Below are 60,948 nucleotides of genomic sequence, written 5' to 3' on the forward strand. Positions count from 1 at the left end.
GACAAATTGTCAGCATGCATACAACAGCAAAAATCACATTAATTGCAATCTTTTACCTTTTTACTTTTCAATGAAAAGTTGTTTGTATCGTTGAAAGGTCTGTTATTGTATTTTTCTTTTAAAGCAAAAGATGCGAATGTATGAGTTTTCTAAAATAAAACCTCAACATTAAGGTTAAATTGCCATTGGCACTTTGTGATAAGTAAGTGGGTTTTGGGTTGCGATTTGGGCACTCGGTCTTTAAAAGGTTCGCCATCACTGACCTAAAGGGTTAATAAAGTTTGTAAAATCAGTTTAAAATACCTTGAGGGGTGTAGTTTTCTTAGATGTGGTCAATTTTATGAAGTTTCTACTCTAGGGGTGCATCAGGGGTTCTTCAAAAGGGACATGGCGTGAAAAAAAAGGCCATCAAAATCTGCCTTCCAGAAACCACACTGCGTTCCTTTCCTTCTGCACCCTGCCCTTTGGTCATACAGCAGTTTACGACCACATATGAGGCGTTTCTGTAAACTGCAGAATCAGGGTAATAAATAATTAGTTTTGTTTGGCTGTTACCCTTGCTTTGTTACTGGAAAAAACTGATTCAAATGGAAAATTTGCCCAAAAATTGTGTTTTGGCACAGTTTTAATTTTATTTTTTTGACCGTGTTCATCTAAAGGGGTTAGGTCATGGGGTATTTTTATAGAGCAGATTCCTACGGACACGGTGATACCTAATGTCTACTTTTTTTTACATTTATTTAGGTTTCCTCTCGGATCGTCTATCAGCACGTACCTAACCTGACTCCCCCTAGCTACACTTAGCAGTAGAGTTATGCCACAACTGCCTGAGTAGGGGCCGCCTAAAGGGGCCAAAAATAACCGTCCATAGATTCAGAAAGAATATTTATATACACATGTCGTTACAACACCAAGGTCTGAAAAGCGAGACATTTCATGATGAGGCTCTGGAATGTACCGTATGTAACAAGATAATTTCCACCTGCCCAATCTCTGAATAATATGAACTGGGACGTTGTTTCTGGAGGCAGCTGACGCTGCCCCAATTCTGAAGGAGTGGCCCGTGATAGACATAGGATCGACCCTCATATTAACTAACAGTAGCCGGATATATTTCATGAATGTCTGAGTACTCAGGGGTGCAGCATTAAAGGCTAACAGCGGCGAGTCTGCTGAAGCCGCCCTGACGTACTCCAACCATTCATGAAGAGCCACTACCGGACACCAACTATTCCCGGTGGGAAAATACTTTCATCTCCGCCAGTTCCCCAGGCTGAGCTGTTTTCGAGAAACTTAAAGTTAAGACATAACATGTGTTACTCCACACAAGTTGTCCTTTATGTAAAAATGCTTTAGCGGAAGCGGAACGTGTAAATTCGCTAGGCCTGAGGAACCCGTAAAACCCCAAATACATGGCCGTTTTAATCAACAGGCTAGTGCCATGGCAAAAGGACTTCTTCTGCAGCAAGTCAGACAATGTCCTAAACATCCGTCCTGATAACGGCTGTCGAGTAGGAAGGCTCCTAGCTATCACCTTCTGAATACCTTTCAATAAGGCATTCACCGGATGTGCCGAAAACAGAGACGGCTGATCGGGGTGTAGGACATAGCAGTGATGTTGTATGCCAGCAAGGTATAATTTGATGGTGCTATGTGCTAACTTAAGGTGAGAGTGGCAAAAAGCAACAAACGCCATCAAGTAGGTTATGTGCCCCGTGCCTCCAGGTGGGTAATTTTCCTTACATTTGCTGAACAACCCCCAAGTAGTCTTGTATACTCTAAGCGTGTTGCTGGACAACGACTTAGCCACAAGGGTCCTAGCTGTAGCGAGGTGTAATGCTAGTCCATCACCAGTTGACTGTGATGAGGGGTTGGTGTCGGCAAGGAGTCTGCCCCTGGGTAAACCTGGAAGAAGAGCCGAAAGTTAAGCCAGGACAGAGCGTCTGCTGTCACATTCTTTTCCCCACTAATGTGTGTACAAATAAAATGAAAACCATGCTGTAGTGCCAGCCAAACGAACGCCATTATCTCAACGGAACTTGATCTGCCCTTCATCAGAATGTCTGCAGTAACCGCATTGTCCATCAAAAACAAGACCGTATGATTCCTCCATTGCCTACCCCAGACCTGCGCTGCCCCCACTATGGGGTAGATCTCAAACAAAGGGGATGACTGACAGAACCCTGGAATGTTCACTACCTCACGCGGGTAAGGACTGGCCAACCAGTGTCTACCCCATATGGCAGCAAACCCTACCGATGACACTGCATCCGTATACACCAAGGGGGACTGATTCGACACTGCAGGAACAAACAATGAAATTCCATTCCACTGTGTCAAAAAAGTGTCCCACATCAGTAGATCGGCCGTCGCCTGTCGATCTAAATGGATAGAACTGTCTTGATCTGGGGCTGATGGAAGCAGTTTCAGCAGCCTGGAAATAAAGGTCCTCCCTTGCAGAAGTATCACCTGGGTAGCGTCGTCAATGGAAGCGTACTTCATAGAGAACTCCTTCGATGGTATCAAGGAGTTCAGGCTAGAGATGGGCAAGGAATGTGGTGCTGACAGATCATAAATTAATCTTTTTTTATTGGAGAATTTCCGGGTTACCACCCCCACTGGGTTTACCCTCCAACAGTCGAAGGGGGGCTGACTAAACGGACCTACCAAATAACCCTTCTCCAATTCCGACTGTATCAGTTCTGAGACTGACACCAGGTCTTTGAAAGCTGAGAGCAGGTTCTTACACTCATAGGAGCACTGAGGTAGTGCCGCCAGCCCTGTATGGAAACTATTAACCATACAGTTCACCACATATTTAACCCAGCCAGGCTCCGGATGATCTCTTAAATAATAATCAAGCAGTTCCGCGTCTACCACGCCTAGTCATGCCGTATGGTTATTCCTCTGAGGACAAGCCACACGGGGATAAGCCCTAAAATCGAACATAAGTGTAGCAACCTACACTGGCTGTAGTGACATGCCGAGAAATTAAAGTTGTTACACACCTGTGACCTGCCCAGATATTTAATTGGTCGTCCTAATTTGTCCACCCCTGACACAACCCTGCCACTGCTGGTCGATGGACACGGAATGTTCTTAATCTGTGAGGCCTGTTGGTACGCTAAGACTAGAACACCAATCCGTAGTGTGTGAGTAGGAACTACACGTGGCACACGTCGGGGCTCTGAGACCCGCGAAGGGGCAGCAGAATAGTTCCGTGTCGACGACTGACCAGTCAACATGTTGGCTCTGCGCCAGGGCTGCCGCTGCCTTGGCCGAAAACGAACGGTGGTAGTCATAGAATGCTGTACCATCGTATTTATAACCTAAATCCACCACCTTGTACAAGTAAAGATCCAACTCCTCCCTCCTCTGTGGGCTGACTGACGTGACCACGTCCCGAAATAAACTAAAGGCGAGGACAAATTCTGCCACGCTTAGCTTTCTGTTGAGCCTGGCATCTTTGGACTTAAAGGGGTTATCCGAGTTATTTTTTTCTTCTTTCTATGTTCCTAACTAAGCAAATGTAACAGCTTTCCAATTAACTCACTTTATCTCCAGTGGCTGGTTTCTCAGATTTCACTGAGGGTCACATGACCTGTGATGTCAGCTTGTCTCCCAGCTCTGATAAAGGTCGTTTACAAGCCTGTAAACGAGGCGTCACTGTGCTGGCCACGCCCCCCTTCACTGCCGTCTGCTCTCTCTCTCCTAAGATTCTTAACCCCTTCAGCTGCACATACTGGCTAGCTGCAGCAGTGACAATTCTGGGCACAGGATCTGACAGACTAGAGAAAGCATTGCACAAGAAGGTAGGGGGAAGATCCTGTGTGTATTAGCAGTGCAATTATACAGGTGGGACTTGTAGTTCTACACTTACAAGTTGCTGTTGATTCTCCCAGCACTCAGGGCAGCTCTTGTATCCACTCCTTTAGCAGAACAGGGGGAGGGGCAGAGATTGTTTTTATTGCATGTAAACAAAGGGCCAGAAAAGAACCAGGGAAATTAGGAAATCCTTTTTTTTTTTTTTGCATAAAACTTGCTTAGCTCAGTTATCTATTGCTGCCCATCAGATTTTCAGTACTATATTTTTTTTTTTCATAACTCGGACAACCCCTTTAGCCACCTCAGCTCCCCTAGCTTAACCACTTCAGCCCCGCTAGGTGAAACCCCCTTCATGACCAGGCCACTTTTTACACTTCGGCACTACACTCCTTTCACCGTTTATCGCTCGGTCATGCAACTTACCACCCAAATGAATTTTACCTCCTTTTCTTCTCACTAATGGAGCTTTCATTTGGTGGTATTTTATTGCTGCTGACATTTTTACTTTTTTTGTTATTAATCAAAATATAACGATTTTTTTGCAAAAAAATGACATTTTTCACTTTCAGCTGTGAAATTTTGCAAAAAAAACGACATCCATATATAAATTTTTCGCTAAATTTATAGTTCTACATGTCTTTGATAAAAAAAAAATGTTTGGGCAAAAAAAAAAATGGTTTGGGTAAAAGTTATAGCATTTACAAACTATGGTACAAAAATGTGAATTTCCGCTTTTTGAAACGGCTCTGATTTTCTGAGCACCTGTCATGTTTCCTGAGGTTCTACAATGCCCAAACAGTATAACTACCCCACAAATGACCCCATTTCGGAAAGTAGACACCCTAAGGTATTCGCTGATGGGCATAGTGAGTTCATAGAACTTTTTATTTTTTGTCACAAGTTAGCGGAAAATGATGATGATTTTTTTTTTTTTTTTTCTTACAAAGTCTCATATTCCACTAACTTGCGACAAAAAATAAAAAATTCTAGGAACTCGCCATGCCCCTCACAGAATACCTTGGGGTGTCTTCTTTCCAAAATGGGGTCACTTGTGGCGTAGTTATACTGCCCTGGCAATTTAGGGGCCCAAATGTGTGAGAAGAACTTTGCAATCAAAATGTGTAAGAAATGACCGGTGAAATCCGAAAGGTGCACTTTGGAATATGCGCCCCTTTGCCCACCTTGGCAGCAAAAAAGTGTCACACATGTGGTATCGCCGTACTCAGGAGAAGTTGGGGAATGTGTTTTGGGGTGTCATTTTACATATACCCATGCTGGGTGAGAGAAATATCTTGGCAAAAGACAACTTTTCCCATTTTTTTATACAAAGTTGGCATTTGACCAAGATATTTTTCTCACCCAGCATGGGTATATGTAAAATGACACCCCAAAACACATTCCCCAACTTCTCCTGAGTACGGCGATACCAGATGTGTCACACTTTTTTGCTGCCAAGGTGGGCAAAGGGGCACATATTCCAAAGTGTACCTTTCGGATTTTGCAGGGCATTTTTTACACATTTTGATTGCAAGGTACTTCTCACACATTTGGGCCCCTAAATTGCCAGGGCAGTATAACTACGCCACAAGTGACCCCATTTTGGAAAGAAGACACCCCAAGGTATTCCGTGAAGGGCACGGCGAGTTCCTAGAATTTTTTATTTTTTGTCACAAGTTAGCGGAAAATGATGATTTTTTTTTTTTTCTCTTTTTTCCTTACAAAGTCTCATATTCCACTAACTTGCGACAAAAAATAAAAAATTCTAGGAACTCGCCATGCCCCTCACGGAATACCTTGGGGTGTCTTCTTTCCAAAATGGGGTCACTTGTGGCGTAGTTATACTGCCCTGGCAATTTAGGGGCCCATATGTGTGAGAAGTACTTTGCAATCAAAATCTGTAAAAAATGACCGGTGAAATACGAAAGGTGCACTTTGGAATATGCGCCCCTTTGCCCACCTTGGCATCAAAAAAGTGTGACACATCTGGTATCGCCGTACTCAGGAGAAGTTGGGGAATGTGTTTTGGGGTGTCATTTTACATATACCCATGCTGGGTGAGAGAAATATCTTGGCAAACGACAACTTTTCCCATTTTTTTATACAAAGTTGGCATTTGACCAAGATATTTTTCTCACCCAGCATGGGTATATGTAAAATGACACCCCAAAACACATTCCCCAACTTCTCCTGAGTACGGCGATACCAGATGTGTCACACTTTTTTGCTGCCAAGGTGGGCAAAGGGGCACATATTCCAAAGTGCACCTTTCGGATTTTGCAGGGCATTTTTTACACATTTTGATTGCAAGGTACTTCTCACACATTTGGGCCCCTAAATTGCCAGGGCAGTATAACTACGCCACAAGTGACCCCATTTTGGAAAGAAGACACCCCAAGGTATTCCGTGAAGGGCACGGCGAGTTCCTAGAATTTTTTATTTTTTGTCACAAGTTAGCGGAAAATGATGATTTTTTTTTTTTTTCTCTTTTTTCCTTACAAAGTCTCATATTCCACTAACTTGCGACAAAAAATAAAAAATTCTAGGAACTCGCCATGCCCCTCACGGAATACCTTGGGGTGTCTTCTTTCCAAAATGGGGTCACTTGTGGCGTAGTTATACTGCCCTGGCAACTTTTCCCATTTTTTTATACAAAGTTGGCATTTGACCAAGATATTTTTCTCACCCAGCATGGGTATATGTAAAATGACACCCCAAAACACATTCCCCAACTTCTTCTGAGTACGGCGATACCAGATGTGTCACACTTTTTTGCAGCCTAGATGCGCAAAGGGGCCCAAATTCCTTTTAGGAGGGCATTTTTAGACATTTGGATCCCAGACTTCTTCTCACGCTTTAGGGCCCCTAAAAAGCCAGGGCAGTTTAAATACCCCACATGTGACCCCACTTTGGAAAGAAGACACCCCAAGGTATCCAATGAGGGGCCTGGCAAGTTCATAGAATTTATTTATTTTTTCGCATAAGTTAGCGGAAATTGATTTTTTTTTTGTTTTTTCTCACAAAGTCTCACTTTCCGCTAACTTAGGACAAAAATTTCAATCTTTCATGGACTCAATATGCCCCTCAGCAAATACCTTGGGGTGTCTTCTTTCCAAAATGGGGTCAGTTGTGGGGTGTTTGTACTGCCCTGGCATTTGAGGGTCTCCGCAATCATTACATGTATGGCCAGCATTAGGAGTTTCTGCTATTCTCCTTATATTGAGCATACAGGTAATGAGATTTTTTTTTTCCGTTCAGCCTCTGGGCTGAAAGAAAAAAATGAACGGCACAGATTTCTTCATTCGCATCGATCAATGTGGATGAAAAAATCTCTGCCACAAAAAAAAAAATGGAGGGGAAAGGCGTCTGCCAGGACATAGGAGCTCCGCCCTACATCCATACCCACTTAGCTCGTATGCCCTGGCAAACCAGATTTCTCCATTCGCATCAATCGATGTGGATGAATAAATCATTGCCGGGATTTTTTTTTTTTTATATATATATATATATATACAAAATGCTTGCCAAAGCATAGGAACGCCGCCTCCTCCTCAGCTCGTATGCCTTGGCAAACGTATCTGTCACTGCAGAGGAGAAAATCCCGTCTTGCAGCGCCGCATACACCGACTTGCGTGTAATCTGACAGCAGCGCAATGCTTCTGTCAGAATGCACATCGGTGCTGCAGCTAGTAGATCGGTTGGTCCACCTGGAAGGTAAAAAGACAAAAAAAAAAAAAAAAAAGAAAAAACCAGGCCACAACGCAATAATTTTATTAACTTTGGAACAGAACATGTAACTTTAACTTTTGGAACTAAACATTAACCTGTTTGCTTACCTGTTTTTTTTTTTTTGTTTTTTTTTACCTTTATAGAACAAACCTCTCCTTCCCCATGGGTCAATGTGCAAAGCGCAAATCGCCCAAAGATGTGGCGAAGTGCGTTATGCAACTTTGTCCCATGTGAAAGGAGACGTTTGCAGCAGCTGTGAGTGAATGGGCCCTAATAGCCCTGTGTGCCTATCCTGGTGAGATGTGATCCCTATGCTAGGTGTACCTGTGTGTGGTACTTTCGGAAACACTCCCCTAAGCATAGGGCAGGGTGGTCGGGACAGTCAGGACAGAAATAACGGGTGTCACGCCTTATTCCACTCCTGCTACAGACACGACATTTTTTTCGGGGTGGCGGTCGGTTTGAGGTACCAGCAACGACACTGGGGAAGTGTCGCTCGTGTAGACGGCTAACTACACTGGTGGATGGGGCCACGGAACCTCCTGGATACAGGAGGTTCGCGATGATCTCTTCCTGAAATTTGAGGAAGGATCCAGTTCTCCCAGCCTTACTGTAGAGAACAAAACTATTGTACAGAGCCAATTGAATTAAATATACAGACACCTTCTTATACCAGCGTCTGGTGCGTCGGGAAACTAAATACGGAGCCAACATCTGGTCATTGAAGTCGACCCCTCCCATGTGGAGGTTATAGTCGTGGACTGAGAGGGGCTTTTCAATGACACGGGTTGCTCGCTCAATTTGGATTGTCGTGTCTGCGTGAATGGAGGAGAGCATGTAAACGTCACGCTTGTCTCTCCATTTCACCGCGAGCAGTTCTTCGTTACACAGTGCGGCCCTCTGCCCCCTTGCAAGACGGGTGGTAACGAGCCGTTGGGGGAAGCCCGCGCGACTAGTTCGCGCGGTACCACAGGCGCCAATCCGTTCTAGAAACAAATGCCTAAAGAGGGCCACACTTGTGTAAAAATTGTCCACATAAAGATGGTACCCCTTGCCGAATAAGGGTGACACCAAGTCCCAAACTGTCTTCCCACTGCTCCCCAGGTAGTCAGGGCAACCGACCGGCTCCAGGGTCTGATCTTTTCCCTCATAGACCCGAAATTTGTGGGTATAGCCTGTGGCCCTTTCACAGAGCTTATACAATTTGACCCCATACCGGGCGCGCTTGCTTGGGATGTATTGTTTGAAGCCAAGGTGCCCGGTAAAATGTATTAGGGACTCGTCTATGCAGATGTTTTGCTCAGGGGTATACAAATCTGCAAATTTCTGGTTGAAATGGTCTATGAGGGGCCGAATTTTGTGGAGCCGGTCAAAAGCAGGGTGGCCCCTGGGACGGGAGGCGGTGTTGTCGCTAAAGTGCAGGAAACGCAGGATGACCTCAAATCGTGTCCTGGACATAGCAGCAGAGAACATGGGCATGTGATGAATTGGGTTTGTGGACCAATATGACCGCAATTCATGTTTTTTTGTCAGGCCCATGTTGAGGAGGAGGCCCAGAAAAGTTTTAAATTCGGAAACTTGGACTGGTTTCCACCGGAAAGGCTGGGCATAAAAGCTTTCCGGGTTAGCGGTGATAAATTGTGTGGCATACCGGTTTGTCTCTGCCACGACTAAGTCTAAAAGCTCCGCAGTCAAGAACAGCTCAAAAAATCCCAGGGCCGAACCGATCTGAGCCGTCTCAACCCGAACTCCAGACTGGGCGGTGAAAGGGAAAACTACGGGTGCGGCTGAAGTTGGGGACTGCCAATCAGGGTTTGCCAGCACCTCTGGGATTCTAGGGGCTCTACGGGCACGTCTTTGCGGTGGCTGCGACGGGGTCACTACTGCACGTGCCACCGTACCAGCTTCAACTGCCCTTCTGGTGCTCGCTACTTCACCAGGTTGTACGGCAGTGCTGGTACTAGGTCCAGGAAGGGCTGGGCTGCTGGTGTATGCCTCACCACGTAATCCGACAGCACCAGCCCCACTCTGCTGCTCTTGAAGCGGATCCTGCGCAACCTGCGGTCTAGCGACACGGGGCCGGGTACGCCTGGTGCTATCAGGGACCTCAGCCTCCTCGTCCGAACTTTGGGTCAGAGAGCCACTGCTTTCTACAGGTTCGTATTCTGACCCGCTGGATTCATCAGATGAGGGTTCCCACTCCTCATCCGACTGGGTCAGAAGCCTGTAGGCCTCTTCAGAAGAATACCCCCTGTTTGACATTTGGGCAACTAAATTTAGGGGTATTCCCTGAGACTACCCAAGAAAAAAAAAGCAAGCCTGTCTTACAAAGGGGAGGCTAGCGAAGTACCGGAGGCTGCTGCGGTTGATAAAAAATATCAAAACTGATTTTTTTATCGCCGCAGTGCGTGTAAAGTGAATGTGCAGTGATCACTGCGGTGGGGCGGGTGTGGGCGAACGCACGTGTGGGCGACCGATCAGGCCTGATCGGGCAAACACTGCGTTTTGGGTGGAGGGCGAACTAAAGTGACACTAGTACTATTATAGATCTGACCGTGATCAGTTTTGATCACTTTCAGATACTATAAAAGTACAAATGCTGATTAGCGATACGCTAATCAGCGAATAACGGACTGCGGTGCGGTGGGCTGGGCACTAACTGATCGCTAACTACCTAACCAAGGGACCTAAACTATACCTAAAACCTAACGGTCAATAACAGTGAAAAAAAAAGTGACAGTTTGCACTGATCACTTTTTTCCTTTCACTAGTGATTGACAGGGGGGGATAAAAGGGGTGATCAAAGGGTTAATTGGGGTGATCTGGGGGCTAAATGTGGTGTGGTGGGTACTCACAGTAAAGATGTGCTCCTCTGCTCCTCTGCTGGAACCAACCGACCAAAAGAAGGAGCAGAGGAGCACAGCAGCCATATAACCCCATCATATTTACTAATATGTGGGGTTATATGGCTGCTGATTGGATTTTTAAAAAATCAGCAGCCTGCCAGCCAATGATCGTGGCCGGCAGGCTGCTGACGAAATAGTCTTCTGCGAAATGCCGGCCCGCGATGCGCATGCGCGGGCCGGCTGTGACGTAATCTCGCGTCTCGCGAGAGGACGCGCCGATGCGTCCAGGAGGAACTAAACAACCACCTCCCGGACGCATCGGTGCGTACAGCGGTCGGGAGGTGGTTAAACCCCCTTAATGACCAGACCACTTTTTACAATTCTGCACTACATTACTTTCACGGTTTATTGCTCGGTCATACAACTTAACACCCAAATGAATTTTACCTCCTTTTCTTCTCACTAATAGAGCTTTCATTTGGTGGCATTTCATTGCTGCTGACATTTTTACTTTTTTGTTATTAATCGAAATTTACCGAATTTCTTGCAAAAAAATGACATTTTTCACTTTCAGTTGTAAAATTTTTCAAATAAAACTACATTTCTATAGAAATTTTTCTCTAAATTCATTGTTCTACATGTCTTTGATAAAAAAAATAAGTATATATTTATTGGTTTGCGCAAAAGTTATAGCGTTTACAAACTATGGTACAAAAATATGAATTTCTGCATTTTGAAGCAGCTCTGACTTTCTGAGCACCTGTCATGTTTCCTGAGGTTCTACAATGCCCAGACAGTAGAAACACCCCACAAATGACCCCATTTCGGAAAGTAGACACCCTAAGGTATTCGCTGATGGGCATAGTGAGTTCATAGAAGTTTTTATTTTTTGTCACAAGTTAGCGGAAAATGATGATTTTTTTTTTTTCTTACAAAGTCTCATATTCCACTAACTTGTGACAAAAAATAAAAACTTCCATGAACTCACTATGCCCGTCACCAAATACCTTGGGGTGTCTTCTTTCCAAAATGGTGTCACTTGTGGGGTATTTATACTGCCCTGGCATTTTAGGGGCCCTAATGCGTGAGAAGTAGTTTGAAATCCAAATGTGTAAAAAATGCCCTGTGAAATCCTAAAGGTGCTCTTTAGAATTTGGGCCCCTTTGCCCACCTAGTCTGCAAAAAAGTGTCACACACGTGGTATCGCCGTACTCAGAAGAAGTAGGGCAATGTGTTTTGGGGTGTATTTTTACATATACCCATGCTGGGTGAGAGAAATATCTCTCTAAAAGTCAACTTTTCCCATTTTTGTTTACACAAAGTTGTCATTTTAGAGAGATATTTATCTCACCCAGCATGGGTATATGTAAAAAGACACCCCAAAACACATTGCCCAACTTCTCCTGAGTAAGGCGATACCACATGTGTGACACTTTTTTGCAGCCTAGGTGCGCAAAGGGGCCCAAATTCCTTTTAGGAGGGGATTTTTAGACATTTGGATTCCAGACTTCTTCTCACGCTTTAGGGCCCCTAAAATGCCAGGGCAGTATAAATACCCCACATGCAACCCCATTTTGGAAAGAAGACACCCCAGGGTATTCCATGAGGTGCAAGTTCATAGAAGCTTATTTATTTTTTTGCACAAGTTAGCGGAAATTGATTTTTCCTTTCCGCTAACTTGGGACAAAAAGTTCCATCTTTCATGGACTCAATATGCCCCTCAGCGAATACCTTGTGGTGTCTTCTTTCCAAAATGGGGTCATTTGTGGGGTGTTTGTACTGCCCTGGCATTTGAGGGTCTCCGCAATCATTTCATGTATGGCCAGCATTAGGAGTTTCTGCTATTCTCCTTATATTGAGCATACAGGTAATGAGATTTTTTTTTTTCCGTTCAGCCCCTGGGCTGAAAGAAAAAATGAACGGCACAGATTTCTTCATTCGCATTGGAAAAAAAAAAGGAGGGGAAAGGCATCTGCCAGGACATAGGATCTCCGCCCAACATCCAAATCCTGGCAAACCCGATTTCTCTATTCACATCAATCGATGTGGATAAATAAATCATTGCCAGGCTTTTTTTTTTATATACAAAGTGTTTGCCAAAGCATATGAACACTGCCCCTCAGCTCATAAGCCTCGGCAAACGTATCTTTTTTACTGCAGAGGAGAAATCTTGTCTTGCAGCGCCGCATACACTGACTTTTGTGTAATCTGACAGCAGCGCAATGCTTCTGTCAGAATGCACATCAGTGCTGCAGCTGGTTCATCGGTTGGTCCACCTAAAAGGTAAAAAAAAAAAAAAAACAGGCCGTAACGCAATAAATTTATTAACATTAACTTTATATAACATTTGAACAGAACATTAACTTTTATAAACTTTATTGAACTTTTGGAACAGAACATTAACTTTTTGCTTACTGGTGATTTTTTTTTTGTTTTGATTTTTTTTACCTTTATAGGACAAACCTCTCCTTCTCCATGGGACAATGTGCAAAGCGCAAATCGCCCAGAGATGTGGCGAAGTACATTATGCACTTTGTCTCAGGTGAAAGGAGAGGTTTGCAGCAGCTGTCCTGTGTGACGCAATCCCTATGCTAATAGTGTACCTGTGTGTGGTACTTCCGGAAACACTCCCCTAAGCATAGGGCAGGGTGGTCAGGGCAGTCAGGACAGAAATAGCGTGTGTCACGCCTTATTCCACTCCTGCTACAGACATGACATTTTTTTCGGGGTGGCAGTTGGTTTGAGGTACCAGCAATGACATTGGGGAAATGTCGCTCGTGTAGACGGCTCACTACACTGGTGGTTGGGGCCACGGAACCTCCTGGATACAGGAGGTTCTCAATGATCTCTTCCTGAAATTTGAGGAAGGATCTTGTTCTCCCAGCCTTACTGTAGAGAACAAAACTATTATACAGTGCCAATTGAATTAAATATACAGACACCTTCTTATACCAGCGTCTGGTCCTGTGGGAAAGTAAATAAGGAGCCAACATCTGGTCATTGAAGTCCACCCCTCCCATGAGCGAATTATAGTTGTGGATACAGAGGGGCTTTTCAATGACTCCAGTTGCTTGTTCAATTTCGATTGTCGTGTCTGCGTGAATGGAGGAGAGCATGTAAACGTCACGCTTGTCTCTCCATTTCACCGCAAGCAGTTCTTCGTTACACAAGGCAGCCCTCTGCCCCCTTGCAAGACGGGTGGTAGCGAGCCGTTGGGGGAAGCCCGCGCGACTAGTTCGCGCGGTACCACAGGCGCCAATCCGTTCTAGAAACAAATGCCTAAAGAGGGCCACACTTGTGTAAAAATTGTCCACATAAAGATGGTACCCCTTGCCAAATAAGGGTTACACCAAGTCCCAGAGTGTCTTCCCACTGCTCCCCAGGTAGTCAGGGCAACCGACCGGCTCCAGGGTCTGATCTTTACCCTCATAGACTCGGAATTTGTGCGTATAGCTTGTGGTCCTTTCACAGAGCTTATACAATTTAACCCCATACCGGGCGCGCTTGATTGGGATGTATTGTTTGAAGCCAAGGTGCCCGGTAAAATGTATAAGGGACTCGTCTATGCAGATGTTTTGCTCAGGGGTATACAAATCTGCAAATTGGGTGTTAAAGTGGTCTATGAGGGGACGAATTTTGTGGAGCCGGTCAAAAGCTGGATGGCCTCTGGGACGAGAGGTGCTGTTGTCACTAAAGTGCAGGAAACGCAGGATGGTCTCAAATCGAGTCCTGGACATGGCTGCAGAGAACATAGGCATGTGATGAATTGGGTTCGTGGACCAATATGACCGCAATTCAGCTTTTTTGTCAGGCCCAGGGCCGGTGCTACCATAAGGCAGACCAAGCGGTCGCCTTAGGGCGCACCCTGGGGGAGGGCGGCAAAATGTGACATGAAGGGGGAGAAATGTAACATGGGGGTCTGATGGCTGACATTGGGGGCTGATGTCTGACATGGGGCTGTGAGCTGAGGTCTGATTAACATTGGGGGTCTGATTGCTGGTCTGACCTGAGGTGTAATGGAAAATATTTTTTTCTTATTATCCTCCTCTAAAACCTAGGTGTGTCTTAGAGGGCGAAAAATATGCTCCTTAAACCAGCCATTGTCTGAAGCAGAGAGAAGATACCAGGACCACAGAGAGGAGAAGCGAGGGGGGGCGCCAAAATGTAGCTTCGCTTGTGTTGGCAAAAATCCTTGCACCGGCCCTGGTCAGGCCCATGTTGAGGAGAAGGCCCAGAAAAGTTTTAAATTCGGAAACTTGGACGGGTTTCCACCGGAAAGACTGGGCATAAAAGCTTCCTGGGTTGGCGGCTATAAATTGAGTGGCATACCGATTTGTTTCTGCCATGACTAAGTCCAAGAGCTCCGCAGTCAAGAACAGCTCAAAAAAACCCAGTGCCGATCTGAGCTGTCTCAACCCGAACTCCAGACTGGGCAAGCCTGTCTTACAAATGGGAGGCTAGCGAAGTACCAGAAGCCGCTGCGATTGATAAAAAAAATATCAAAACTGATTTTTTTTATCGCCGCAGCTCTTGTGTAGTGATTGCACAGTGATTTAAAAAAAACATTTTTGTCACTGCGGTGGGGCGGGCGTGGGTGAACGAAGGTGTGGGCAACCGATCAGGCCTGATCGGACAAACACTGCGTTTTGGGTGGAGGGCGAACTAAGGTGACACTAATACTATTATAGATCTGACTGTGATCAGTTCTGATCACTTACAGATACTATAAAAGTACCAATACTGATTAGCAATACGCTAATCAGCGAATCAGTGACTGCGGCGCGGTGGGCTGGGCGCAAACCGACGCTAACTACCTAACAAAGGGGCCTAAACTAACCTAAAACCTAACCCTCAATACAAGTGAAAAAAAAGTGACAGTTTACACTGATCACTTTATTCCCTTTCACTAGTTATTGACAGGGGTGATCAAGGGGTTAATTGGGGTGATGGGGGGTGATCTGGGGACTAAGTATAGTGTTTGGTGTACTCACTGTGATGTGTGCTCCTCTGCTGGGACCAACCGACGAATGGGACCAGCAGAGGAGCACAGAAGCCATTTTAACACCTTATATTTATAAATATAAGGTGTTAAATGGCTTCTGATTCGATTTTTTAAGTCACCAACCTGCCAGTGCTGATCATTGGCTGGCAGGCTGGTGACGAACTTCTGATGTAACGATTCCCACATGTGTGGGCCGGCTCTGCCCGAAATCTTGCGTCTCGCGAGACGTTGCTTTGGCGCGTCTAGGAGGAACAACAGGGCCGCCGCCAGGACGCAATCCTGCATGCGGCGGTCCTGAGCTGGCTAAGGACAATGGACACTTCCCCACAGGATATAGTCTTATTATCGGGCACTTTGTGCATAGCTACAAGCAACTACGCTAAATTAACGTCCTTAGGCTACTTTCACACTAGCGTTCGGCTGTCCGCTTGTGAGCTCCGTTTGAAGGGGCTCACAAGCGGACCCGAACGCTTCCGTCCAGCCCTAATGCATTCTGAGTGGACGCGGATCCGCTCAGAGTGCATCAGTCTGGCGGCGTTCAGCCTCCGCTCTTACAACAATGTAAGTCAATGGGGACGGATCCGTTTGAAGATGACACAATATGGCTCAATCTTCAAACGGATCCGTCCCCCATTGACTTTCAATGTAAAAGTCTGGACGGATCCGTTCAGGCCAATTTCACACTTAGACATTTTTTGACAATATAATGCAGACGGATCCGTTCTGAACGGAGCCACTGTCTGCATTATATGAGCGGATCCGTTCAGAACGGATCCGCTCTGAACGCTAGTGCGAAAGTAGCCTAACCCGCAAGGATGTCCTGGCGAATGTTGGCTGGGATGAAATGTGATGGCGCCACAGAGGGAAGAAAAACTACCCCAGAAGCCACACTAGTCTGATGTCGAGGCCCTTGAAGGTCCCTGCATCGCTAACCCAGCTGCCACCTCCCTACTTTCCACCATCTCCAGCCTAGCCTGGACGTCCGCAATAGACGTAGCCATCGAATTGATGACTGCATGCAGCCGAGTCAAGGAAGTCTGTATCGTGCCCATGGACACTACGTCCTGACCAGGACCTGCTGACTGAAGAGCGTAGACAGTACAGTTCCGCTTTCCTGATTGTTGTTGGGAAAGGAATTCCTCTCTTCAGTAATTCCGTCAGCTTGGGGATGGTCCAGGATCTTAACAAAGGTACGGTGGTACGTACAGACTGCCGATCCATGCAATGAAGACCTGCCCTCGATGTCCGCGATATGAGACATCGTGCAACTAAAACGAGACAAATGACAATATGACCAACCGAAAAAAGCCGCCTAGTGCTGACACCTGTAACTGACCCAGCCACCTATTGCTTATGACATGACAAGCTTCGTGCATGGTTAGTACCTATTGAATGTGATGTGACTGTTCCATAACATGCCTATGCTCTGCCAACTGCTAGTGAACGACGTGACAATACTGTTGTATCAAGTGCCTGTTAACCGTGGTTAACCTCGTGCCTGTAGTCATGACTATGTAATCTTATGCCTATAGTCGTGACAGACTGTAACCTCACGCCTGTAGTCGCGACAAGACTTAAACATTGTGTCTGTAGCCGTGACAGGACTTATAGTAACAGGAGCATGTAGTCGTGGCGGACACTAATACCGTGCCTATGGCCGTGATAGAGTAACCCTGGTGCATCCGGGTGCCACCTAGTGCCCCTAATAGACCAGAACCCTCCAGACCATACCTACCCGCTGACTAGCCGTATTAAAAGGGATATTTTTTTTTAAAACGTTAACCCGCATAAACGTGACTCCAAATGCTGCTGCCTTGTCCTGGCAGACCGACCAACTCTTACTCAGTCAGAATGTGTATTGAGCCGAGGGATAGCGCTCACACGACCGTAACATATAGCGTTGCATGATTTCTACTCAATTCCCCCTGCCCCGTTCCTCCGTGCACCTTGTTTCTTATTTATATTTCACATATGTATTCATTTATTTATATTTTCCCTTCCTTTTTCATGCCCCATCGCTCCCTGTGGGCATGCACGATGCCGTGCAGCGCAAAGCCTCAGAAGCAGAGCGCTTGCTCTGAACACCAGCAATGCACCCCCCCCAGTGTGCATGTGCTGCGCAGTCCCCAGCTGCACATACACTTACAAGCCGGCCCAGTGCGCATGCCCTGTGACAACAGCTGGCCGTTTAGCGGAACGCAGGGCCCACCACCGAAGCCGAGACAGCGCCCAACCAGTATCTTGCGGGCTGGGACCAGCGAGGGTAAATAGATTTCCACACTGTCCCACAAGCAGATGTGGATCTGGCGGAGAGGGACTGGAACAAGGGGATACTAGTATAAAAGTTATCCACGTACAGGTGGTAACAAATATCTAGCAGTGAGTGCATAAAGGTCCCACACAAAAGTCTCCTGCTAACACCCAGAGTGGGACATTCTGAGGGTTGAACACAGGAATCTCACCCCTCGTACACACAAAACTTGTAAGTGTACCCTGAGGTACACTCTCAAATTTTGTACAGCTTCATGCCATACCTCTCCCGCTTAGAGGGAACATACTGGCGGAAAATGAGTCTCTCCTTAAAAGCAATGAGAGATTCAACCGCGACCTCCCTTCCAAAAATTTGACCCCAAATTGATCGATGACCGGCCTGATTTTGTACAGGCGGTCATAGGTAGGACCACCTTGGGGAGGGGGGGGGGGGGGGGAGGAGGAACGATAACATGCTGCATTATCTGCATAATGCAGGCATTTCCAGATTGCCTAAAACCAGGTACATGTCATGGCTGTACTGTAAAGTGGGGTCTGGCAGAATACGTCCCCACTCCAGTAATGACTGACACTTTTTTTTTTTAAACTAGGCGCATGTGCAGCACAAGGCCACAAAACTTCCTCATCTCGGCTGCACTGACCGGAGTCCAGCCACCGGCCCTAGCCAAAAAGGAGTTCGGGTGTTGAGCAGTTAACTGTTGGGCGAACACATTTGTTTTCTCCATCAGATTCAAAGTGGTCACCGAAACAAAAAAAAAAAAAATAAAATAAAATAAATAAGTCATTCAATGAACCCCACCTGGATTCCTGCTTGGCCAACAAAATCAGGAATCAGTCTCAAAATGCTCTGGGGTACACCATGCAAGTTCACCGGTAGGGGCCTCCGGTGGACTTAACTGGTGGGCCAGAAACCTAGTACGAGCCCCCAAAGTTGCTTGTACTAGAATGGGCCACAGGGTCCCTGGCATGGCAGTCCCCTTGCTCCGCCTGGCAGCTCATCGTTAGATGACAAAAAGGAAAGTGGGGTCATACTCGTCCTCACTGGGGCTCTGAGGCAAGCTGGGTGTATTCCTCCTCGGCTAAACATCTGGTGGGCCATAGGGGAGTGTGTGCACACACGCGTGTGGAAATCATTTAGTGTGTGTGTGTGGGGGGCACGGGTGTTTGCATACTTATCCCTAAAACTAACAGAAAACATAAAGACTCAAACTCACTGATCAGCGATTAGCGTGATGAAACTTTCCCTGAATATCCCTGCCTAACCTGTCCCAAACCTTTGCCCAAATACCTTTTAGTGCCAGATGGCACTGGAGGGTCAGAAGGGGTTGCTGTGCACACATGCGATGCAGGCTCCTTGCTCCTGGACACGGAAAGGAGGAGAGAGAGCTGTATCAAGTCAAACCTCCCGCCCCTGCAGCCAATCAGAATCGATCCTGAGAGGTGATGTCACCATAACCTCAGGATTGCAGGATGGTGATTGGTGGTGTATCACCATTCTGTTCTGAGTCACCAGAGACTCGAATAACCCAAAAACGCAGGTCTGACCTGGGGTTTGCCGTGATCGCCGATACAGAGGTGGGGTGCGGCGTCACAGGACCCCCTTCCTGCGCATTATCCAAGGGTGCCTGCTGATTGGAACTGGGTGCCTGCTGAAATCAATCACCGCCCGCGATTGGAAATACACATGACGTACCAGTACGTCATGTGTCCAACAGGTTAAGGAAATAAAATACAGCACCTGACCAGCTTTTTAAGCTAGTTTTACCACCCAGCATTTATAAATGGCATCTTTTACATGCCTATCACAAGTATCAAATCTGATGAATGGGCCAGTTCGGCCCTGAAATGTGCCATCTTGCAAAGCAGAGTTTGGATTACCTACAGTTACTGCTTTCCGTCACAAACAAGCAGAGCACACCCTTTTTGCCTATATCCTCCTGCACTGTTACAAATGAATGGGCCATATGGAAACAGCACAGTACTGTCATCTTTATTGTTTACATACAGAATAGTTTGGAGTATAAATTGACAAACCACTACTTTATTTTATATACAGAAAATACTTTATTGAAATAAACAAAACATAAGTAATGGAACAGTCTGAAGAATTACGATGTGTCACTGCATTTTTTTGGTATGCAGAAAAAACAAATCTAGGCTGTAAGCTCCAATGAGCATGAAAATAGATCTACAGCTAGTCACAATAGAACATAAAAGTGAGATGAATCTGCATCTTCTAATTCGATACATGAAGAAAAAAAAGAAAAAATATGTATCTGTAGTTATCTACAAAACACACTTCCCACCTGAATATCTTGCGTCCACCACGAACTAGGCCATATCTGAAAAATAAGACCCAATATTCAATAACTTACTATATAAAATAGCCTCAATCTGTGAGGTCCTATGCCCATATTACAAATATAGAAAAACGCTGTACAGAAAAGTCCATGAACACAGATTTATCGTGTTTTGCTTGTGTGTACATGCTTTGGCAAACTTTTAGAGAACGATTTCACTTCACTGGTCACAGGGCGCCACAGCATATAAGGGCTTTTATGCTTGAGCTCAGTTACTTGATCTTTGATAGAATTTCCTCCTCTCTCTTCTAACTTGGTCCTAGAATCCTGAAAGAAATACAGTAAGCAACTTAAAAAGTGCAGCAATAGTGACAGTTAGCCAATGTTGCTGTGAATTGGTACACAGTATTTTTTGGGACTACAAGATGTACCTGACCATAAAAAGCAACACAGGTTCAGACAAAATTAGGAAAATTTACTTAAACCTTCTCTGGTGGTTTAAAGGTGTTCTCCGGGAAAGATAATGAAAATACAGAAAAATATATATTAAACTCTTAAATGCCTTTATTTATAATTGAGCGTTTAGTCCAGGAGACAAGCAGTGAAGAAAATAAAATGGCGGCTTAAATTTACAATTGTAAAAATCAGTCCTTCTCGTAACACCACAGGATGGCCGGGGTGAGAAAGCAGAGCACAGAACCCTGTGTAAAGTCTGCTGGTCTCAGCACTGCTAAGCTGTATATTATGTGCAGATGACAGATAACTGCTCTGCTGTGTCCCTGGGCTTCAGAAAGGCGTTTACCTCATCCCGTACTCCGAGACTGAAGGGTAGGAGTGAGGAACAGATGTGCTGTGCGGGAGTGGGGTTTTGGGGCTGGAGAAGCCAGACAAATGTGTTTCTATGGGACAGCCAAAAATTCAGTTGGCACACGGATGTCATCCAAGTGCTGTCTGCATTAGTCAGTCCTGCAAACTTTAGAACATGCTATTCTTGTCCATCTTTCAGACAAGTATTTCTACCATTGGGCCTTCAAAAATGCAGAATGCACCCAGCCAATGTCTATGTTGTGAACCACAAAATATATAGACGTGTACAGGAGCCTTTGTAGTGCAAAAGACACACGCTTTTACTCCAGAAGCATTGCCTTTTTCCAATAAAGTGAATAAAGTGTTAGGGCCGATTCTCACTAGTACTGAGCAAGTCGGAACCCAATTTGCTCAAGTCTAATTCTCACATTCACTGTAATGACTTCATTGAACCATCCCAAATATGTGAAACAAAACCCACACATTTGAAGCTTACATTTGAATTGAAAGAGCTGCTGCGAGATTTTTCACTTCTGCTTGCAGAGCTTTCAGATGACTTTTTGGGTTGCTGTAAACAAAAATAGAAAATAGTTAGGGAAGGGATTTTTTTTTTTTTTAACCACACACAATCAAGTAAACCAAACTTTAACCATGTAAAATTGTTTAAACGTCTATTCACACTAAAGCCGAATGCACACAGCCGTGGTATCCCGGCCTGGATTCCTGCTGACAGCAGGAGCGCACAAAGTAATTGGTCGCTTCATGCCGCCGCTGTACTACAGTAATACACTTGTATTATCTATACGAGTGTACTACTGTAGTGCAGCGGCAGCATGAAGCGCACAGCGTTTTAGCAACCAATGATGCCGTGCGCTCCTGCTCTCAGCAGGATGCCAGGCCGGGATACCACGGATCACTCATGGCCGTGTGCATTCGGCCTAAGGTTTGCAGTATGTTTTCAATGTGTGCTGAGAAAGCACCCATCCTGTTCTCCATCCATTTGATGACCTGACATACAGGTTTTCCTACTATATGGAACAGCACCAGGCTACATATGCCAATAAAGTGACATACATAGGAGGGATATTGAAGGCGCACTAGCCAACATATACTGCAAAACGTAGAGTGAGTACACCCCGATAATTTGGCTAAGCCACAAACACCAACATCACAACTGCTGCCTAGCAACATTTCCTGGCTATTTCAAAAGGGGAAAAAAAAAACAAAAAAAAAAAAACCTGATGCACTTATGGTTTGTTTATTGAATATTTTAACGAAGTTACCAGTGATGTCTAGATTATCAAAACTAAGTCAAGTAGATTCCTGTTTCCATATGAGCATGTCTGTATAATGAAGACAGTTTTATTTTGGAAGAAGAAGCCTTTGTCTACAGTGACTTCCATGGTATCCAAATGAAAAGAGCAAATACGCTCAAGTATGAGAAGCAGCATTACTACACTGCATATGGAGTCAACATACACCATTAATGAGGTTCTCCGATGATAACACTAAGTGCTTGCAGCCTACACATCAAGCTAAGGATTCAGACTTAGGCCTCTTTCACACTACAGTATGTCCATTTCAGTGTTTTACGGTCCGTTTTTCACGGATCCGTTGTTCCGTTTTTTGCTTCCGTTGTGGTTCCGTTTCCGTTGTTCCGTTTTTCCGTATGGCATATACAGTATACAGTAATTACATAGAAAAAATTGGGCTGGGCATAACATTTTCAATAGATGGTTCCGCAAAAAACGGAACGGATATGGAAGACATACGGATGCATTTCCGTATGTGTTCGTTTTTTTGCGGACCCATTGACTTGAATGGAGCCACGGACTGTGATTTGCGGCCAAATATAGGACATGTTCTATCTTTTCAACGGAACGGAAAAACGGAAATACGGAAACGGAATGCATACGGAACACATTCCGTTTTTTTGCGGAACCATTGAAATGAATGGTTCCGTATACGGAACGCAAAAAACGGACCGCAAAACGGAAAAAAAAAAAACGGTAGTGTGAAAGAGGCCTTAAAGGGAACCTGTCATGTGGATATTTGATTATAATCTAACTAATTATATACAATCATTAACTACTAAAAAGTGCCTTAGATGTATTCACTTACTGGTGTGACAGATGGTTACCCCATAATATACACAAAGATGCCGCATGCTAATGAGCTGTTCCGAGTCCGGCGTGAGGTCATCGAGGCCAGCGTATATTTAATTCAGAGCTATAGCCACTCCCCTGCCCACCTGCTGCTGATTCCTATGGAAACAAACTGTCACTCAGCAGCAGGTGGGCGGGGAGAGTCAGGAGCTCATGAATATTCATGACTTATTATCAGCTGGAGCTTTTCAATACAAGATGTTGGCAGATTGACTGGGTCAATTAAAGAAAGTGACCCAGCATTTTGCTAAGCGAATCAGTCACTTAACACCATAAAACTGGTGACAGGTTCCCTTTAAGTGCTCCCTGCAGCTTTGGTTCCTTTAGTGTTTACACACCCACAATCTGCACTGCAGCCAATGACTGACTTCAGAGTGATGTAACTGGCTGCAGTTGAGCATGTGACCATGCTGCGCTGGATGTAAACACTACGGGCACCAAAGCACAGACAGTCAAGAACAACGGGGAACAGTCAAGTATGAATCTTTAGCTTGATGGAGCAGGCTGCTGGCACGAAGTAAAAATTGAATTAACGGAAAACCACTTTGAAGGACCAATGCACAGTGCAGGTTTATAACAAGCATATAATGCCATCTACTACAACTCTAATTTTACAAAGACACTTAAGTTCCTGGCAGACTCCATATAGATACAAACAGCATGTATATTGCGTGCCATATTATGGAGGTATTGCCCTGTAGTAGGAATACAGTGCCTCAGGAAGGAAAACTAGACAGAATGCATACATGCTCACAGTATGGAAAAGCAGCGACTGCAGTTGTAGAGGTTCTGCACGCATGTTGCTTTTTAAAGTGTATGTACCCCAATTAGGTCTTCGCTTATTTGGTAATGAAACATGATGATCTATTCTCGGGATAGGTCATCAATATCTAACCAGTGGTGTTCCAACACTGCTGCCACAGCTTCTTCATAGCAGACCAAGTACATTGCCATTCATTTTACAGCAGGTGAGCTTTATATGGCAATCCAGGCCCACTCATTTGAATACGACCAAGCTGCGCCTAGGTCACGCGACATCACTGGCCAAGGAAGATGGCCTTTTCAAAACATGTTTTCGGAAAGTGTGCCAGACCCTACTAAGTCAGATAGATAACCTATCCTGAGGAGAGGCCATCAGTTTAAAGCTCCTGAAAAACCCTTTTAAACTATGCCATCTTGAAACTAAAATCCCATAGTAAAGTGTAGGCTCTATTAAACCTAGCTACCTCATTAGCATGTTCTGTCCTCTCCAGAGTACACAGCTTATAGGAGAGTACTGCTGATTACCCTCCCCATCGCTAACTGAAATTAAAGAGTTTATTTCCATTAGGCTAATTGTACAAGTATTTTCTGTACACAACCATCATCTGCATAGCTTTCATCAAGTGAAGTCATAACAAGAGTTAGTTTCCATCTGAGCAGCACAATTAACTTATCTCCAAAGTGACGCAGGCCTCTTCATCCATATTCTTAAATCTGGAACATTAGAGTTAATAGATTATGAACATTACCTGTCCCTGACTTAAGAAATTCTCAATTTAGGCACTTTCTGAGCTAAAATCATATTATGAAAGTTAAATGTATTTGCTTGGGAAGATTGCAAAGGGTACGTTTCTAGAGGCACTCTGAGCAGAGTTACGGTGCTAAACTTCATAGTAGGACTGAACAGCCCAGTCTGAAGTCTAGAGAGTACCTTGTAGAGAACCAGAAAAATTCTAGGACAATTTAGTGATCTGAACATTGGGCTGTTTTATAGTGGGGCTTGCAAATACAGTAACTGGCCACATACAGAAAGATGTTGGCAAATCCTGTCTGCAGCCTTGTGTATGATGACCCAACCAGGTTTTAACACTCACTATCAGGAAAGAATGTTTATGAAGGAGTTACTGGTAGAGGGCCAAACACCACAAACATTCACAACCCAACTCAGAAAATATAACCAGTCTTGCCAGCTCTTGCCCAAACACGAGAATACCTAGACACCATAAACATTACCACCTGGTTCTCATCCACAAAGGCTGGTGGGGCTCATTCGTTTCTATGAAAACAGAGAAATCATTTAAACTGAATAATATTCTGAAAGAGGGAAAAGAACAGGGTTACCACAGGTCGTGTTAGGCCCAGAAGATCTCATGGCAATAATATCACATTTAGAATACAAAGTGGTAGATATTTTTTTTTATATGAAATATATTTTTTTATTTTTTATTTATATTATCTCTGTCGTTCTTTCAGAAGACAATACTTTATCAATTTCACGTACAAAATGCATGCAAATCCTAATGTTAAAACGGGCCAAACGGTAGCACTTCGCCCCAGTACTATGGTAATCGGGGCATATACTTCACCCAAATTCTTACCTCAATGATCTTCAGGCTTTCTGGCAGTTCAACCTCCTTCCCCAAGGCTCTTGTAGCATTCATTTTTGCTATTTCTAATAACTTTAACTTTTCTAAAAAAAAAAAAAAAAAAAAAAAAAAACACACTTTTCAGATTCTCATGAAAAAGTATATACATCTCAATGTTTCCACTATAAAAGGGTTCAATATCCTGTACAATGAAGTGCCTTTTTACAAGGGATCAAAAACTAAAGTCCTGGATCACATTCAATATATAAAAGGGTATTGCCACATCAGCCATTCATGGTTGAACTCCGATAGCCAGACGTATGTAGTACCAGGAAGCGATAGGTCATTACTTCTATAGGAGTTACGGAAACAGTATAGCACAGCCCAATCAAACCCCCCAACAGGTATTCCTGTCTCAGCCATCAGCAGATTACCTTCAAATATCTTTTAAAGATGTTGTGCATCTGGAAGACTTATTTAGACAGAAAGAAGATCTTCATAAAGCTGATCAGGGATACTGGTGTCAGACCCCTGACAATCTGATATTAATGACCTATCCTGAGCAGAGGTCATCAATATTAAGAGCAGACAACCACTTTAAGACTTTAATAGATTGAGACACTTTAAATTATAATTGCCATGTATAAATACAAGTACAGATTGCTTACCCTCTTCACTTAAGCGCAAAGGCGTTCTACTGCGGGAACGAGTCATTGATCGACTTCTGTGTGATCGGAAAGTAGGAGAGCAAGGACGTCGTATGAAGCCATAATACTTTCTTGTATAACGCTTGTGATATGAACGAGAACGGCTACGTGACCTATACCTAGGTGGAGACCTATAATATCTTCTGTAAGCAGAAGAATATCTTCTCCTTTGCCTTGGGCTGTAGGATCTTGAGCGACTTCTTGAGTAGCTTCTGGAGTAAGACCTAGATCGGCCACGAGAATAAGACCTCGAGCTTCTTCTAGTTCTTTTCCTGTAGTACCTTCGTTCCTGTGAGGAAGACCTGCTCCAGCTTCCTGAACGGGAGGATCTTGAGGAGCTGGAACAAGAGCTCGAGCTGCTAGAGGGGCTTAAAGACTTGCGTTTTAGGGAGCGTGTTTTAGACCTGGATCGAGATGGGCACTCTTTAGGCGAATTTAAGCTTAAATCATCCATAATATTTGTCATATCTTTTGTTCTCTTGTTTGCCTCATTCTCATACACTTCACTTGAGGTCTGCTCATTAAATGCTTTGTCTGGCAAGAAAACAGGGAAAAAGAACAGTAAGTAATGGTAGTCAAACGAGTTCCATCATACAAAGCAGCTGCCTAGTGGTGGTTTGAATTGCACAGCCACAGCTGCCATAGGCACCTAAACTGAAATCAATTTATGACTAGGTCTGTGCTCCGCCATAACTTAGGCTCATCCTCAAGCAGCTCTACCCATATGAAAAAAAGCAGAGTCTAAACAGGCTTAAAATAATCAACTCCAGATGGGGTTTCCGAAACGTGTGTCAGGGTGTGCGGTTTTTCTATATACAGTGATGTACTAATAGCCACCTTTATACCTATCCATGTTGATGAGAAATTTATATATACACACACACACATACTACATTAATTTGTCCTTTTACTTATGGACAAGGGATACTCATTACATCCCCTTTTCCTTCGTTCATGGTAGTTGTAACAATGTGGATTAGGGCTGTTTATGCTTAACACTTTAAATTCATGGATAATGGGTACTTATTACCTTCTGCACCCCCCCCCCCCCCCCCCCTTCTCTGTACAGGGTGGGCCATTTAAATGGATACACCTTAATTAAATGAGAATGGTTGGTGATTAACTTCCTGTTTGTGGCACATTAGTATATGTGGGGGGGGGACTTTTCAAGATAGGTGGTGACCATGGCAGCCAGCCATTTTGAATCCAACTTTTGTTTTTTCAATAGGAAGAGGGTCATGTGACAAACTTATTGGGAATTTCACAAGAAAAACAATGGTGTGCTTGGTTTTAAAAGTAACTTTATTCTTTCATGAGTTATTTACAAGTTTCTGACCACTTATAAAATGTGTTCAATGTAGGGTTGTTGCGGGTATCGAAATTTCGATACCCAATCGATACTTTTGTCCCGGTATCGATACGATACCGGGATTTCCGTTTTTTCGATACTGGGCTGCGCTTCTGCGCAGTCTAGTATCTCTGAACATGAGCGTGCTGCTATCGGCGCGCTCATGTTCTCTCTCAGCAGCACGGGGAGAAGGAAGCTGTCCTCCCTCCCCCCTGTGCTGCTGCCGCTGCCACCAATGAGAAGAGAGGGGCGGAGGAGGGGCGGCAATGAGAAGCGAGGGGCGGAGGAGGGGCGGCAATGAGAAGCGAGGGGCGGAGGAGGGGCAGCGCCGGCAATGAGAAGCGAGGGGCGGAGGAGGGGCAGCGCCGGCAATGAGAAGCGAGGGGCGGAGGAGGGGCGGCAATGAGAAGCGAGGGGCGGAGGAGGGGCAGCGCCGGCAATGAGAAGCGAGGGGCGGAGGAGGGGCAGCGCCGGCAATGAGAAGCGAGGGCGGAGGAGGGGCGGCGCCGGCAATGAGAAGCGAGGGGCGGAGGAGGGCAGCGCCGGCAATGAGAAGCGAGGGGCGGAGGAGGGGCAGCGCCGGCAATGAGAAGCGAGGGGCGGAGGAGGGGCGGCGCCGGCAATGAGAAGAGAGGGGCGGAGGAGGGGCGGGCGCACTGCGCCACCAATGATAGGATTATTTCAACACAGAGCTGCGCCCAGCGATGCCCCAGCACTCACCATTAGTCCTGGGCGCCGCTCCGTTCGCCTGCAGTGCCCCATTACTGTCTCCTCTCCTGCTCCACATGCTGCTGATTACTATCGGAGCGATGGGAGGAGACATCAGCTTCACTAGTAGGCGTTCCTTCTCCCTGCGCTGCGATTGGACAGCGCTACAGCCAGGGAGAAGGAACGCCCACTAGTGAATCTGATGTCTCCTCCCATCGCTCCGATAGTAATCAGCAGCATGTGGAGCAGGACAGGAGACAGTAATGGAGCACTGCAGGCGAACGGAGCGGCGCCCAGGACTAATGGTGAGTGCTGGGACATTGCTGGGCGCCGCTCTGTGTGGCCTGATAGTGAAAGTCTGGACTCATATACAGTAGTCAGTCTTTAACACATACAGGAGGCGGGTGCCGGCAGCAGAATCGCATTGCCGGCACCCTGCCCCTGACAGGGAGCTGCGATCAGCGGCAGTTAACTGCCGCTGATCTGCCAGTACCCGCCTCCTGTATAAAGAGGTAGTTATCATTGCCCCCCCCCCCCCCCCCCTCAACCCACCCATCCCATTAAAATCATTGGTGGCACAGTGTGCCGGCCCCTCTCAACCCCCCAGTATTAAAATCATTGGTGGCAGTGGCCACAGGGACCTTTCTCCCCCCCCCCCCCTCATTGGTGGTGCAGTGGCAGCTTCTGATCGGAGCCCCAGCTGTGTAAGCCTGGGGCTCCGATCGGTTACCATGGCAGCCAGGACGCTACAGAAGCCCTGGTTGCCATGGTAACATCCCTGATGCTGTGTGCACAGAGCAGCAGGGACAGTGTGGAGTCCTATTCACCCTAATAGAGATCTATCAGGCTGAATAGGAAAAGGGATGAAAGATCCCAGGTTCTAGCCCCTAAGGGGAAAATAGTCATTAAATAAAAAGTGTAAAAAAAACAAACAAAAAACACTAAAATATGAAGTATAAATCACCCCCTTTTCCCAATTTCACATATAAAATATTTAAATAATAAACATATTACATCGCCACGTCAGAAAAGTCCAAACTATTAAAATATATAAAAAAAAAATCTAGGTGGTGAATGCCGGAACAGAAAAAATAAAATAAAAACTGCGCGATTCGCCATTTTTAAAAATGAGGAATGCACGTGGCTTTTTTTGTTTATTTTTTTCGCGTGGTATCGAGTATCGCAATACTTTTTCATGGTATCGAAACCGAATCAAAAAATTGGTATCGCAACAACTCTAGTTCAATGTGCTGCCCATTGTGTTGGATTGTCAATGCAACCCTCTTCTCCCACTGATAGCAACACCGCAGGAGAAATGCTAGCACAGGCTTCCAGTATCCGTAGTTTCAGGTGCTGCACATCTCGTATCTTCACAGCATAGACAACTGCCTTCAGATGACCCCAAAGATAAAAAAGTCTAAGGGGGTCAGATCGGAAGACCTTGGGGGCCATTCAACTGGCCCACGACGACCAATCCATTTTCCAGGAAACTGTTCATCTAGGAATTGCTCGGACCTGACACTCAATGTGGTGGTGCACCATCTAGCTGGAAAAACTCAGGGAACGTGCCAGCTTCAGTGCATAAAGAGGGAAACCTCATCATGTAGCAATTTCACATATCCAGTGGCCTTGAGGTTTCCGTTGATGAAGACGGGCCCCACTATCTTTGTACCCCATATACCACACCATCAATTTTTTGGTTCCAACAGTCTTGGAGGGATCTATCCAATGTGGGTTAGTGTCAGACCAATAGCGGTGGTTTTGTTTATTAACTTCACCATTCACATAAAAGTTTGCCTCATCACTGAACAAAATCTTCTGTGTAAACTGAGGGTCCTGTTCCAATTTTTGTTTTGCCCATTCTGCAAATTCAATGCGCCGATCTGGGTCATCCTCGTCAAGATGCTGCAGTAGCTGGAGTTTGTAAGGGTGCCATTTGTGAGTAGCTAATATCCGCCGAAGGGATGTTTGACTAATGCCACTCTCCAGTGACATGCGGCGAATGCTACGCTGTGGGCCCTTTCTGAATGAAGCTAGGACAGCCACTGATGTTTCTTCATTAGTGACAGATTTCATGCGTCCACATTTTGGCAAATCCAACACTGAACCAGTTTCACACAACTTAGCAAGCAGTTTGCTAACTGTAGCATGGGAGATGAGTGGTCTCGTAGGCCGTCTTGCATTGAAATCTGCTGCAATGACCCGGTTACTGCGTTCAGACATCAACACAATTTCTATCCGCTCCGCACGTGTTAACCTCTGCGCCATGTCAATGGCTTTAAACAAAGAGAAACTTGTAAATAACTCCAGAATAAAGTTACGTTAAAACCATGCACAATTCCCAATAAGTTTGATGTGTCACATTACCCTCTTCCTATTGAAAAAAAGCCAGAATTAGACTTATCGATAATTCAGTTTCCACAAAACCACCCCTAGGAGATTGACCCCTGACCTCTGTAGGGGCAGGAACAGAGATGGTTTAAATCCCCCCTCCCACCACCAGTGTGTCTAAAGTTACAGATACAGAAAAAAAGGTGGTGAGAAAAAATTAAATAAGTCAAGAGGGTACTTCATAACCTCCCCTCCCAACTAAGGACCAAGTTAAGGGTAGGGAATATGTGCCGTTGTGGCGATTTCGTGGAAACTGAATTACTGGTAAGTCTAATTCCGGCTTTCCACCTCATCACCACGACGGCCACTAGGAGATATAAAAAAATTATAACTTTGGGGGGGGGGGGGGGGGGGGTTGTCTGAAGGACTTTACGTCCAAAAGACAAGTCTGAACTAGATAGGTCTAGTCTATAATGTTTTGTAAAGGTGAGAATGTTGGACGAAGTAGCAACTTTACAGATGTCCTCTAGGGAAGCTCTGGCCTGGATGTTGAATCCGGGAATCCAGGACGACCCCTAAGAACTGGACTTTGCTGGAGGGTAGAAGATTTGATTTCTTCTGGTTCGCCAACCACCCTAGATCTTGGATGAGAGACAGGAAGGTTAGCAAGTCTGTTCGAGTTGGCTCTCTGAATTTCCAATCAGGAGGAAATCGTCCAGGTATGGTATAATCACAAGTCCCTTGAGCCTTAGGAAGGCCATCAGTTTCGTAAATACTCGGAGCAGATGATATCTGGGCCGTAAACTGGAAGTGAACGGTTACTCCCACTGTGGTCCTGGATGGCAAATCTTAAAAACTCTGAGAATTTGGATGGATTAGGACATGGTAGTAAGCATCCCAGTAGATCTACTGAACACAGAGCATCTCTCCGTATTAAAGGAATCAAGGATTCCTTCCTGAATTTTCGATATATTATGAATTTGTTCAGGGCCTTTAGATTTATAATAGTCCGGAATGAGCCTTCTTTCTTTTCTACCAGGAAGAGATTCGAGTAGAACCCCTGTCCTAGCTGTGTTGATGGAACCTATACTATCATATCCATTTCCAGAAGGCTCTGAATTCCCTGCAGAATCTTCTTGTGTACATTAGGGGGGAGCTCGGGTTGGTAACAATGAAGCGGTCTGGGAAGATGAAGAATATTCGATTTGGTATCTGAATCTTATGATGTCCCGGACCCAAAGGTTCGGGGTAATGGACTCCCAAGAAAATTCTTCAATTCTTTAAGATTTCTTCCCTAGGGGTGTAGTCCCTAATGTGAGACTCCAATTCATTTAGCCACAATCCCATGGACCTTACCAGACCACTTTTTACAATTCTGCACTACACTACTTTCACCGTTTATTACTCGGTCATGCAACTTACCACCCAAATGAATTACCTCCTTTTCTTCTCACTAATAGAGCTTTCATTTGGTGGTATTTCATTGCTGCTGACATTAACTTTTTTTGTTATTTTCAGTTGTAAAATTTTTCTAAAAAACGACATCTATATATAAAATTTCTCTAAATTTACTGTTCTACATGGTCTTTGATAAAAAAAAAAAATATAAAAAAAATGGTTTGTGTAAAAGTTATAGCATTTACAAACTATGGTACAAAAAAAAAAATGTGAATTTCCGCTCTGACTTTCTGAGCACCTGTCATGTTTCCTGAGGTTCTACAATGTCCAGACAGTAGAAAAACCCCACAAATAACCCAATTTCGGAAATTAGACACTAAGGTATTCGCTGATGGGCATAGTGAGTTCATAGAACTTTATTTTTTGTCACAAGTTAGCGGAAAATTATATATTTTTTTTCCTTACAAAGTCTCATATTCCACTAACTTATGACAAAAAAATAATAACTTCCATGAACTCACTATGCCCATCATGAAATACCTTGGGGTGTCTTCTTTCCAAAATGGGGTCACTTGTGGGGTAGTTATACTGCCCTGGCATTTTAGGGGCCCAAATGCGTGCAAAGTAGTTTGAAATCAAAATCTGTAAAAAAAAAAAAAAAAAAAAAAAAAAAAAAAAGTGGCCGTTGAAATCCGAAAGGTGCTCTTTGGAATGTGTCCCATTTGCCCACCTAGGCTGCAAAAAAGTGTCACACATCTGGTATCGCCGTACTCAGAAGAAGTTGGGGAATGTGTTTTGTGGTGTCATTTTACATGGTGAGAGAAATATCTTGGCAAAAGACAACTTTTCCCTTTTTTTTTTTTTTTTTTTTTTAATACAAAGTTGGCATTTGATTAAGATATATCTCACCCAGCATGGGTATATGTAAAATGACACCCCAAAACACATTGCCCAACTTCTCCTGAGTACAGCGATACCACATGTGTGACACTTTTGCAGCCTAGGAGGGCATTTTTAGACATTTGGATCCCAGACTTCTCACGCTTTAGGGCCCCTAAAAAGCCAGGGCAGTATAAATACCCCACATGTGACCCCATTTTGGAAAGAAGACACCCCAAGGTATTCAATGAGGGGCATGGCGAGTTCACATGTGGGGCATTTATACTGCCCTGGCATTTTAGGGGCCCTAAAGCGTGAGAAGAAGTCTGGAATATAAATGTCTAAAAAATTTTACGCATTTGGATTCCGTGAGGGGTATGGAGAGTTCATGTGAGATTTTATTTTTTGACACAAGTTAGTGGAATATGGGGGGGGGGGGGGTGATCAGGGAGTCTATATGGGGTGATCACCCCCCTGTCAGGCTCCATTCAGACATCCGTATGCGTTTTGCGTATCCGATCCATGGATGCGTAGATCCGTAAAAACACATACGGACGTCTGAATGGAGCCTTACAGGGGGGGTGATCAAGGAGTCTATATGGGGTGATCAGGGGTTCATAAGCCAATGGGGGGGGGGCAGGCAGCTCGGAAGGGTCTCCAGAGGAGCGTGGCTCGGCTGACATGCCGGCACACACACACGCAACGCTGAGTCGCTTGGCACTTCCATGTGCTGTGCCGATGTTTAAAGTGGAGACGCATCCTAAAAGAAGTCACTTCCTCCGTCCCCCGGAAGTGACGTCTGCCGCTATACCTGAAGCGCTTAGGTGCGCACCCGGCTACAGCCACGGAGGCCCGGCGGCAGATCGCGGCCTAGGAGCAGGCTCACATATAATAATGGAGCGAGGCCTCCCTCCTTCACCCCTGCCCAGCATTAGTACAAAGACCGCAGGAGGGCAGGGGAAACACCGGGTAATGTGTTCAGCGTCCATCATCTTCATCTCCCCACAGGGAGACTTCTCTGCCCCTGTCCTCTGTAGGGATTTTAAACCCTCTCTCTGTTCCTGCCCCAACAGAGGTCAGGGGTCAATCTCCTAGTGGCCATCGTGGTGATGAGGTGGAAACAAAAGTTGGATTCAAAATGGCCACCATGGTCACCACCCATCTTGAAAAGCCCCCCCCCCCCCCCTCACATATACTAATGTGCCACAAACAGGAAGTTAATATCACCAACCATTCCAATTTTATTAAGGTGTATCCATATAAATGGCCCACCCTGTACAATAATTAGTAACAATGTGACTATACCTCAGGTGTATACTGCACCTTTTGGTGTCACGAGCGGATGCCGTGCGTGACACTCGCTGCGTGAATGACAGCCAAGACCCGATGTGGACAGCAGAAGCACGGAGCATTAACCTGATTGATAATGCTCTGTGCCTCTCTGTGATTTCTTTACTATGAAATCACAATGACAACTTTATCTCACTGTGATTTCGTAGTAAAGAGATCACAGGGAGGCACGGAGCATTATCAATCATGTTAATGCTCCGTGCTTCTGCTGTATTGAGCCCCTTGGACGGGACTCAATGCCGGAAAAGAAAAACTCTAGTGTGAAAGTACCCTAAAATAATAAGTTTAAATCCCCCTTTCCCATATAAACTATAAATAAATATACATATTACATAGCGCTGTCCAAACTATTAAATTATTAAAAAATATCTCCTATGCGGTGACCATTCGCCATTTTTTGTCACCTTGTCACTCCAAAAAATAAAAAAATATAGGATAGGACTGTTCTATTATGGGCCGAATGTTTCATAAAATGCGAAATGCACGCTACTTTTTTTGGTGTGTTTTTTTTCACGCGGTATTGAGTATCGCATTACTTTATGGTGATGAAAGCGAATCAAAATTTTGGTATCAAAACAACCCTACGCCAATCTGATCGGCGTAGCGTTGTCACAATACCAAGATTTTGATTCGGTTTTGATTTGGCTCCTAAATTTCTCAGTTCAGGAGCCAATAGCTACTAGGCATTTCTTTTTTGGCCGGAGAAAATACCACAGCATGCTGCAGTTCTCTCTCCGGCCACAAATCCTGAACACTTGCCAGAATGCTGGATCCAGCATTTATTTCCATTGAAATGCATTAATGCCATATCCAAGTGTTCCAGCAATACAGATCTGGTTTTGCAGATGACAACAGGAAAGACAGATCCGATATTACAATGCATTTGGGAGACAGATCTGCATCCTTCACACAAATGCATCAGTGTTGCCAGATCCAGCAGGCCCTGCCAGAATACTCTGCCGCAAGTGTGAAAGAAAACACAATTACATTTGAAAAAAATAAATAAAATAAAAATACATGTGAGCCCAAGAAAGTCAGTCAGTTAACTTTTTTCCCCCCTACATAAATGAATGACGTGATACAGAAAAGGTTCTCACCACTATTGATGTTATCATCATCTCCATTTCTGACACTAGCATAAACCCTAGAAAACAAGAAAAAAAAAATACATTATACACCAAGAAATCACATACTTACAGCGCAAGATAAAACGAGACACTGTTGTGACAGCTTCACACCCGCTCACAAAATGGCGGCGGCAGCAGCAGCAGCTACGTGAAATGGCGCCTAACCACTACTGAACCAAGTGAAGCCTCTTACCATGGACAGCTGTAACCTTCTCACACACGATGTCAAACGTACACACCAAACTAATAAGGCCAAATGGCCGAAACACGACGTCACTGAGGTTACATAAACAGCGGAGCATGGAATGGCTACTTACTTGTTTCCCAAGGAGTCATTTCCAGCCTCGGAGACTTCCATCACGACAGTCCGAGTCATGACAGAGAATCAGAGACTTTATATGTCGCACTACGAAAACAAAGAGAAAGCAGACGCCTAGCGCTGATATGTATGCCTCACACTGAACTGCTCTCTCTTCGATTCTGAATCTGACAGGAATTTTCCAGAGCAGCTACTTTATCCAAGAGGGGCGGGAAGATGTACAGGTGACTGCTGATTGGTGAAGAGCCTCGGTGAACGCGAGTCTGATTGGATGGCTTCCTTATCAATCATTTGGTAATCTCGGCGGTAGGAAACTTCTAGAAGCAACTAAGTACCAGGTCACGTTAAGACTGTTACTGTTGTGAAATGAGCTTCCTATGAGGATATTATTATATAGAGGCGTTCGGTATGTTAGTAAAATCACGGAGGTGTGCACAATTACTGTGTCCGGAAACAACAGGTATCTCCCTAAACTGTCAGTGAGAGCATTTGCCTATAGCAACCCATGAACTGTCAGTGGAGTCCACAAAACAGTCGCCCTATTGGTTTCTGTGACAAAACGTACAACATTAAAGGGCACTTGTATCTATGGCACTGGCTGACATTTTATGTGTGCTCTTGACAGTTGTAGGCATCTGTGTTGGACTCGTGTTCATATGTGCCCCCATTAATGAATGAGAACAATTAAGTTTTAATATATGCAAATTGACCTTTAGGAGTAACAGGGGCATTGCCATTTCACCTAGAGGCTCTGCTCTCTCTGCAACTGCCCTTTACTCTGCACTAAGGGTCCATTCACACATCCGCAATTCTGTTCCGCATTTAGCGGAATGGAATTGCGGACCCATTAATTTCTATGGGGCCGCACGATGTGCTGCCCGGATCCGGAATTACGGATCCGCATTTCCAGGTCCGCAATTCCATTCCCAAAATATATAGAACATGTTCTATTCTTGTCCACAATTTCTATTGAGTGCCAGAGATGTGTGGTCAGCAAAATGCGGAGCGCACATTGCCGGTGTCCGTGTTTTGTGGATCCGCAAAACACACCGACGTGTGAATGGACCCTTAGATTGACTTTAAAGGGGTTGTCCGGGTTCAGAGCTGAACCCGGACATACTTCCATTTTAACTCAGGCAGCCCCCCTGACTTGAGCATCCGCCCGGCAGTGTGTTGTAAACAAAAGAGCCTTTTCCCTGCGCGTTCTAGTGCAGGGCAAGAGAGCGCATCGGAGCATAACATGCTCCGATGCTAACATCAGGGGGGGTGCCTGGATGAAAATATGGGTATGTCCTGGTTCAGCTCTGAACCCGGACAACCCCTTTAAGAGGCCAGGGCAGGGAATGATGATGAGGTTCTCACTGCCTGGCCCTGTCAATCCAAGGACATGGAGGTTGCAGGTGGAGCTGAGCCTCTAGGAGTAATTGCAACGCCCCCGTTTCTCCTAGAGGCTCATTTGTATATATTAAAACATCATATTTCTCAGCAATGTGGGCACATATGAACATGGGACAAATAATAGCGTTAGGTTTGTTCGGCAGGCTGTTCCAGCCCTGCCCCATTCACTATAATGGGGACGGGCTGCAGCACGGAAAACATGCCGAGAGGTGGACGGACGATAACCGCAGCATTATAGTGAATGGGGCCGGGCTGGGCCAGACTTCTGGCAGCACACGTGTGCAGGCGTTAGTACGGATCTGGCAGGCTATTCCCCTGCCAGTGACGTCACTCCGGTCATCACATGATCCATCACCATGGTAAAAGATCATGTGATGACTGTGACGTCACCAAAGGTCCTTGTTGCTACACAAAGCTAAGATGAAGACAGAAGGAGATGCCGACTGCGCAAGCAAGTGGATTAAGGTGAGTTAAATTATTTTTAATTTTTTTTAACCCCTCCAGCGCTATTTTACTATGCATTCTGTATTCAGAATGCTATTATTTTCCCTTATAACCATGTTATAAGGGAAAATAATAATGATCGGGTCTCCATCCCGATCGTCTCCTAGCAACCGTGCGTGAAAATCGCACCGCATCCGCACTTGCTTGCGGATGCTTGCGATTTTCACGCAACCCCATTCACTTCTATGGGGCCTGCGTTGCGTGAAAAACGCACAAAGTGGAGCATGCTGCGATTTTCACGCAACGCACAAGTGATGCGTGAAAATCACCGCTCATGTGAACAGCCCCATAGAAATGAATGGGTCAGGATTCAGTGCGGGTGCAATGCGTTCACTTCACGCATTGCACCCGTGCGGAATACTCGCTCGTGTGAAAGGGGCCTAAGGCTACTTTCACACTAGCGTTTTTTGCAGATCCGTCATGGATCTGCAAAAACGTTTCCGTCACAATAATACAACTGCATGCATCCGTCATGAACAGATCCGGTTGTATTATGTCTTCTATAGCCATGACGGATCCGTCACTGAACACCACTGAAAGTCAATGGGGGACGGATCCGATTTTCTATTGTGCCAGATTGTGTCAAAGAAAACTGATCCGTCCCCATTGACTTAGGGCTCGTTCACACGACCGTATGTCTTTTTCAGTGTTTTGCGGGCCGTTTTTCCCAGATCCGTTTTTCAGTAGTGTTTCCGGTTCCTTTCTGTTTTTCCATATGGCATATACAGTATACAGTAATTACATAGAAAAACGGGTTGGGCATAACATTTTTAATAGATGGTTCAGAAAAAACTGAACGGATACGGAAGACATACGGAGTACATTCCGTATGTGTTCCTTTTTTTCGCGGACCCATTGACTTAAATGGAGCCATGGAACGTGATCTGTGGGCAATAATAGGACATGGTCTATCTTTCAACGGAATAGAAATACGGAAATGGAATGCATACGGAGTACATTCAATTTTTTTTGCGCAACCATTGAAATGAATGGTTTTGTATACAGAACACAAAAAAGCGGAATGGTGACTGAACGGAGGCAAACTGATGCATTCTGAGTGGATCCTTTTCCATTCAGAATGCATTAGGGCAAAACTGATCCGTTTTGGACCGCTTGTGAGAGCCCTGAACGGATCTCACAAACGGAAAGCCAAAATGCTAGCGTGAAAGTAGCCTAACAAGCAATCATTAGCTTGCTTCTCTCATAGACTCCCATGCATTAGCATCCAATCACATTTGACCACTGCATCTAAAGGGTTTAATGTCCCTTAACACCGTTCACGAACTTTAGCCCTGGGTGCCTGCTGTTTTAAAGGAAACCTGTCACTGGGATTTGATGTATAGAGATGAGGAAATAGGTTGCTAGATGGCTGCTAGCACATCCGCAATACCCAGTCCCCATAGCTCTGTGTGCTTTTATTGTGTTTGATACATATGGAAATTAACCTGAGATGTGCCCTGTCCCTGAGATGAGTCCAGCGTGAAGAAGCCCTGCACCGTCCCGCATCCTCCGAATCTCCTCCTTGCTCCCCGACGTCAGAAAGCCAGAGCGCCGTAATCTCGCGATGCGCAAGCTAGCCAATGCGGTTTGCGGCTTTTACTGGTGGTTGCTGCGGGCGGTCGGCAGTGCCATTGGGTCCCCGTGCGGCTGTAATGGGGACCCGATGGCATGGAAGGCAGCGCAATGCCTTCCTTAGGCATCGGCGCTGCCTTCCGGTGAAGAGCCTGTCAGATCCAGCCCCCTGGATCTCACAGGTAGGAAGCTGTATGAGTAATACATACTGTATTACTCATACAGCCAATGCATTCCAATACAGAAGTATTGGAATGCATTGTAAAGGGGATCAGACCCCCAATAGTTGAAGTCCCAAAGTGGGACAAAAAAAAAGTGAAAAAAAAGTTTAAAAAATAAAGTTTCCCCCCAAAAAATTAAAAGTTTCAAGTAAAAAAACTAAAAAAAACGTCATAAAGTAAAAAAAAAAAATTATTGGTAAATAAATAGGAAAAAAAATAAAAGGTATATATTAGGTATCGCCGCGTCCGTATCGACTGGCTCTATATACATATCATATGACTTAACCCCTCAGATGAACACCATAAAAAATTTAAACTGTGCTAAATAAATCTTTTTTTGTCACCTTACATCACTAAAAGTACAACAGCAAGCGATCAAAAAGGCGTATGCCCACCAAAATAGTACCAATCTAACCGTCACCTCACCCCACAAAAAATGAGCCCCTACCTAAGACAATCGCCCAAAAAATAAAAAAACGATGGCTCAGGATATGGAGACACTAAAACATAATTTTTTATGTTTTAAAAAAGCTGTTATTGTGTAAAACTTAAGTAAATAAAAAAAAGTATACATATTAGGTATCGCCGCGTCCATAATAACCTGCTCTATAAAAATATCACATGACCTAACCCCTCAGGTGAACACCGTAAAAAAAAAAAAAAAAAAAGTGTAAAAAAAAAATCATTTTTTGTCACCTTCCATCACAAAAAGTGTAATAGCAAGCGATCAAAAAGTCATATGCACCCCAAAATAGTGCCAAACCGTCATCTCATTCCGCAAAAAATTAGACCCTACCTAAGATAATTGGCCAAAAACTGAAAAAAACTATGGCTCTCAGACTATGTAGACACTAAAACATGATTTTATTTGTTTCAAAAATGATGTTCATTGTGTAAAACTTACATTAAAAAAATATGTATACATATTAGGTATCGCAGCGTCCGTAATAACCTGCTCTATAAAAATATCACATGACCTAACCCCTCAGGTGAACACCGTAAAAAATAAAATAAAAACAGTGTAAAAAAAACGGAACGGTCGTGTGCATGAGGCCTAAGAGTATTCGATACAGCAGCTCAGCAGACAGTATCACACATGATATCATTAGATACTCAGCCCACCTGCTTCGCAATTTTTGGAAGTCCCAAAGCAGTGAATGGAAAGGATATTGTGCATGCTCGGGGTGCTCTCTGTTCACTCAGAGCCTGTCCCAGAGGTGGGATCAGCACCAATCTGACATTTATGGCATATTCTAGGGGTATGCCATGAATGTTCCAGATAGGAATGTCTCTTTAATAAATTTCCTCTCTGGAGTTCAATGGTTACCCATCCTTCAAGGATTCAGCCCTGTACCCATTTATTACACCCCTAGGATACCTATAGAAAGAAAAAAATATTTCTGTGGCTGTGGCCCTTTATGGGGGAGGAGGTGCCTTTTTCACTTTCTCCTGGGATTCTTCCTTTGGCCTCTTGCACACGAACGTGTGTCCCCCGTGGCCGTGCTGCGAACCGCAAATTGCGGTCCGCAATGCACGGGCACCGACAGTGGGCCAGCCGCATGCGGATTGCGACCCTATTCACTTGAATAGGTTCCGCAATCCGTTCGTTCCACAAAAAGATAGAATAAGTTCTATCTTTTAGCAGAACGGAACCCCACAGAAGCACTCCGTAGTGCTTCCGTTCCATGATTCCGTTCCGTCCCGCACCGCTTCTCCGGATTTGCAGACCCATTCAAGTGAATGGGTCCGCATCCGTGATGCAGAATGCACACGGTCGGTGCCTCGTGTATTGCAGACCCACCGTATGCGGACCGCAAAACGGCCACAGGGGACACACAGTCGTGTGAAAGAGGCCTTTGGAGTAGGTTGAGTGTCACACCTCAGGCAGATTTTCGGGGGCCAGTCACACGCAGAGACCCCCTAATGGTGCGAGCCAACCCAGGAGACCGCGGTTGGGGTCAGTGCATCATCTCAATTTATACCTGTAACATCCGGATGTACGTTACTAAACTCTCTTTCCTACTACAACATGTTAAGTGTAATTTTATTGTCCGTCTATATAATTATATTGTCAGTAATGTCATTTTATGTATTTCTAGGCCTGTTTCATATATCATGCTGTAATTTCCATGTGCACCAGCAGGTGGCAGCAGTGTGTGATCAGGACCATAGCCAGTTTAGTATTGCTAGACTGGAATAGTTCATTCCAATTTTAGCTCTCCTCCTCTGTGAGCAGAAGTGGGCTGGTCCCATGTCCTGTCTCATGGGGAGGAGAAGGAAGTTCTAGTTAGTGTACCAGCTACCCCCACTTGGGGTAGGCTGTGTTAGTAGGAGCTCCTAGAAACAGGGATCCCAAGACAGGATCTTGCCTCGGCTGAGGCCAAAGATCACCCTTCCCAGCCTAAGCCATCAGCCTCTGCTGGTTGACAAGAAAAGCAGCCGCCTCCAGCCTCCAGGAAGAAGCATTCCCTGTGAGCCAAGCTGTGAGTACATCTCCAGAGTCCAGGAGAAGCCAAATTCCTCCTCAGCTAGTCAGGCCCATACCAAGCAGAAGACAGACAGAGCAGAAGATAAATACCTGCTAGATTCTCCAGGCACATAGTATAGCTGCAGAAGAGATATTGATCCCTGCCATACATTGCCTATACCTGCTGGGACCCAGGACTATTGCTGTAACTTGAATGGACTTAAAGCTGCCATTCAGTAAAGACAAGTTGGATTATATTTCAAGTCTGGATCTCATTTACTGCTACCAAAGTTCCTCAGTTACTCCTATTAACAACACTCATTTTATTGCAAGTGAGCCAGGATCCAGGAGTCCAGCCGTACCAAGGTAGGAGACACCGTTGACACTACTATACCTACTACACAGAGACATTATCCCCCTCTGGCATTCCTCACCTGGTATGTGAGCTATAACATCTTAAAGGGCCCTGCTACAGTACCTGCGCAAGCTGCAATTGGTGTCACGAACTACTCAAACATATACAGGTCCTTCTAAATAAATTAGCATATTGTGATAAAGTTCATTATTTTCTGTAATGTACTGATAAACATTAGACCTACATATATTTTAGATTCATTACACACCAACTGAAGTAGTTCAAGCCTTTTATTGTTTTAATATTGATGATTTTGGCATACAGCTCATGAAAACCCAAATTTCCTATCTAAAAAAATTAGCATATTTCATCCGACCAATAAAAGAAAAGTATTTTTAATACCAAAAAAGTCAACCTTCAAATAATTATGTTCAGTTATGCACTCAATACTTGGTCGGGAATCCTTTTGCAGAAATGACTGCTTCAATGCGGCGTGGCATGGAGGCAATCAGCCTGTGGCACTGCTGAGGTGTTATGGAGGCCCAGGATGCTTCGATAGCGGCCTTAAGCTCATCCAGAGTGTTGGGTCTTGCGTCTCTCAACTTTCTCTTCCCAATATCCCACAGATTCTCTATGGGGTTCAGGTCAGGAGAGTTGGCAGGCCAATTGAGCACAGTAATACCATGGTCAGTAAACCATTTACCAGTGGTTTTGGCACTGTGAGCAGGTGCCAGGTCGTGCTGAAAAATGAAATCTTCATCTCCATAAAGCTTTTCAGCAGATGGAAGCATGAAGTGCTCCAAAATCTCCTGATAGCTAGCTGCATTGACCCTGCCCTTGATAAAACACAGTGGACCAACACCAGCAGCTGACATGGCACCCCAGACCTTCACTGACTGTGGGTACTTGACACTGGACTTCAGGCATTTTGGCATTTCCCTCTCCCCAGTCTTCCTCCAGACTCTGGCACCTTGATTTCCGAATGACATGCAAAATTAGCTTTCATCCGAAAAAAGTACTTTGGACCACTGAGCAACAGTCCAGTGCTGCTTCTCTGTAGCCCAGGTCAGGCGCTTCTGCCGCTGTTTCTGGTTCAAAAGTGGCTTGACCTGGGGAATGCGGCACCTGTAGCCCATTTCCTGCACACGCCTGTACACGGTGGCTCTGGATGTTTCTACTCCAGACTCAGTCCACTGCTTCCGCAGGTCCCCCAAGGTCTGGAATCGGTCCTTCTCCACAATCTTCCTCAGGGTCCGGTCACCTCTTCTCGTTGTGCAGCGTTTTCTGCCACACTTTTTCCTTCCCACAGACTTCCCACTGAGGTGCCTTGATACAGCACTCTGGGAACAGCCTATTCGTTCAGAAATTTCTTTCTGTGTCTTACCCTCTTGCTTGAGGGTGTAAATGATGGCCTTCTGGACATGATTGTGGTTTTGAGTAATGAACCAGGCTGGGAGTTTTTAAAAGCCTCAGGAATCTTTTGCAGGTGTTTAGAGTTAATTAGTTGATTCAGATGATTAGGTTAATAGCTCGTTTAGAGAACCTTTTCATGATATGCAAATTTTTTTAGATAGGAATTTGGGGTTTTCATGAGCTGTATGCCAAAATCATCAATATTAAAACAATAAAAGGCTTGAACTACTTCAGTTGGTGTGTAATGAATCTAAAATATATGAAAGTCTAATGTTTATCAGTACATTACAGAAAATAATGAACTTTATCACAATATGCTAATTTTTTTTAGAAGGACCTGTATATACATATCCTGACCCACTGCATCGTTGGCCATTGTACCAGTGTCCTGCTCATTGCATACCTACTCCCGATTATTACGTCATAAGTAAATGAGTCATTGCCCCCATTGGGATGCCACAAGTAAGTGATGAATCTGCCAGGATTCTACTGATGACATCACAAGCAGGATCCCACCATGTGAAGATCAGGCATATTGAATGTAATAATATACCGACTACATATAATGGGTTAGCACTCCTCTGGCTTTGGTTCCGACTGGTACCTCGGAACCGAAGCCGAGTTTGGTTTCAAGTTTTAAAGTGGTTTTACACTTCACGTGTGACTTCACAAATAACTAACCGGCTCATCAGAGCCCATACATTCTAATACTATATGGAGACGGGTCTCCGTACAGTATTAATCCGAAGTTTTGGACTAAGCGACTTCAAATGTAACATCCAAAGCTCACTTCCCTCATCGCTAATCTAAAAACTCCATTGTAGCTCTGGCTCTATGTTTAGAGTCATTGTACAGTTGGAAGGTGAACCTCCACTCCAGTTTCAAGCCCTTTGTAGCCTCCACCCAGTTTTCCTCCAGAATAGCCCTGATTCTCCATCCATCTTCCCATCAACTCTGACCAGTTTACCTGTCCCTGCTGAAGAAAATCCTTCCCACAGCATGATGCTGCCAGCATGTTTTACAGTGGGGATGGTGTGTTCAGGGTGCCGAGCAGTGTTAGTGTTCCGCCACACATAGGTGGGGTCATTTGTCAAACTGGTATAAAGTAGAACTGGCTTAGTTGCCTATAGAAACCAATCAGATTCTACCTTTCATTTTTGACAGCTCCTTTGGAAAATGAAAGGTGGAATCTAATTAGTTGCTATGGATAACTAAGCCAGTTCTACTTTACACCAGTTTGCTAAATGACCCGAATTTTTCATTTAGACCAAAAATTTCATCTGACTAGAGAACCTGCTTTCACAAGTTTGCTGTGTCCTCTACACCAGTGACCCAAAACTTTTTAGTACCAGGGACCATTTTCTTTCAGGACAATGATGAATAATCTTGTTTAGGCCCCCCACTCTGTGACTTACAGGTATTGTATTGTCTCCTCTTACTGGAGTCGTTCTCTTTCCTTTTTTCTCAGTCGTGCACAGATCACTCTGATAACGTCTCCTGACCACAATTGGTTTCTAAATGATTCAACAGACCTATTTAGAATGAATGCCTACTTTTATGCCCCTACTTAGTAATCATCCCTATTTAGGCCCCAGTAGATATAATGTCCCCCAGTGCCCTATTTACATGTAATGGCCCCCAGTGCCCTATTTACATGTAATGGCCCCCAGTAGTGCCCTATATACATATAATGCTCCCCAGTAGGGCCCTTTTCACATATAATGTCTCCTCGTAGTGCCTATTTAAATACAGTGACCCCCCAGTAAATAATGCACCAACCTCCTAGTAGTGTTCACAAGCAAACAAAAAAAGAACAAAATACTCACCTTGCTCCGGCTTTCTGCAATGCAGGCCTGTTCCAGCCTTCTGCCCCGACTGCCTGCAGTAACAGTACAGGCAGTCGCAAACATCATTGCAACCCCCTGCGCCAGTGGTCGCCATGATGTAATCTCGACAATTCTGCACCTTAGCACTGCCTCATAGGCCTCAGGCCTGGAGGCCTTAAGCCTATGAGGCTAAATGGCAGGGCACAGGAGCCAGTAGTTCCTATCCTCAACGTTCAACTCCCTACACAGCTTGTGGCAAACTGCAAATGGGACTTCTTATGGCTTGTTTTCAAAAATGGCTTTCTTTTTGCCACTCTTCCAGATTTGTGGAATACATGACTAACAGCTGTCCTGTGGACAGATTCTCCCATCTGAGCTGTAGATCTCTGGAGCTCCTCCAGAGTGACCATGGGCCTCGTAGCCACTTCTTTAATTAGTGCTCTCCTTGCCTGGGCTGTCAGTTTAGGTGGATTTGTTCTCTAACAAACCTCTGTGGCCTTCATAGAGCAGCGGTAGTTATACTGAGAATAAATGACACACATGTGGACTCTATTTACTAATAAGGTGATTTCTCAACGCAATTGGTCACACTGGACTTTATTTAGGGGTATGATAGTACAGGGGGCTGAATACAAATGCTCGCCACACTTTTCAGATTTTTATTGCCATTACACCTAGAGACTTAGCTCTCTCTGCAACTGCCGCGTCCTCTCCACTTTGATTGACAGGGCCAGACAGTGTATATTCCGTATCCAACACAGTACAGGTAAGAGGCTCGTCGGCAGTTCTGTGAACCTCTTTACTGCGCCTGTGCCGGATACTGAAGCGCATGGTGCAGTGCGAGACTTCCGGAGAAATCAGGGCATGATCATGTTAAGAGCAGACACACACGAGCACGTTCAGTGCAAAAAAACTTGCTGTGTTTGGCTGTGAGAGTTCCTGTTCTGAACTGTGCTCCTGTGATAGGATTGCACAGCGTTATAATTTTATAAGGCTATGAGTACCTGTAAGACCTGTAATCTATTTCTCGCACTGAACTCTTTTGTGTGTGTCTGGCCTTACACTGTCTGGCCCTGTCAATGAAAACGCAGAGGGCTCAGCAGTTCCCGGGAGAGCTGAGCCAATTGGTGTAACAGCAACACCCTCATTGCTCCTAGATGCTCATTTGCATATATAAAAACTAAATTTTTCTGAGCACTGGGGGCACATATGAACATGGGACCAACACAGATGTCTTCAGCTGCCAAGTGCACATGTAACAGATCAGCCAGTTTCATAGGAACAAACCTGCTGACTGATGACCTTTAGGCCTCATGCACACGACCGTATGTATTTTGCGGGCCACAAAAAACGGATCCGCAAAAAATATGGATGACGTCCGTGCGCATTCCATATTTTGCAGAACGGAACAGCTGGCCCTTCATAGAACAGTAATATCCTTGTCTGTAATGCGGACAATAATAGGACATGTTCTTTTTTTTTTTTTTGCTGAACGGAAATACGGGAACGGAATGCACACGTAGTACCTTCCGTTTTTTTGCGGACCCATTGAAATGAATGGTTCCGTATACGGTCCGCAAAAAAACGGAACGGACACGGTAAGAAAATACATTCGTGTGCATGAGCCCTTAAAGTGTGAGTTATTGAAAGTATTCTTTTTTTGTAATATTTTTTTTATAAGGGCTCATTCACATTCATGTACCGTCTGCACATTTTTTTTTTTTTACAATGCACAAAAAAGCAGCAGAGCAAAACAGGCAGCATGAGAGGCTTTGTGCTTTCTTTTGTCCCCCATTTTTAGCTTGAAAGGGGTTTTCCGAGACTTTATGACTAACGAGTCGACCTATCCTCAGGATAGTTCATCAGTATCTGATCGTGGGGGTCCGACACCCAGGACCCCTGCCGATCAGCTGTTTGAAAAGGAACCAGCGTTCCTGTAAGCACCACGGCCATCTCCAGCTTTTCCTAGGCCAGAGGCGGCACTTTAAGTGGTCACATCGCCTAGGTGCAGCTCAGCCCCATAGAAGTTAATTGGACTGAGCTGAGATACAAAGCACAGCCGCTAAACAATGTATGGCTCTGTGCTTGGTTAGCTCTGAGAAGGCGGCACTCATAGGAGTACCAATTCCTTGTCAAACAGCTGATAGGCGGGGGTCTGCATCCGTATGTCTGTTCTGTAGCCCTACAAAAAATATAGAGCATGTCCTTTTCTTTTCCTTTTTGCAGACAAGGATGGGCATTGTTACAATAGATCTGCAAACAAAAAAACGGATGCAACATGGATGTCAAACAGACATCATCCGTATTTTTTGTGGATCTGCAGACCGCAAGGTGCATACGGTCGTGAGCATGTAGCCTAAGGGTCCATTCACACATCCGCAAGTGTTTTGCGGTCCTCAAAACATGGACACCAGTTATGTGCGTTTTGCAGACTGCACATGGCCGGCCCTGTGATAGAAATTACTTTTCTTGTCTGTGGCTGCAGACAAAAAAAGGACATGGTTTATCTTTTTTCGATTTATCCGTTTTGTGGACAAGAATAGGCATTTCTACAATGGGCCGCCTGTTCCGTTCCGCAAATTGCGGAAGGCACACGGGTGGTCTCCTTGTTACGTGGAATCCGCAATTTGCGGACCGCAATAAACGGAACAGTCGTTTGCACAAGGCCTTCGTGCATTCGGCCTTATCCAGAGAACAGGTCATCAGTATTAGGCCTCATGCACACGACTTTGTTTCCGTGTGTCTTCCTTTATTTTTGGAGGATCTCCAGACATGAAGGAAAGTAAAATAAAAACTAAGTCAAGTTTGCCATGCAAATGATAGGAAAAAAACGGACGCGGACGACAATCTTGAGTGCCTCCGTGTTTTTTCACGGACCCATTGACTTGAATGGGTCCGCGAACCGTTGTCCGTGAAAAAAATAGGACAGGTCCTATTTTTTTCACGGACTGGAAACACGGATGCGGATGATAAACGGTGCATTAGCCAAGTTTTCCACAGACCCATTGAAAGTCAATAAGTCCGCAGAATATCACGGAACAACGGACATGGGACACAACAACGGTCGTGTGCATGAGGCCTTATACCTCACTCACAGTCAGTGATTTCCATCAGTGATTTTGAGCCCAAATCGGGTGCAGCTGTAAACATAGAACAGGTGCAGATATTTCCCTTGTACCTTATTTCTGTGTAGGTTCCAATCCTAGTTTTGGCTCACAATCACTGACATGTGAGGCTACTTTCACACTAGCGGCAGCCTTCTCCGGCAGGTGAACAGATCCGTGCTGCCGCTAGTGCATTCGTGCCGCCAGAGGTCTGCTCTGGCCCCATTAACTATAGGAGACATGTCGTAGTTTTATTCCAGCCATGTCGTATTCAATGGAGCTGGAGCGGACCTCCGGCGGCACGCGTGCACTAGCAGCAGCAGCATGGATCCGGCAAGCTGTTCAGCCGCTGGAACAGCCTGCCGCTAGTGTGAAAGTAGCCTGAATGAGGCTTTAAAGTCAAGGAATAGCCTTTTAAACTTTTTTTTTTTTTTTTTTACTTTAAATGTGAATTTCTGCAGTTCACATAGTTCTGAACTATGTAAAATGTCATAAAAAAGGAGACTTTGATAAACCTTGTGAAATGAGAATATTGCTGACACAAGGATGACTAGGGGCATGATCCTGGCTTTTAGCCTAGATCTATAGCAGCACAGATAAGCATTGAAGGGCTGAGTCCAACATGCCCCTCCCCCAATATAAGGATTATAGCCGTGAGTAGTGTAGTGTGAGTTGTGCTAAACTCTTGTATCCTCTGTGCACAGGAGCCAAGCATCTGCAAGAACGCCATGACTGCCAGCAGCATATCTGACATTCTTCCTCAACATTTTGGCTATGTGATCCTCACCTTTATCTACAGCTATGTTTTACTCATGTACCTTGGGATAAACGTGGGCAAAGCAAGGAAGAAGTATGGCATCAAGGTATTGTATTCTATGAATTCCTCTCATGTCCTGTTCTGAAAATGCCCTTAGCAGAATATTTCTGAGAAGATCTAAACCTGGGCTGTAGTTTTATGCTCTGCAGCCATTGAACATGACATTGTGCTCTGCAGTCAGACATGGCTTTGTGCTCTGCTACACCCATGGCTGCATGTTTTCCTCCCAGCACTGTGGTATGCTCAGTCTTTACATCCTGCCACTACCATACACGCAGAATGTAAAGAGTCACTATAATAAACTTGGAGGTCCCTGATTGTGTAGACCTATGGACAAGTGATCACAGAAAGCCTGCTCCATGCTCTTTCAGCCAGCTTTTAGTAGAAATCCCAATAATTACTGCACTGTATTCCTCAACATGACACAGACCCCGTCATCCAGTGAGCTATGGAGTATCCTATAGATAAGCTGGAACTTGCCCTACTGATTATAACTATTTTAATAAAACTTCCCCAGTGTGTAAGAAATACGGTCGACTTCCCCTAAGGCCTCATGCACATGACTGTGTCCGTTTTGTGCAACCGCAAAATACAGATGCGGTAAGTGTGCCTATATTATAAAAAAAAATATTTGTGTGGATCCTTTGAAGTCAATAGGCCCACAAAAGTGCGGATGCAACACAGACGATATTTGTATTTTGCTGATCTGCAATTTGCGCACAGCAAAATACATACAGTCGTGTGCATGATGTCTAAATGTAATGAAGCTAGCCTGACGCCGGTCTGGATCCTGATATCCCCCACAACAATCAGCTGCTATCACTAGGGGAAGTTGTGGACAGCCACACATTCCCCTTGCGGCAGCCGCACAAACTGCTGATACTTTACAGCTCTTCACTAGCTTATAGGGGACCCCAAACTTGATAATCTGATGTGTAAATTGATAGAGAGAGAGATATACACACAATTATATATTCTTTATTTTTTTTGCTATATATTCCACAAAAAAATCAGCAACAAAAGGATTGGGCACTTGCATTTCAACATGCACAATCAGTTTGTTCAGAGGAGTCTGGCAGCAGCGTATTCCTTACTCCCCATCTCCCTGCTCTGTTATGGGGGTGTCTTGAGAAACGCTGTCAGACAAACAAGCTTGCGTCGATTGTGTATGGTCGGCTTAACCGAAAACCATTGCAATCATAATTTACACACATTTAGTAGTGAGAGGGCTGCCGAGGAATAAAATGTCTGTTTCTCACTATTTTTCTGCAAAGTCATTGTGTACTTTCTAGAATGCTAGCTTTATTCAACAGTGGGAAGACCAGTTTGTCTAGTAGTAAGGCAAAGCTGTAGGTGTATACCGTAGCTTCATGGACATGGCCATATTACAGCTCCATTTTGTACAGAAGTGTAATAAGACACCCATTTGTGTGCCTCCCTTATACCTCAGATTTCACAATCTCTTGTAATATGTAGATTGTGGGCCCTCTCTCCTTCTGTACCAGTTTGTAACTCGTCTTGCTTATTGCAATTGTCTGTATTATGTATGTATACCCCTTTTCATATGTACAGCGCAGTGGAATAAATAGTGCTTTAATAATAATAATATTGCTTAAATATTATTAAACAGAAGCCAGGATTTTTTTATTTTATTTTTTACAACTCCTTTTTTTGCTAAAATGTCCTCTGAAAATATGCTGATTATAGATCATCCTGCTGTTGGACCTCCCAGTGATCAGCTGTAATTTGTATTGGTACCAATAAAGACTACAGCTTGGGCCTCGTTCACATTTCCATTTTTCATTAATGCGTGCTGTCTGTCTGCATTTTCTGCAGACAGCACGCATACACACTGATTTTTAAATGTGTCCACATTTCAGTATTTTTTTTATTTATTTTTTTACTGACCGTGGTAATAAAAAAATCATGGGGACATGCACTACTTTGATCCAAGATGCGGACCATGGACACCCATTGAAGACTATGGGTCCTTGAAAATCACTGACACATCCGTGTTGTGTCCGTGTTTTGTCCGTTTTTTACTGAAGACTAAGGCCTCATGCACACGACCGTTGTGTGCACCCGTGGCCGTTGTTCCGTTTTCCGTGATTTTCTGCGGATCCGTTGACTTTCAATGGGTCCGTTGAAAACTTGGAAAATGCACCGTTTGTCATCCGTGTATCCTGTCCGTCAAAAAAATATGACCTGTCCTATTTCTTTGACGGACAACGGTTCACGGACCCATTCAAGTCAATGGGTCCGTGAAAAAACACGGATGCACACAAGATTAGCATCCGCGTTCGTGATCCATAGCCGTAGGTTACTTTCATACAGACGGATCCGAAGATCCGTCTGCATAAAAGCTTTTTCAGAGCTGAGTTTTCACTTTGTGAAAACTCAGATCCGACAGTATATTCTAACACAGAGGTGTTCCCATAGTGATGGGGACGCTTCTAGTTAGAATATACTACGAACTGTGTACATGACTGCCCCCTGCTGCCTGGCAGCACCCGATCTCTTACAGGGGGCTGTGATCCGTACAATTAACCCCTCAGGAGACCCCCCTCCCTCCCCAGTTTCAATTTCATTGGTGGCCAGTGTGCGGCCCCCCCTCCCTCCCTCTATTATATTTATAACATTGGTGGCCAGTGTGCGGCCCCTCCCTCCCTCTATTGTATTTATAACATTGGTGGCCAGTGTGCGGCCCCCCTCCCTCCCGCTATTGTATTTATAACATTGGTGGCCAGTGTGCGGCCTCCCCCCTCCCTCTATTGTATTTATAACATTGGTGGCCAGTGTGCGGCCCCCCTCCCTCCCGCTATTGTATTTATAACATTGGTGGCCAGTGTGCGGCCCCCACCCCCTCCCTCTATTATGTTTATAACATTGGTGGCCAGTGTGCGCCCCCCCCCCCCCTCCGATCATTGGTGGCAGCGGAGTCCCAGTTTAATCGCTGGGGCTCCGATCAGTAACCATGGCAACCAGGACGCTACTGCAGTCCTGGTTGCCATGTTTACTTAGCAATATTTGAAGCATCAAGCTTACCTGCTGGCTGCTGCGCTGTCTGTGACCGGCCGGGAGCTCCTCCTACTGGTAAGTGACAGGTCTGTGTGGCGCATTGCTTAATCTCTCACTTACCAGTAGGAGGAGCTCCCGGCCGGTCACAGACAGCGCAGCAGCCAGCAGGTAAGTATGATGCTTCTAATATTGCTAAGTAACCATGGCAACCAGGACTGCAGTAGCGTCCTGGTTGCCATGGTTACCGATTGGAGCCCCAGCGATTAAACTGGGACTCCGATCGGAACTCCGCTGCCACCAATGATGGGGGGGGGGGGGGGGAGGCCGCACACTGTGCCACCAATGTTATAAATACAATAGAGGGGGGCCGGGGGAGGCCGCACACTGGCCACCAATGATATAAATACAATAGAGGGAGGGGGGGCCGCACACTGTGCCACCAATGATATAAATACAATAGAGGGAGGGAGGGGGGGCCGCACACTGTGCCACCAATGATATAAATACAATAGAGGGAGGGAGGGGGGGCCGCACACTGTGCCACCAATGATATAAATACAATAGAGGGAGGGAGGGGGGGCCGCACACTGTGCCACCAATGATATAAATACAATAGAGGGAGGGGGGGCCGCACACTGGCCACCAATGTTATAAATACAATAGAGGGAGGGAGGGGGGGGCCGCACACTGGCCACCAATGATATAAATACAATAGAGGGAGGGAGGGGGGGCCGCACACTGGCCACCAATGATATTCAAACTGGGGAAGGAGGGGGGTCTGCCCCCTGCTGCCTGGCAGCCCCTGATCTCTTACAGGGGATATGATACGCACAATTAACCCCTTCAGGTGCGGCACGTAAGAGATCGGGTGCTGCCAGGCAGCAGGGGGCAGTCATGTACACAGTTTGTAGTATATTCTAACTAGAGGCGTCCCCATCACCATGGGAACGCCTCGGTGTTAGAATATACTGTTGGATATGAGTTTTCACGATGTAACTCAAATCCGATGGTATATTCTAACATAGAGGCGTTCCCATGGTGATGGGGACGCTTCAAGTTAAAATATATACCATCGGATTGGAGAAAACTCCGATCCGATGGTATAAAAGGGACTCCTGACTTTACATTGAAAGTCAATGGGAACGGATCCGTTTGCAATTGCACCATATTGTGTCAACGTCAAACGGATCCGCCCCCATTGACTTGCATTGTAATTCAGGACTTTTTTTCATGTCCGTGGATCCTCCAAAAATCAAGGAAGACCCACGGACGAAAAAACTGTCACGGACCAACGGAACCCCGTTTTGCGGACCGTGAAAAAATACTGTCGTGTGCATGAGGCCTAAGGCTGCATTCACACGTCCGTGGTGTGTTGCGGACCCGCAAATTGCGGGTCCGCAACACACCAGCCCATCACCCCCATAGAAATGCCTATTCTTGTCTGCAAGCTGCGGACAAGAATAGAACATGCTCTATCTTTTTGCGGAGTTGCTGACCTAAAGATCGGGGCCGCGCACTGCAAATGCGGATGCGGATAAGCACACTGTGTGCTGTCCGCATCCATTCAGTCCCCATAGAGAATGAATGGGTCCGCAAAATTGCGGAACGGATGCGGACACATTCTGCGGACGTGTGAATGGAGCCTAATAGGAGATTCTTTGGAAAAAAAATTTCAGCTGAGAAACATCAGTGAATTACAGATGACACACTGATGCTAAAAACGGACATGCATACAATTTTTTTTTTCAGATGTGACACTGACGCGTATTGTGACCGAGGCCTTACGCTGGGTTCACACCTCAGCGTTCGGTATGGAGCGCTCTGTATGCGCGATTGTACTGGCGTTTGCAATCGCGCATACAGAGACACGCGAACACACATTGTCGCGCGTTCCCGAAAGTCTATGTACGGGAACGCGCGACAAAACGCCTCAAAGAAGCTCAAGAACTTTTTTGAGCGTCGGGCGTTTTACAGCGCGATCGTACGCGCTGTTAAGCGCCCAGGTGAGAACCATTCCCATAGGGAATCATTGGTTTCTCCTTGTTGAGCGTTTTACAGCGCGTAGGAACACGCTGTAAAACGCTCAGGTGTGAACTTAGGGTTAGGGTGCTGGCACACAGTGCAGTTCTGACATGCATTCAGGATGCATTATTATTTTATTTTTTTTGTAGCTACCTGAAATTACTTAAATCATTCCAACTATGCAGAACACCAGGGGTTAACGAGGCTGCTAAACTGGCTAAATTGAAAACTGCATCCTGAATGCATGTCAGAACTGCACTGTGTGCCAGCACCCTTACCTCACACAGACCTGTCGTCAGAATAGTAAAGTTCTGGGTGGCAGAATATGCAAACACAAATTAAATAATAAAAATAATAAAAAAAGTAAGGTTTGATTTATTTATTAAAGACTTAAAACAAAACAAAAATGTTTTCACAATAAGAAAACGCTTCAGTTTTGTCACCATTCATTGTCAATGGGGACAAAACTGAACAGAACGAAACGCAATGCACCAGAATGCATTCTGTTTGGTTGCGTCCCCATTGCGGACAGAATAACACTGCAAGCAGCGTTTTTCTGTCCACGATGTGGTGCGGAGCAAGACTGATCCGTCCTGACACACAATGTAATTCAATGGAGACCGATGCGTTTTCTCTGACGCAATAGAAAACGGATCCGTCCCCCATTGACTTTCAATGGTGGTCATGATGGATCAGTCATGGCTATAGAAGACATAATACAACCGGATCCGTTCATGATGGATGCATGCGGTTGTATTATTGTAACTGAAGCGTTTTTGCAGATCCATGACGGATCTGCAAATAACATTAGGCTACTTGCACATTAGCGTTTTTTATCATGTCATTTTAAATCATGTCATATAGAAGTTATGACTTTTGGAAGGCAGGGAGGAAAAATACTGAAATGTTGCAAAAAATGTGCTTAAATAAATACATCAAACTACAGCATATAATGTAAGTGGCCAGATTCACTGCTGATGGCCAACACCTAGGAAATATTCCTGTGGATTCAGCATTCGCATGAGGTTTTCTTTAACATCTGCATTGGAGGCTTCTTGTAGCAGATTTTGGCATGCGGGAGTTGTTTGTGGCGTCCTGAACGGAAGCCAAACAGACCCCATTGTAGTCAACAGACCTTATTGGCCCAGAATTACTAACCCTAAAGATGGCAGATTTATCACGGGGCTCAGGCTGGATGATAAATCTGGTGCAGGGATAGACCCTTTTCTCTGACTCTATAGCATCTATTGGTTGACAGATTTTTATGCCAAAATTTTGGGACAATTTGGTGCATCTTAGGACAGCCCCCTTTCCTGCGAAACTGACACTTTCCACAAAGTCCTACTCCCTTGTTGAGCTTGTCGGATAAAAGTGTAAAAACCCTAGATGCGCCAATTTGCTACACCTATTTAGACAGATAACTGACGCAGACACATTAGTAAATCTGGGCCTTTGTTTCTTCGGAGGTCAGTATGCCTTGTGATTATTCGGTCGCTCTGTTTCTGAATGTATGGCTTTCTCATTACAGTATCCACAGATGTATTCAGACAAGGAGAATGTTTTCAACTGCATCCAGAGAGCACATCAGAACACCCTGGAGATGTACCCAGCTTGGCTTATCTTCCAGTTGATTTCAGGTCTTGCCTTTCCAGTAAGTAAAATTAAACAGCAGGTAAAAAAAGAAACTGTGATTTGAACGCCCTCTAAAGCCTCATTCACAAATCAGTGTTTCACGGACGTGTTCTGTACGTGTTCTCCACAGACACGTCCCCATTCATCAGTGTTTTAGCACGGTCCGTGGGTCAGTGTTTTAGCACAGATGCATGCTCTATTTTGTCCGTGTTCACGGATCCATCACATTTATTATAGTCTATGGGTCTGTGAAAACCATGGATGCACCACCGTGTTGCATCCTGGTTTCACGGATCATTAAGAAGAGATGCTTTGAAAATTTAGTTTTCAGCCATTCAGTGTCAGTGAAACACGGACAGTTTCACGGATGCATCACTGACCATCTGCTCACGGATTTGATCACGGACATGGATATGTGAATGAGGCTTAAGTCATCACTATCTGATTGGAGAGGGTCAAACACCTGAGAACACTGCTGCTCAGCAGTGTGATTGTAGCTTCGCCTGGGCCAGTGACGGCATGTTTATTGGTCACATGACCTAGGGGCAGCTCACCCACATAGAAGTAAATGGGGCTGCAATGCCATATATAGCCGTTATACAATGTACCGTGCTGTGCTTCGTGCGCTATGTACAGAACGCAGTGCTATCTGGAGCACCATGGCATCTTGAGACAGTTGTTTGGCAGGCTCATAGAAATACCCAGAAGCACTTCTGTGCGCTTTCAGGTCTGTATCTCTGCACTGCAAAAGATATGACAAGCTATCTTTTGCCATATTTTGTTCATGATGGACCCAATCAAATCAATGGGTCCATACCCTGATAAGAAGTTCACACTGCTGCTGCCCATGTTTTGAGGACCACTAATTGTGGTCTGCAACATGGGCAAGGTGACCATATGGTCATGTAAATGAGCCCTTATGGTAAAGTAAGTGCACGCTCTTTCAGTCTAGTTGCCTAGTGCTAAATGTGTATCAGACAGTATAAAAATCAACATATAGCCGGGAAAACACTGCTATACCGGAAACAAGTGTAGCGCACAGTTATTTACTAAAACGGACATGTCAGAGGTGGTGACAGGTCCTCTTTAAGGTACTCTCTCCATGCTGCCTTATTTCCAAAAAGTTAATTTCCTCTTCATTTATGTACTATTTATGGTCTCCTGAACCCAAACTTAGGCCTCATGCACACAAATGTTATTCATGTGTCCGTTCAGTTTTTTTTGCGGATAGGATGCGGACCCATTCATTTCAATGGGTCCGCAAAATATGCGGACAACACACCGTGTGCTGTCCGCATCAGTATTCCTGTTCCGTAGCCCCTATGCCTATTCTTGTCCGTTTTAGGCATTGTTACAATAGATCCGCAAAAAAAAAAACAGATGGCATACGAATGTCATCCTTTTTCTCCAGACAGCAAAACACATAGTCGTGCGCATGTAACCTTAGGTGAAGGTATCCAATGTTAAATAATTCCCAGACAAGAAATAAGTAAAATATACTTTATGTAATAATAATATATTCATTCTAATTTGTTTAGCTCTCCGCTTCTGTTCTTGGAGCAATATGGGTGACCAGTCGTTTTTCATATGCGCATGGATACTACACTGGAGGTATTTCTTATGGTATCTTATGCAGTCTCTTGTAGCTGTCTGATCTGTATGAAATGTTCAGCCGACAAGCCCTCAGCATATGTTGGGTGGAAAAAAGGATCAGGCATGTTAAATTTCAACATGCCCAATTTTTTGTTCTCAAGGGATATAAGAAGTGACCAGAGGCATCTGGCAGCAGTTCATTCCCTTCTCCCCACTGAAAACATGTGCATACTTGACCACTATTGAAAGTACATGGCCACAGTAATGTCTGCTATTGGAGAATGAAGATGAAGGCATGTTGGATTTGAACCTGTCATATGTTTTGTTCCCCATGGAGATAAGGACTGCATTTCATTCTCCATATTAAAATTGACATTCAGGTTTGTCCAGTCCAAATGTACATGTTTATGGGTGTGCCCCCCCCCTTTTACTGTAACATGCCTGGTTGTTTTATTTCAATAGGGAAAGGATATTAAGCTGCATTAAAGGGGTTATCCAAAGTCTCCAACAGCCCCCCCCATGTGCTGGTCCCCCCACAGGTAATATACTTACCCCGCTCCCTGCTCCACTCCTGGCCCCTGCACGGTCGCTGCTGCTTCTCCCTGTATACGGATAAAAGCTAGGACTGGGAGCGGGGTAAGTATATTACCTGTCAGGGGCCCGGCACATGGTGACGTTGGATAACCTCTTTAATCTCTCAAACAATATTTTGCATGAAGTTGAAAAAAAAACATGCCTGATCCATTTTCACTCCGTGAGATATAACAAAAATTCTCAGTGAATATGTCATATGTGAACTTTAGTAGCTTTAAGTGATTTTCTGATTCTTAAAGAGAACTTGTCACACGCTCCCAGTTGCGGGCAGGAGTGCCGCTCCAATCAACCTGTGTCTGTCAGTTCCAGTCCTCCAGCAGCAGTCCTCAGCATGTTATTGACTGAGTTTTCCAGATCCCTTGGTGCTCTCCAGTGGTGTCTTTGACCCCCTGTGGGTCAGCAGCCAACCTCGGAGACTACTCCAAGAAGTAGTGGCCTGGTGCTTTCCCTGCAGCGATTTACCAGATCCCTGTACAAGGTTTTTGGGTGACTACGAGGAAGCTGTCAGGTGCAGCTGTTAGCCAAATTATATGGTTGGCACAATGGTTCCACAACCATTGTTGGTAATAGCTGCAGCCCTATCGACTATTTTTGTAATAGAGCAGGTATGCGCAACCTGTGGCCCTCCAGCTGTTGTAAAACTACAACTCCCACCATGCCCTTCTGTAGGCTGATCCGGGAATAATGAGAGTTGTAGTTTTGTAACAGCTGGAGGGCCACAGGTTGAGCATGCCTGTGGTAGAGTATTATATTGATTAATCCAACGATTAATCGAGTACTCTAATAACAAAAAACACATTAAAAGAATGTTTTTCTTTATAAAAACTCCTCAGCCCCCCCCCCCCCATGCCATCAGGTTCCCCCTCAGTGCCACCAGGTTGACCCCAGTGCCACCATCTCCACCACCTAGCCATGTCCCCAGTGCCAGTGAAATAAAATGCCTATCTCTCCTGTAGGGGCGCCGCTCCACAGCTCCTCCATCTTCTCTGTGGGCCGCACTGTCGTCCAAGTGCTTCACTCCCGCCCCGTAGTCACATGATACAAACGAGTCCTCGAAGCAAATAATTTGCATCGAGGATTTTTTTTGTCGAATTACTTGATTCAATCGAGTAATCATTTCGTCCTAGTTGGTAACACGTTTTCCATATGGTGTATAAAATCTCTTTGTGTTTGGTTCTTGCCTGAGGAGTATTCCAGTTACAGTCAGACTGATGACCAGCTATGAAAAGTGTGGCCCTCTTCTTTGAACAACTACTGGCATTTAGCGTGATGGACACTGTGTGGTGCTTTAGTTTTCCTCCAGCAGATCTGGTGGGAAATTGAGCAATTACTCTGCAGTTGCCACAATGATATCAGCTGACTGCAAAGAGTCTCAGTAGTGCGAACAGCTGTCCTTTGGGGGCCACACAGTCTAAAAGGCAATCTGTTAAAATGTTAGTAAATTCGGTTCTTTGCCATGTATACAACATCTAGTGCACTAGTTAAAAATATCCTGCACAATCGTAAATCTTTAACGGGGTGGTCTCACTTCAGCGAATGGCATTTATCACGTAGACAATAATACATGGCAATTACTAATGTATTGTGATTGTCCATATTGCCTCCTTGACTGGCTTGATTTATTTTTCCATCGCATTATACACTACCCGTTTCCATGGTTACAACAACACTTTAATCCAGCAGAGGTGGATTGCCATCAGGACTGTGGAAGTGCATAGGCACACATGCGCAGCAGCTCCACTCTCAGCCACCTCGTATCTGCACTGCAGCAGTGGCCGTAACCCCTGGAAATAAGCGATGGAAAAATGAATCAAGCCAGCAAAGGAAGCAATATGGACACTCACAATACATTAGTAAGTGCCTTGTATGAACTTTGTCTACATGTAAAATGCCAATTGCTGAAGTGAGATAGTTGTTGGCAGAATACTCATTTGGCCAACAGCTATCCCTCCTGTTTCCCTATACCCCTGCAATGGTTGATTTGCCTGAGACTGCTTGTTTTCTGAATTGGGTGAGGGGAGTAAACTCCTGCCAGACAACTCTGGCTACAAGGTATCTCCCTGAGAGTAAAAAGATTGGACATGTTGAAATTCAACTGCTTGATCCTTCTTTTCCCTGACATCTGCTGATGGCTATTAGGGATTGTTCTGTTTTTCATTTGCTGTATTTTATCTGTTTCTAGACCCTGAGAAGAGACTGAAAGGAGCTTATGGCTACATTGGGCTGTTTGGTGGCATCATCCTGTCCCTGGTCACTGCCTTGCAGCTTCTTAATGTGGTCTGATGATGAATTCAATCGCACTGAAAGAAGAAATACATCTGTTGCATTATTCTCCTATTTTACTAAACAAATAAAATGTTAGTAAAAAATAATAAAAAAAATAATAAAATAATAAAACAGTGTCACGTGTAACTCTGTAAATATTGAAAGAACATTTGCCTCAATTTACCACTTAAAGTATTTGCAACTGTTTACAAGAAAATAGCTACTGCATATGGCATGAGAAATTGAATTAAAACCTAAAATGTCTAGTTCGGCATGCATGAAAGATGATATTTAAAATTATTTTGGTAGATTTTAAAATACCTTTATGAGGTATTGTATATTGTCATTTTACAATAGAGTTGTAGAATCACAAATAATGAGGAACATGGGGGAGATCTTAATGCAGAACAACATTAGTTTTTTTTTTTTTTTTTTTAAGTTCAAGCAATCACTTTTCTATTCTACCTTAAAGGGTATCTGTCAACAGATTTGTCCCTGTGCAACTGTCTGACCTGTTACATGTGCACTTGGCATCTGAAGACATCTGTGTTGGTCCCATGTTCTTATGTGCCTGTATTACTGAGAAAAATGAAGTTTTAATATATGCAAATGAGCCTCTAGGAGCAACAGGGGCGTTGCCGTTACACCTAGAGACTCTGCTCTCTCTGCAACTAGTACACCAAACCGTTA

General features: G+C 44.9%; 2 protein-coding genes across 3 annotated transcripts; one reads left to right on the plus strand and one right to left on the minus strand.

Annotated features, from left to right (window-relative positions):
* Positions 1–19,714: 19,714 nt before the first annotated feature.
* Positions 19,715–35,645, minus strand: RSRP1 (arginine and serine rich protein 1). Of its 2 annotated transcripts, XM_044286910.1 has the most exons (6): positions 35,456–35,643; positions 35,109–35,155; positions 25,959–26,531; positions 25,303–25,394; positions 21,274–21,345; positions 19,715–20,297 (listed from the first exon to the last, which is right to left on the minus strand). In XM_044286910.1, the coding sequence occupies exons 1-6, from the start codon at positions 35,512–35,514 to the stop codon at positions 20,133–20,135; spliced, it is 1,008 nt and encodes a 335-aa protein (XP_044142845.1). In that variant the 5' UTR covers positions 35,515–35,643; the 3' UTR covers positions 19,715–20,132. The 2 variants fall into 2 exon arrangements, with proteins under 2 accessions (XP_044142845.1, XP_044142846.1); XM_044286911.1 differs by lacking the exons at positions 19,715–20,297; positions 21,274–21,345 and adding an exon at positions 23,762–24,418 and having other exon boundaries at positions 35,456–35,645.
* Positions 35,646–48,944: 13,299 nt separating this feature from the next.
* Positions 48,945–60,385, plus strand: LOC122932407 (microsomal glutathione S-transferase 3-like). The gene is made up of 4 exons (XM_044286787.1): positions 48,945–49,180; positions 55,703–55,825; positions 57,345–57,417; positions 60,176–60,385. Exons 1-4 carry the CDS (start codon positions 49,046–49,048, stop codon positions 60,274–60,276), a joined length of 432 nt encoding a protein of 143 aa, XP_044142722.1. The 5' UTR covers positions 48,945–49,045; the 3' UTR covers positions 60,277–60,385.
* The last annotated feature ends 563 nt before the right edge of the window (positions 60,386–60,948 follow it).

Source organism: Bufo gargarizans, chromosome 3 (genome assembly GCF_014858855.1).
Source record: "Bufo gargarizans isolate SCDJY-AF-19 chromosome 3, ASM1485885v1, whole genome shotgun sequence".
Taxonomy (NCBI): Eukaryota; Metazoa; Chordata; class Amphibia; order Anura; family Bufonidae; genus Bufo; species Bufo gargarizans.

Bases quoted from the DNA above. Each gene is read 5' to 3' on its own strand.
- RSRP1 (XM_044286910.1), bottom strand. From the start codon at position 35,514: ATGACTCGGACTGTCGTGATGGAAGTCTCCGAGGCTGGAAATGACTCC. The intron at 25,395-25,958 runs GTAAGCAATCTG...TTTTTTTTTTAG, and splicing joins TTTGCGCTTAAGTGAAGAGG to AAAAGTTAAAGTTATTAGAA. The intron at 21,346-25,302 runs GTAAGAATTTGG...TTTTGTTTACAG, and splicing joins AAAGCCTGAAGATCATTGAG to CAACCCAAAAAGTCATCTGA.
- LOC122932407 (XM_044286787.1), top strand. From the start codon at position 49,046: ATGACTGCCAGCAGCATATCTGACATTCTTCCTCAACATTTTGGCTAT. The intron at 49,181-55,702 runs GTATTGTATTCT...TTCTCATTACAG, and splicing joins GGAAGAAGTATGGCATCAAG to TATCCACAGATGTATTCAGA. The intron at 55,826-57,344 runs GTAAGTAAAATT...TAATTTGTTTAG, and splicing joins TTTCAGGTCTTGCCTTTCCA to CTCTCCGCTTCTGTTCTTGG.